Source organism: Coenobita brevimanus, chromosome 61 (genome assembly GCF_032717465.1).
Source record: "Coenobita brevimanus isolate Jiangsu-jjx chromosome 61, ASM3271746v2, whole genome shotgun sequence".
Classification (NCBI taxonomy): Eukaryota; Metazoa; Arthropoda; class Malacostraca; order Decapoda; family Coenobitidae; genus Coenobita; species Coenobita brevimanus.
Genome location: NC_137014.1, coordinates 21183725 through 21255813, shown reverse-complemented (window position 1 = coordinate 21255813; position 72089 = coordinate 21183725). Strand labels below are relative to the sequence as shown.

Genomic DNA, 72089 nt, shown 5'->3' with positions numbered 1-72089 from the left:
AACAATATTTTTACGGTGGAAAACGAAACCAATATGAAGACATGATGCATTCAGTGATTATTATATAAATGTTGGTAAGACTCTTGCTGAACAAGTGAATAGCTTGGATGATTATTCTGGATCAACTCTGAGTAACAGATCTGTAATTTCTTTCCTTATGTCTCCAGTCGCAAGGGAGGAGTTGCTGAAAGTTATTAAACAGTTAAAAAACTCTGCTGCTGGTAGTGATGACGTTCCCATTTGTGTAATAAAGGAAGCAGCCAACATACTATGCCCAATTGTCTTACATCTATGCAACTCATTTTTTGCAACTGGAATATTCCCCGACATGTTAAAGATTGCGAAAGAATACCAATTTTTAAGGCTGGTGATAGAAGAGAAATAAAAAATTACAGGCCTGTGTCTGTGCTTCCAGCAATAAGTAAAATCTTAGAGAAGTTCATGTGCTGTAGGCTCATGGAATACTGCTGTAAAAATGATATTTTGGTTGATTCATAATATGGATTTCGTAAAGCCCGGTCAACTGAAACTGCCCTTTTATCATTTACTAATGATATTTTACATTCGTTTGTTAAGAGACCATTTTCCATTGCAGTATTTTTAGATCTACCTAAGGTTTTTGACACTGTTGACCACAATATATTACTCTCTAAACTGGAACATTACGGTGTAAGTGATATTTCTCTTTTATGGTTCCACTCATACCTAAAAAATCGCAAACAGTTTGTCCACTTTAAAGAACATGATCAGACACAAAGATAATTTCCTATGGAGTTCCGCAGAGATTCAATTTGGGGCCACTGTTGTTTCTTATATATATATATATATATATATATATATATATATATATATATATATATATATATATATATATATATATTAAGCAACGTTGGGTCTGGTTAGTACTTGGATGGGTGACCGCCTGGGAACACCAGATGCTGTTGGCATCCCTACGTGTCAAGTGGGGTTGGTGGAGGATTAGTGCCCCTCCCTGTAAAACAATTAACTCTAAGCCCTTGGCCACCCCGGTTGGGATACATGGCGTCTGGCAATGAATGAATGAATATATATATATATATATATATATATATATATATATATATATATATATATATATATGTAAACGTGAAGCTACACAACGTCAATCCAGACGCTGTAACGTTAATAATGGGTGCCGAATCCCTGATCATGCATTTCTCCTCACGTTATTCATCCAGCAACTCGATCTCTTGTCAGTTCCCTAGCCTCATTGACTTCCAAACCCTTCTTCCTCACACACTCATCCACCATATCCCTCCACCTTCTTGGTCTACCTCGCTCCTCCCTCCTTCAAATTCGCTCAGATATGCCGTTCTCACCACTCGATCGTTATCCATTCTCTCCACATGACCATACCATCTCAGTACACTCACTTCGATTCTTGTGTTCACCGACTTCCTCACTCCACTTCTTTCACGAAACACATTATTTCGTCTCTTATCCACTCTCTATACTCCACATACATTCCTCAGAAGTCCCATCTCCACTGCTCTCACTCTTGACTTTTTATTTTCATGCTACACCATAGTCTCAAATCCATTAGTTAAAGTTGGTACTAACATTCCATCATGCAAGCCTCGTTCAGCTGCAACACTCAAGCCTCTGTTTCTTATCAAGGCCTTCATTGCACCAGCTACTTTTTTTTCCTTGTGTCAATCTACTTTCAACTTCTTTTGCACATTTTCCTCTCTTTTCTATCACTGTACCCAGCTATTTGAACTATCTCACCGATTCCAGTCTCTCTCCATTCACTGTAACATCGCACTGGGAGTCGCCTTCTCTCTCAATAGCCATCACTTTACTCTTTTCTACATTTACTCTCAAGTCACGACGCTCACAGACATCAGCAAAACTCTGTGCTAGTCTACCAAGTTATTGTCCGGTATGTGCAAGTAGTACTGTATCATCAAAGTATATATATATATATATATATATATATATATATATATATATATATATATATATATATATATATATATATATATATATATATATATATATATATATATATATATATATATATATATATATATATATATATATATATATATATATATATATATGCAAACTAACCACAGGAGAAATGAAAGGAGCGACAGTGAGTACTTTCATATATTACATCTTCAGACAGAGTGAGACAGAAACGTAAAGGGTAGAGGTCTTTTATGCACACCCGCAGCAGGTAGTGGCACACAGAACAATGGATGACCTGAATTTTTACCTGCGGCTTAACTTAAGGTCACCTGTAGCAGGGAGTGGAACACAACAAAGGATGACCTGAATCTAAAAAATGCACGTGACGAAGGAGGAGGGAGTAAGAGGGGAGGAAAAGGGAGTGGGAGGGAGGGGGAAGGGGAAAGGGGAGAGGGAGGAGGGGATAAATACTGCTGCTTAACTTAAGACCTAGAGGATTAATGCTTGGTGTGTCCCACACAGGTGTGACTACACCACAAGGAGATGACAGGGAACAATCACGTGTTAGTCTGGGGGATATTGCTTTAAAATTAAATCAATTAACAATTTATCACACTTAAAATGACCCTAGCTCATATTTGCATTCTTTTTATATGTGCCAGAAATTAGACAAGATTCTATTACATTTCTTTCATCTAAGCTTTTTGATCTTGCTAGAATCTTGGAGCCTGTCCAGTCAATATGGTGATCACTGGATGCTTTGTGCTGAAATAAACCACTGCTCTGTTGGGCTGTTCTTACACTGTATTGATGTTGTGAGATTCTAGTTTCCAAATCTTTTCCAGATTGTCCTATGTAAAATTTGTTACAGCTTTTACACGGGATTTTGTGAACAACGCCTGAATTACTGAAAGGGCTGTTCTTGATGAGTTTTTTTTTCATGGTGTTCTCATATTTGAATACTATTTGTATATTGAGTTTCCTCAGTATGTGAACAACATCAAGAAAATTTTCATGGAAGGGGAGGACAAGGGTTCTTTGAATGTTCTGGCGATCTGGCTTATTAGTTTTCCCTTCAAGGAATCGTTTCTTGGCTGTATTGTGGGAGTTAGTTAGTATGCTTTATGGATATTTTAGCTTCTTTCCAATACTCTGAATCATTTTTAGCTCATCATCTAATAATTCTGGGTCTGAAATTCTATATGCTCTTAGGTACATCGATATGAACACAGATCTTTTTACATTAATATGATGGTTTGAATGGTAATGAATATGACATTTGTGAATAATGATTTAACATCAAAGCTGACTAATTTGTAGGGGTATATGACATGACATGTTAAATCATTATTCACAAATGTCCCTGTTGATGATGTTTTAACTTTCCTGCCAAGCATTCTGGGTAGTAACACTGATGGTATTCCCTCTGAAAACATTATCAAGCTAATTAAATTGTGCATTGTGAACTCTTCTTTTACCTTTGAAGGTAAATTTTACACACAAAAATTTGGTATGGCCATGGGTAATCCCCTTTCCCCAGTTCTGGCAAATATTTACATGGAGTACTTTGAGATATACTTACTGACCTCCATAAAGGAGCAAAACATAGTTTGGCTCCGATACGTTGATGATATCCTGTGCTTCTGGCCTAACAGTCTTCCCATTGATGAATTTCTCCTGCAATTAAATTCGTTGGTTCCATCGATTAAAATTACTCATGAGATGGAAATGGATAATGAATTGCCATTTTTGGATGTAAAAGTCATCAGGGATCAAAATGTTTTGAAGACTAAGGTATACAGAAAACCTACAAATATTATGTCATATGTTCATTACTATTCAAACCATCATATTAATGTAAAAAGATCTGTGTTCATATCCATGTACCTAAAAGCATATAGAATTTCAGACCCAGAATTTTTTGATGAACTAAAAATGATTCAGAGTATTGGAAAGAAGCTAAAATATCCATAAAGCATACTAACTAACTCCCACAATACAGCCAAGAAACGATTCCTTGAAGGGAAAACTAATAAGCCAGATCGCCAGAACATTCAAAGAACCCTTGTCCTCCCCTTCCATGAAAATTTTCTTGATGTTGTTCACATACTGAGGAAACTTAATGTACAAGTAGTATTCAAATATGAGAACACCATGAAAAAAAACCTCATCAAGAACAGCCCTTTCAGTAATTCAGGCGTTGTTTACAAAATCCCGTGTAAAAGCTGTAACAAATTTTACATAGGACAATCTGGAAAAGGTTTGGAAACTAGAATCTCACAACATCAATACAGTGTAAGAACAGCCCAACAGAGCAGTGGTTTATTTCAGCACAAAGCATCCAATGATCACCATATTGACTGGACAGGCTCCAAGATTCTAGCAAGATCAAAAAGCTTAGATGAAAGAAATGTAATAAAATCTTGTCTAATTTCTGGCACATGTAAAAAGAATGTAAACATGAGCTTTGGTCATTTTAAGTGTGATAAATTGTTAACTGAATTAATTTTAAAGCAATATCCCCCAGACTAACACGTGATTGTTCCCTGTCATCTCCTTGTGGTGTAGTCACACTTGTGTGGGACACACCAAGCATTAATCCTCTAGGTCTTAAGTTAAGCAGCAGTATTTATCCCCTCCTCCCTCTCCCCTCTCCCCTTCCCCCTCCCTCCCATTCCCCTTTCCTCCCCTCCTAGTCCCCCTTCCTTTGCCACGTGCATTTTTTAGATTCAGGTCATCCTTTGTTGTGTTCCACTCCCTGCTGCAGGTGACCCTAAGTTAAGCTGCAGGTAAAAATTCAGGTCATCCATTGTTCTGTGTGCCACTACCTGCTGTGGGTGTGCATAAAAGACCTCTACCCTTTACGTTTCTGTCTCACTCTGTCTGAAGATGTAATATATGAAAGTACTCACTGTTGCTCCTTTCATTTCTCCTGTGGTTAGTTTGCATACATATCTTCACGGTGAAGTGAAGTCTCTGCATATATATATATATATATATATATATATATATATATATATATATATATATTATAGGAGTAGACTGTAGCACCAGTCGAGCAGGGCAGTATTCCCAAGTAGGACGGTAAGCTGATGACAGGGAGAGCTGGAGCTCCCGTTTCATCAGCCCTCGGAACTAGTTCCTGACAATCCCCCTTTGCTGGAACCACTGTCTGACTCCCTTCTTCTTCATTTGTGCAACATTTCCGGCCTTACCTCTAACTTTCTCTCTCTTGAACACCACCTCTCCTCCTCTAAACCTGACCTTCTCTTCTTAACCGAGACTCAGCTGCCTGAGGCAACTGACAGCTAACCTTTTTCTGTGTCCTCTTACTTTCTCTATACTCATTTTAAACCCAAATGTGGCTGTTGTGTATATGTTCACAATGACTTATCTTGTTCTCATGTTCCTGAACTTGATTCTTCCGAATTCTCTACTCTCTGGTTTCGGATCTCCTGTCATTCTCTGACTAAATATATCTACACTGTTTACTCATATCCTAATTCTACTATCAAAAATTCTTTGACTGTATTACTATAAAAAATTCATTGACTATCTTACTTCTACGATGGAATACATTCTATCCATTTCTCTTTTCTCTGAAATCTCCATTCTTGGAGATTTCAATGTTCACCATCACTTATGGCTCTCCTCTCCTTTCACTGATCCACCTGGTGAACAAGCCTACATCTTTTCTATCCCTAATGAACTATAGCAGCTTGTACAGAACCCTTCCCATATCCCTGACCGCCGTGGAGAGAGCTCCAACCTACTTGACCTCTTCCTTACAACTAATCCTTCCGCTTTCACTGTTAATCTTTTCTCTTCGTTGGGCTCCTTCAGTCATAACCTTATTACCTTAACCTGTCCTATCACTTCAGTACGGCCTGTGGACCGTCCAAAGAAACGTCGTCTGTGGCACTTTGGAGCTGCAAATTGGGAGGCCCTCAGGCAGTACATTGTTGATTTTCCCTGGAATGATTATTGCTTCCATGGCCGGGAGCCATATGAGTGTGCCTTGCGCATTACGGAGGTTATTCTCTCGGGCATGGAAGCATATATTCCTTTCTCAGATCCTTTGACTAATGGAAGAAAGCCTTGGTTTAATCATGCTTGTTCTAATGCTGTCCACAAGGAGAGGGCCTATAAAAGGTACCAGAGCCAATCCACCCCTGAATCACATCTTTTTTATGTTTCTGGCCGGAATCGTGCTAAGTCTGTTCTTCACTCCGCTAAAAATAATTTCATCCATACTAAATGCTCGAAACTCTCCAATTCGAATTCTTCCCGCCTCTTCTGACACCTTGCCAAAAACCTTTCCAACAACTTTACCTCATCATCCTTCCCTCCTCTTTTCTACTCTGATGGCTCTGTAGCTATTTCTTCTACTGATAAAGCATATCTCTTCGCTCAGACTTTCTCCTTCAATTCCACCTTAGACAATTCCGGTGCTGTTCCTCCATCACTTCCCCCCTCTGATTTCCTCATGGCTGACATGAAAATTTCTTCAGCTGATAAATTTTCTGCCATCACTGCCCTCATTACAAACAAGGCATATGGGCCTGATGGAGTCCCTCCTGTTGTCATCAAGAACTGTGCTTCTGTGCTTACACCCTGCCTAGGCAAACTTTTTCGCCTTTGTCTTTCAACACATAACTTTCCTTCTTGCTGGATGTTTGCTCTTATTCAGCCTGTCCCAAAGAAGGGTGACCATTCGCAACCCTCTAACTATCGTCCAATTGCTTTAACATCCTGTGTCTCAAAAGTTTTTGAGTCTATTCTTAACAGGAAAATTTTAATGCATCTTGCCTATCACAACCTTCTTTCTGATCGTCAGTATGGGTTTCATCAGGGACGCTCCACTGGCGATCTTCTCACCTACCTTTCATACTCCTAGTCATCCTCTTTTTGGGACTTTGGCGAAAGCTTTGCCATTGCTCTTGACATCTCAAAGACATTCAATCGAGTCTGGCATAAATCTTTAATTTCCAAACTGCCCTCACACGATTTCTATCATTCTATCTGTGCCTTTATCTATAGCTTCCTTTCTGGTCGTTCTATAGCTGCTGTTGTAGACAGACATCGTTCTTCTCCTAGATCTATCAACAGTGGTGTTCCTCATGGCTCTGTCCTAACACCAACTCTCTTCCTTGTATTCATCAATGATCTAAGCTGTACATCGAACCCTATCCACTCGTACGCCAATGATTCCGCCCTTCACCTTTCCATTCGGTTCCCATACCGTCCATCTCAGCAGTTACTTTAACAAACAAGGGATAAGGCTATGGCCACCTAATGTTTGACTTGGCTTATATCTCTGGCTGGGGTAAAAATAAGCTTGTTGTTTTTAATGTATCATAGACTCTTTTTGTCACCTATCAACCCGTCAAAATTTTCCACAGGAGTACGAACTAATGTTTAATAATATCCAGTTCAGTCCAGCCTCATCCTTGAACATGCTTGGAGTTTCATTCATTCGGGACTTACCTTGGAAAGATCATATTGCATCTCTTGTAAAATCTGCTTCCAAGAGATTGGGTGTGTTAAGCCGACTCCGTGCCTTCTTTACCGCTGCACAGTTGTTGACTTTATACACGGGTTTTATTCGCCCCTGTTTAGAGTACAACTCTCATGTGTATGGAGGCTCCCCACATACAGCTCGTCTCAATAGGGTGGAGTCAAAAGCTCTTCGTCTCATCAACTCTCCTCCTCTTACTGGCTCCTTTCAACCTGTCTCTTTGCCGCACTGCTGCCTCTTTATCTCTTTTCTATCGCTACTTCAATGGTCACTGCTCCTCTGAATTGTCTGCTTGCATCCCTCTACCTCTACGACAGGTGCGTAGCACCCATCTAGCAACAAATTCTCATTCCTTTTCTGTCCATTTCTCTAATGTAAGAGTTAACAGGTCATCTCTGGAACTGTCTCCCTCTGTCTGTATTCCCTGCTTCCTATGATCCCCAGTCTTTCAAACGCAGTGTGTCCAGGCATCTCGAAATGAACTGGCCTTAAATTTAGCTCTCTTTTGTTTTTGTTTTCTTGAAAGAAACTGTTTTGCGGGCTCAACCTTTGGTTCCTTCTTCCTTCGCATAAATTATATTAATATAAATAAATATATAAAGATAGATAGATAGATACGAAAAGGAAGGAATTACAATAAATACGGAAGATGGATGATATTTCAACCACATCAGTAAGATCAAAAAAGGACGATATAGCTATATATTGCATAATAAAAGAAAAAGACAAGCAGTAACAAAATTATAAAATGTGGGAAAGTATGAACGGAGACAAAGATGATGAAAATGAATTAATAGCAAGATTTGTAAAAACTATGAGAAATGAGAGAAGACATAATCACTAATAAAAAAACTAGGTAGAATCCTCCCCCTAAATACTGGATCGTTAATAAAAGGGTCCATTCATAACTGGGCAGAAATACATGTGGAAGAAAATGGGAAGGCAAGGGGATGGAGACAGGGATAGAAAATGAGAATTGAATTAATAGCAAAATAAAGAGAAAAGGGATAAGAACAGACTAGAGATGAAAAATAACAACACACAACAACAAAAGGGAGGAAAATTAGTGTGAGCACGAGGGGGACTGCATGGGAAAAAGAGAAGACATAATAACAAAGAAAAGTGAGAGAGACGAGAAACAAAAGCAACGCAGAGAATAAAACTTCGTAATAAATGGGTAATAATGAATGATGATGATAACAGGAACAATAGGAGACAAACAGAGGCAGGAAGAAAGCACGTGATGAAACATAATAAGGTACTTAGAGGCAGGGAAAGAGGCAAGGACGAGACCAGAAAGGAAGGAGGGGAGAAAGGAGAGAATGGTAGAAGGATGAAAAGGAGTGAAGGAAAAAAAAAAAGGAAAGGAAAAACAAAAGGGCAAGAAAAGCGGAGGAGAGTAAAGAACAAGAGGACGAGGAGGAAAAAAAAGGAAAAAAAAAAGGCAGAATGGAATGAAGAAGAAGCATTGGAAAACAGAGGGAGAGGAAAGAAAAATGGAAGAAAGGATTGAGGGGGAAACGGTGGAAAAGGAGGGACGGAAGGAGAGAAAGGAAGAATGAGGGATATGGAGAGGTTAACAGGGAAGGAAAAAAAAATAGGGAAGGAAAGAAGAGAGGGGAGAGGATCGACAAAGGTGGATGAATATAGGTAGGAGAGGTGGGAAGGAGTGTTGGAAGGAAGAATCAGGAGATGAAGGAGAAAACAAAAGCAGAAAGGAAGGGGAGGAAGGAAGAAAGGAGGAGAGAAAAGAGACAAAGAGGCAAGGAGGGAGAAAAGATCGGAAGGAGGAAAAAATGAAGGAAAGAACGAGAGAAGGATGAGGGAAGGAGAACTAGAGAAGAATGGAAGGAAAGAAGAGAAGACAATAGATATCGGAAAGAAATAATTAAGGAAGGAAAGAGAGAAAGGAGAATGAGAGAGGATAAACAAGAAGGAAGAGAGGACGGAAACAATGAAAGAAAAAGGGTACATAGCGAAGGAAATAGGAAAAGAAGGAGGAAAGGACGAAGATAGGAGGTGATACAAGGAAAAGGTTAGGGAAGAGACAGACAAAAAAAATGAAATGTGGAAGGGAAATAAGAAAACGTGGAAGAGAAATACAGTGAATAAAACGTGTGTGTGTGTGTGTGTGTGTGTGTGTGTGTGTGTGTGTGTGTGTGTGTGTGTGTGTGTGTGTGTGTGTGTGTGTGTGTGTGTGTGTGTGTGTGTGTGTGTGTGTGTGTGTGTGTGTGTGTGTGTGTGTGTGTGTGTGTGTGTGTGTGTGAGAGAGAGAGAGAGAGAGAGAGAGAGAGAGAGAGAGATGTGGTGAAGGACCGGAAACAGCCAGAGGGAAGGAAACAAAGAAAGGAAGGACAGAAAGTCAAGAGAAGGAAGGATGTACTCGTACATGGGAGGGAGACAAATGTAAGATGGAAGAATGGAGCAAAAGAGAGAAGAGACAAAAATAGGAATGGAGGAGGAGACAAGAATGAAGAGAGACGAGAGACGTGGGAAGTTCTGTGAAAACGATGGGAGATAAGACGAAAATGGAAAGACATTGCGGAAAGAAAGATTGGAAAGAAGCAGAGAGAGGAGGGAAAAATCAGGAAAGAGAATAAAGAGGAAGGGAAAGGAGAGGAACTGTAATAAGAAGAGAGTAAAACAGACAGGGGGGGAAGAGAAAGGGGAGAAGATATGAGGAAACAAAGTAGCGGGGCGGAAGAATGACTAGAGAAAGTGAAGGGAGAAAAGAAGAAAAAGGAAAAATGAGAGAGGAAGGAAGAATGGAGAGAGAGAGAAAAATGAAGGAAGAATGAGCAGAAGTGAGAGGAAAGAGGTATGCAGGACACACACGCGCACACACACACACACACACACACACACACACACACACACACACACACACACACACACACAGAAAGAATGGAAGAATGGACTGAGGGAGAGGCAGGAGGGAAGAAGGGAGGAAAAGAAGAGAAGGAATGGAAAAATGAAAGAAATAAAGAGAAAGAAAAATGAGAAGAAGAGGAAAGAGAAGACATAATGGAGGGACAAAGAGACAAGACTGTAGGAAAGAACAGTGAGTGGCATAGAAGTGACTGAGAGACTGAAAAGAAGAAACCAGGGAGGAAGATGATGAAAAATTGCGAAAAAAAAATAAGAAAAGAATAATATACAGAGAAACTTAGCCCATCACAGAAAGGACAAACGGAATGAGGAGATAAGAAGAATAGTTGGAAGGCAGGGAAAGGAAAGGAAAGTGGAAGGAGATACGGTAAAAGAAGAGACTGATGGCAATAAAGAACGATGAACCGAAATGGAAAGGAGGAAAATATAAGAGGACAAATGCTGAAGAAAAAAGGATGATTACTGAAATGAATATTTACTAAGAAAGGAAGATCAGACTGAAGCAGATTAGAAAAGACTGAAACGAAATATTGAAAAGTCGAGACGAAAAGAATTACAAATGAAAATAGGGCAAATTATCCAGAAAAGATAGGAGGAAACGAAAAAATGAGATGACATGATGGAACGAACGAACAAAAACATTCTGGAGCCGAATGTTAATCACCCTCCAAAAGCTGCCGACAAACCAAATTACCGAATTAGAAGAAAATATCTCTACCAGTTACAGAGATACTGGCCAAAATGCACTTTGATATATGGCGGCTGGCATTCGATCGTCTTTGATCAAATCCTCATCAAAAATTAATTACTTCTGCCTATCCACATAGTTGCTATTTCCTGAGGATTTGGTGAAAATTCGTCCACAACATTTCGAGATATATTAAGAATGCTTGTGCACACACACACACACACACACACACACACACACACACACACACACACACACACACACACACACACACACACACACACACACAGGCACGCGCTCTCTCGCGCGCCGACAAAAACTACACGATTTCGCCTTGCTAAAAGCGGCCGATAATGAGAAAGGAAATGAGAAAAGAAGGAACGTAAAAAGAATACAATGTGTTGAAAGAAAGAAGTACAACAGGAGAGATAAAATGTAGAAGAAAGAGAGAACGACAGTCTACCTCGCTTTGTCTTTCCATTCCTCGCCCTCATTCTTTTCCAACCTGCCTCGCTCTGCCGGGACATAGCCTTGCCTTTCCCTGCCTCACCCTGTATCATCCTGGCACTGCCTCACCCTGTATCATCCTGGCACTGCCTCAACCTCATTCTATCACACCCTGCCTCACTCAGCTTCACATTGCTTCACTGTGCTTTACCCTACCTTACAATGTCTTACCCTCACCCTGCACCATCTGCACCTTACCACATTCTGTCTCACCCTCACCCTGTCTCACTTTGTATCTTCCAGTTCACCCAACCGATCCTCCCCCTTGATTCTCTCTAAACATCCCGTCATCATACCTCTGTGATACAGTTTCTTCCTGTATCTCCCTCACCCCTCATCTACCTGCCTTACCCTACCTCACTCAGCCTCTGTCTGCATCACTACCTCTCCCTGTTTCACCCCTCTCCCCCATTATATTTATCTCGTATATGTAACCCCTTCCAGTTCGGAAAGTCATCTTTAAGCTTAATAAAATTGTCTGGTAGCAGCAAGAACAAAATACCCAATACATCACCTCAGTCAAGGGGTAAGAACCTTTTTCTTCAGCCATTTAGAACTGGACTTAATAAACCGTCAGTTATTAGCATTATTAATCAATGCAATCTCATCCTTTTCAGTCTTTCCTTACTGCTCGCAAACGATACTATTAATTAAAACCATAACATTCTCGTAATAGGACTGGAAAATCACAATTAACCATTTCGCAACTCGATATCCCTTTCAGAGCTCTATAAAATCGTCAGGAGGCAGCACGAACACGACTAATAATGTCATCAGATTAAAGGGAGAAAAAAAAAAAATCCACCCAGTCCTTATCTCCATCTCACTTTCATTCTTCACTCACTTCCGTCTTTGTTCTCCTCTCCTATAACACAAACGGCCAAAGCCTCTCTCTCTCTCTCTCTCTCTCTCTCTCTCTCTCTCTCTCCACCATAACTCTACAACAGCATATTATGAGTAACATTCAACTAGATAATATATACCATGAAAATGGCTTACGAACTGTAATAATAACTCAAATCAAATCATGCAAAAAGTGTACTGAGGCATAAGAGATAAATAAATTAATCAGTGCATTAATACAGCATTCGACATAAATTGACAAATATCGTCCTCAAGTTTAACAGCCATATGCGCCCACACCTACTGTATTGTATCCAGTGCAACACTCAAGCCTACCAACAGGTTTATGGGCCGAATATTTGAAATGACACTGTGACCTTGACCTTCACAGATTACTGTCAAAATCGCATTTCTTCATCCCTGCCCAAGCGTTATCACTTTCACCAGTTTGGATTCAGATCAGATTAAAACTATACCCACTGGACACGACCTTTGACCATTTCCTGTCATTTTGACCTTTGACTGATTTTTCTAATAATCGAATTTCATTATCCCTGTTTTAATCTGAACCATTCCATAAAGTTCAGCTTACTTCGGATAAAACTTGGTTACGTTGATCTTGTCATGTGTACTTGACGTACTATTCATAAAAACAAGTAGTCAGCCGCTTGGGTGATCCTCAACTCACCCACCAAACTGGACCTAGTGCAGATCTATGCTGTTTTAGTCCTTTTCTTCATACAAAGGCACACGAACCGAACTTGAACTTTGCTACGTACCTTTGATTTTAGACTGATTATTCCCAAAATCAACCCCTTTGTTCTTCCCTCACCTTTAAACTTTCAGCAAAGATTGTTTCAAATGAGATCAAAACTGTCTGAGTTAACCTTTCCCTGTGACATTGTCTTTCTCGTGATTGTTCTCAAAATCGAATTCTTTTATTCCGGCTTTATCCTTAAGGCTTCCATAACGTTTAGTCTAACCTTGCCCTGTGACGTTGAAGTTTAGTTTTCTCCGTGGCTAGATCTCAACCATTCCATAAATTCCGGCTAAAATCTTGGTTATGACAGGGAATTCATCGTAAGTGTGAATCAATGTCCTTTATTGCTATGTATAAGGAAGGAGTGGCAAGGGAATACAAGAAACGAAGGGAAGCAAGGATATGGGAGAGGAAATATGGAGAAAGAAAGGAAAGGATGGGAATAAAGATAAAGGTGATGTAGAAGGGTAGCAAATGAATGGAATAGGTGATTAAGAGGCGGAAATGGATGGGATACCGATAAAAGGCAAAGTCTACGAGAAATGGACGAGGAGAGAGAGAGAGAGAGAGAGAGAGAGAGAGAGAGAGAGAGAGAGAGAGAGAGACTGTGGAATGGATAATCAAAACGACAAAAATATCAAACTCCCAACTTAATGATGGATCTGAAAATATTCATCGGAACGGCCTAATAGTGCTAACAATGTCGCAATTAACACCTGCATGATCTGAACAACTCTAGTGTTGTCATTTCAGGTAACATCAGACGATTTCACTCAATGGTGAGTCATTAAAATCAGCGTTAACCTCTTGAATCCGGTGACTTCTATTTAGTTTGTCCTTTCTTCCATTATGTATTTCATTCAACCTCAGGATGAATCTCAGGTAGTAGCATGCTTACATAATGCTGCATCTAATTCCTTCTGTTGGAACAAACTATCCAAAGCTGAATAAAACGAACTGAAGATTGCAAGAAGTAATTCATAAGTAGGTCAGTGGACTGAAGAGATTAATCTTCACTCTGAGAAGAGAGGAATGACAAAAAATATAAATCGCGATGGTGAATGGTTTTCACTTCTCCCTTGTAGTTTATCAACCAAATCTCTTCAACCTTTCGACTTGTTTTATATTTTATTATGGTTATTTACAGGGGACATTATTCAGGATTTTTTTTTTTTTTTTTTTGTATTACCTACATCCCTTAATAACTTCAGCATGAGAGGACGCCTACAAGCAGGATAATTTCGTCTGGAATCAACAAGGACGCGATTACACTGACTGTGCTGGACTAAAGTGTCTAAATCTTTCAGTTAGATTCTGTTTTTTCAATTAAATTTTTTCTACTGCATATTCAATTGCTGAATGCACTACAGGGTTAAGTACAGAATAATGTATAAGGGTTGTATCTTAATATTCCAGAGTAAAATCGCTCAGAGGAAGTAAGAATGCGGTGAAAAAGATTTTTTCGTAATTAAGTATTAATAGCAACTATGAAAAGACGGGAGTGAAAACAAACACATAGATTTTCATGCTGGATGGCTTTCATCACTACCGAGAGGTGAGGAGGCTTATTAGGCTAATATTTAACCTTTTCAGTTTGAGTATCTCTTCGACTTACAATATAATCTTCTAGTTAGCAAGACTCAAACCGTGTCATCGAAAAGTAAGAGTTTATTATACAATAAATGCGAAAGATGTCAAATAAAAACAAAGCCATTTACCATGATCGATCCTGGCTTTAACAGTTTCAACTGCCCTACCCAAAGCAAGCAAAAATAAGCTGGAAATAGTGGAATAATTGGATGGCAATAAGAGGGGCAAAGAAGGAAATGTAGGGTTGGATCACAATGGAAAAATGGGAGAGAAGAAGGAGGAGAAGGAGGAGAAGGAGGAGGGGGAGGAGGAGAGACACAGACACACAAAGAGGTATGCGCTTGGTCTGTAGTCAAAGAAAGTTCTCACACTCCATCCTCATCATTCATTTCCATTGGCAGCAGCTGAGATTCGTACTCTCTCTCTCTCTCTCACACACACACACACACACACACACACACACACACACACACACACACACACACACACACACACACATACAGAGAGAGAGAGAGAGAGAGAGAGAGAGAGAGAGAGAGAGGAATAATGCGCTGAAGGAGAGAAAGGAGTGGAAAATGCAGAAAGAGAAGAGGAAGAATAGGAAAAATGGAGGAAATAATGTGGAGGAAATGTGAGGAGAAGAATGAGAGGAGATAATGGAGGGAGAAAGAGAGAAGACTGGAGGAAAGAGCAGTGAATCGCATAGAAGTGACTGAGCGATCGAAAAGAAGAAACTATGGAGCAAGAAGATGATAAAGTGAAAAAGATGTTGAGAGGAAAAGAATAATATATATAGAGAAACTTGAAAAATCACAGAAAGGACAAAAGGAAAGAGGAGATAAGAGGAAAACTTGAAAGGCAGGGAAAGGAAGGGAAAAAAAAAGGAGAGACGGTAAAAGAAGAGACGGGTGGAAAAAGAAAAGGGAGGGGGGAATTTGGACCGAAATGGGGAGGAAAAAATAAGAGGATAAATGTTGAAGAAAAGAGGATGATAACTACTGAAACGAATATATATATGAAGAAAGGAAGATCAAACTGAAGCAGATTAGAAAAGATTGAAACGAAATATCGAAAAAGACGACACGGAAAGAATTACAAATGAAAACAGGGGAAATTACCGAGAGAAGATAGCAGGACACGAGAAAAGGAGATGAGAGGAAGGAACGAGAGAACAAAAACATTCTGGGGCAGAAGGTGAATTGCCCCCCAAAAGCTACAGCAAACCAGAGTACTAGATTACAATAAAATATATGCCTTACTGAGATACTGGTCAAAATGCGCATTGATATAGGGCGGCTGCCTTTCGGTCATCTTTGATTAAACCCTCATCAAAAGATATTTACTTCTGTCTTTTCACATAGTTGCTTTTTCCTGAGGATTTGATGAAAATTAGTCCTCAACTTTTCGAGAGATACTGAGAACACACACACAAACACACACACACACACACACACACACACACACACACACACACACACACACACACACACACACACACCGACAAAATCTACATAATTTCATCTTGCAAAACGAGGGCGATAATGAGAGAGGAAATCAGAACAGGAGGAGAGAGAATATGAGAAAAGAGCGAAGGTAAAAAGGATACGATGTGCTGGAAGAAAGGACAACAGGAAGGATAAAATGTAGAAGAAAAAGAAGACGACATCTACCTGGCTATGGCATTCCATGACTCATCCTCAGCCTTTTTCAACCTGCCTCGCTCTGCCGCTACATAACTCTGTCTATCCCTACCTCACCCTGTCTCATCCTGCCTCTGCCTCAAATTTATCCAATCACACCCTGCCACACTCAGTTTCACGTTGCTTCACTCTGCCTTACCCTACCTTACAATGTCTTACCCTCACCCTGCAACACCCGTACCATACCACATTCTGTCTCAGTCTCGCCTTGTCTCACTTTGTATCTTACAGTTCACCCAACTGATCCTCTCCCTTGATTCTCTATAATCATGCCCTCATCCTACCTTTGTGTTTTTGTTTCTTCCTGTATTTCTCTTACCCCTCGTCTGCCTGTCTAACCTTGACTCAACCTCTGTCTGCATCACTGCCTCTCCCTGTTTTATCTTCCTATATTTACCTCGTATATGGAACCTCTCCAGTTCGGAAAATCATCCTTTACTTAATAAAACTGTCTGGTAGCAGCAAGAACAAAATACTAAATGCATCACCTCAGTCAGGGGGTAAGAACCTTTTTCTTCACCTTTTAGGAGCGCTACCTAAAAAATATCCCTTATTACTATTATTAACCCATACAGTCTGATACTTTTTCAATCTTTCCGAGCTTCTCACAAACGATTTTATTAAATAAAACAATAACATTCTCGGAAAAAGACTGGGAAATCACAACTAACCATTTCGCAACTCGATTTCCCTCTCACAGCTTAATAAAACTATCAGGAGCCAGCGCGAACACGACAAATAGTATGTCATAAGATTAAATGGGTTAAAAAAAAAATCGACCCACTCTTTATCACCATTTCACCTATATTCTTCAGTCACTTCCCTCCTTGCTCTCCTCCTCTCCTATAACACACTTAGCCCCAGATTCTGCAACTCTCTCTCTCTCTCTCTCTCTCTCTCTCTCTCTCTCTCTCCACTATAATTATACAACAGTATATTATGACTAACATTCAAACTCGATAATATATACCATGAAAATGGCATACGAACTTTAATAGCAACTAAAATCAAATCAGGCAAAATGTTTACTGAGTCATAAGAGATCATAAATTAATCAATGCATAAACACAGCATTCGTCATAAGTTGACAAATATCGCCATCATGTTTAACTACCACATGCGTCCTCACCTACTGTCATGTTTCCAGTGCAATATCCAAGCCTACCAACAGGTTTAAGAACCGAATATTTGACTTTGAACTGTGACCTTCGCCCTCACAGATTTACTGTAAATATCACATTTATCCATCCCTTCCCAAGCTTTATCACTTTCACCAGCCTGTATTCGGATCAGATCAAAACTGAGTTGACTTTGCCCACTGGCCACGACATTTGACCTTTTCCTGTCACATTGGCCTTTGGCTGATTTTTCTTAAAATCGAATATCATTGTCCCCGTTTTAATCTGAACTTTTCCATACAGTTTAGCTTACACTGGATAAAACTTGGCTACGTTGATCTTGCCATGTGAATTCGAATTGTTCTTAAAAACATAAAGTTAAGACCTTGGGTGATTTTCAACTCACCCACCAAATTTGACTTAAAGCAGATCTATGCTGTTTTAGTTCTCCATACAGAGACACACGAACAGAGCTTTAACTTTGCTATGTGACTTTGAATTTAGAATGATTGTTCCCAAATTCAACCCCATTGTTCTTCCCTCACCCTTAAGCTTTCCACAAATATTGTTTCAAATGAGATCAAACCTGTTTGAGTTGACCTTCCCCTGTGACCTTGACTTTCTCCTGATTGTTCTCAAAATGGAATTCTTTTATTCCGGCTTTATCCTTAAGCCTTCCATAACGTTTAGTCTAACCTCGCCCTGTGACGTTAAAGTTTAACTACCGGTAATTATTCTAACAAACATTAGGTTTTTTTCGTGACTAGATCACAACCATTCCACAAATTCCGGGTAAAATCTTGGTTATGACTGGGAATTGATAATAAATTTGTGAATCAATGTCCTTTATTGCTATGTATAAGGAAGGAGTGGCAAGGGAATACAAGAAACGGAAGGGAAGCAAGGATATGGGATAGGAAATATGGAGAAGGAAAGGAAAGGATGGGAATAAAGATAAAGGTGATGTAGAAGGGTAGGGAATGAAAAAGATAGGTAATAAAGAGGCGGAAATGGATGGGAGACGGACAAAAGGCAATGCCTGAGAGAAATGGACGAGAAATTAAAGATACAAAAAGGAGGCGTGGAAAATGGGCAAACTGGGAACACAGGGGAGGAAAAAGGAAATAAGAGGCGTCACCACAAAACCCATAATGATTGTCGGATTATAAGAATGTGCTGGATGGCGATAGGGACTGAACCTAGGGAGGAAAAACGGTGTGATAACGTTAGGCAAACGATATCAATGGAGAGAGAGAGAGAGAGAGAGAGAGAGAGAGAGAGAGAGAGAGAGAGAGAGAGAGAGAGAGAGAGAGAGAGAGAGAGAGAGAGAGAGAGAGAGAGAGAGAAAATTAATGTGGAATGCGTAATCAAAACGGCAAAAATATCAAACTCCCAACTTAATGATGGAACTGAAAATATTCATCGGAACGGCCTGATAATGCCAACACTGTTGCAATTAACACCTGCATGATCTGAACAACTCTAGTGTTTTCTTTTCATGCAACAGCAGACGATTTCACTCAATGTAAGTCATTAAAATCAGTGTTAACCTCTTGAATCCGGTGACTTTTATTTAGTTTGTCCTTCTTACCATCATGTGTTTCATTCAACCTCAGGATGAATCTCAAGTAGTAGCATCCTCAATTAATGCTACTGTACATCTAATTCCTCCTGTTGAAACACATTACCCAATGCTGAATAAAACGAGCTGAAGATTGCAAGAAGTAATTCATAAGTAGGTCAGTGGACAGAAGAGGTTAATCTTCACTCTGAGAAGAGAGGAGTAAGACAAAAATTATAAATCGCGGTGGTGGATGGTTTTCACTTCTCCCTTGTAGTAAACAGTTAAACCACTTCAGCCTTTGTACTTGTTTTATATTTTAGCATGGTTATTAACAGGGGACCTGATTCAGGATTTTTCTTTTTTGGTATTAACTATAGCACTTAATACCTTCTCTGTATGAGAGGACGCCTAGAAGCAGGGTAATATCGTCTGAGTCAATAAGAACACGATCACACTGACGCGGCTGGACTGAAGTGGCTTAACCTTTCAGTTCGATTCTGTATTTTTAATTAAAACTCTTCTGCTGCATATTCAATTGCTGAATTTACTACAGCGTCAAGTACAGAATAATGAAGAAGGGTTATATTTTAATATTCGAGAGTAAAATCGCTGAGAGGAAGTAAGAATACGGTGAAAAAAATTTCTTCGTAATTAAAATAATGTTAATAGCAAGTATGAAAAGACCGGAGTTAAAAGAAACACATAGACTTTCATGTTGGATGGCTTTCATCACTACCTAGAGGTGAGGAGGCTAATTAGGTTAATATTTAACCATTTCAGTTCGAAAATTTAATCGACACACAATATAACCTTCTAGTTAGTAAGACTTAAACCGTGTCATCAAAAAGTAAGAGTTTATTATACAATTAATGCGAAAGATGTGAAATACAAAGCCATTTACCATGATCAATTCACCTCCCGAACGCAAGCTAATAGAAGCTGGAAATACTGGAATATGGGGATGGAAATAGGAGGAACAAAGGAGAAAATGGAGGGTTGGATCAAAAAGGAATAATGCGAGAGGAGGAGAGAGAGACAGAGAGGTATGCACTCGGTCAATAGTCAAAGGAAGTTCTCACACTCCATCCTCATCTTTCATTCTTCTTGACAGTAGCCGAGATTCGTACTCTCTCTCTCTCTCTCTCTCTGTTCATCAACCTTTCATTCTACCTTCCCACTAAAATATCTTCACTCTACAGTACATAATGCCACTTCTGTACTGTAATTCATTCATCATACCTTGGTAAAACTTTTAGTCTTTTTGGAACTATTTTTCGTTATCTGAATTATAGTGTCATATCGCACAATATTATAACTCTACATTCGTTTTATAAATATTTTTCGGGACCAGCGCAATACTCTTATATTAGGCTTTTTTTAGATCATAAGTCAAGAATTCAAGATAAACTTAGCCCATGTCAAACTGAACAAAATGTAATATTTTCCACAATATAGATCTCTCGTTCTCCTTATCTTTCCCCTTCAGTCTCTACTTACTTCCCCCCTCCTTCCCTATCTTTCTACCACCTACCGGCCAATTTTGTCAGGTGCATACCTACCTACCTCTCAAAGTAACTACTTGCCATTTGCCTATGAACCTTCCTGCTACTACTACTACTACTTCTTCTTCTTCTTCTTCTTCTCCCTACTTATGCTCTTGCCTACTCAAATATATATATATATATATATATATATATATATATATATATATATATATATATATATATATACTACCCCTTCCTCATATCTGGTTATATGTACCTTCCTGCCTACTCACATGCCTACCTACCCTACCTGCCTGCCAGCTGTCGAGGTGGCTCACGACGCGACAGCTGGTCCCACAGTTAACTCCCAGGCCAGCAAACAGACCCAGCCAGCCCAAATCACTGTGATTTGCTGCCGAACTTGTGACGTAAGCACACTTGACTGTAGCACGCTTCTAAGGCCCAATTTCATCTATCTTTACGTTCGCCGTTGTTAGGGAAGATGGATAAGTGGGAGAGCTGAAAGAAAACGTTGGAGTTGGTGAAAGGATGTGAGGTAGCTTGAACAGGGAGGAACAGGTAGAATTGAGTTTGGGAATGAGAGGATTTGAAGGAAGGAAGATTCTGGAACTTGTACAGACGAGAAGGAAAAAATAATAATCTGAGAGAAGGGAAAGAAGGTAGACAGAAGAAGGATGATGATTTAGAGGTAAGTAGGGGGAGAAGTAAAATGATGAGGGGAAAGACATTTTGAGGAAGGTGGAGGTGGATGGAAGAAAATAATTTTTTAGAGAGAGAGAGAGAGAGAGAGAGAGAGAGAGAGAGAGAGAGAGAGAGAGAGAGAGAGAGATGATAAGAGGGAATAAAAGTTTTAGACTAAATAAAATTGAACGGAATATATTGTTTTCCTGTTAGACGATCGCCTTCCTTCGCTTTCCATCCTTATCGGTCATCCTTCCTTCCCTTCCTCCCTACCAGTCAGGCTATCGACCAACCTCCCTCTCTACCTGACCCCCTACTTACTAGCGTACCCACTTATTTATCTCGATACATATAAACCTTCCTGCTTACTGATAATTGTTGCTTGTCATTCTGCTTATATCACCGCGAACGCTACCGCCTTCACTGCCAACGCTGCCGCCACTACACGCTACCTGCCTTCTTGCCTACTTATTTCCTACCTGCTCTTCATGCCTACTTTTGAGGTGGCTTACAACGTGGTAGTTACTTTCACGGTTCAATTACCAGCTAGCAAACGGCCCCATCCAGACCCATTAACTCTAATTCGTTGTCAAACTTTGAACGTAAATACTAGAGTGCTCTCCGCTTCTGTCCTAACTAATGCTTCTTTATGTTCCCGTCGTAGATATGGGCATGGATGGAACGGTGAGAGGTGGAGGGAAACATAGGAGTGGGTTAAGGGAAGGGGGAGGAAGGGAAGCGGAGGGAAGAAGGAGAGATGGTGGAAAAGGTAGGCGTAGTTAGTGTTAAGGGGGAGAGATGGGGGACAACATAGGAGTACAAAGAGATAAAGGAAACGAAAGAGTTAGAGGAAAACGATAGAAAAGATAGAGGGAAAGGTGAAGAGAAGAGGGAGAAATGGAGTAAAACGTAGGAGTGGGTGGAGGGAATGAAGAAGCAATGAGGTGGAGTGGGCCTGTGAGAGAGTGGGAAGGAAGCAAACAGCAGGTGGATAGAAGTGAGTTGGAGGGAAAGAGGAGGGATAGAGGAAAACATATGCTATGGTGGAGGGAAGGAAGGAAAGTAGGAAGATAGATGGAGAGATGAAGGAAAGTATGAGTGAACTAATTGGTTGAGAGGAGGGAGGTGGAGGAAGGGAGAGGGAACGTAGACTTTAGTAGAGGCAAGGAGAGCTGAGGGAAAGGGAAGGAACTGAGGAAAAGTAGTCAGTGAAAGAGATGGAGGCGAGGTGAAAAGGGGAGGACTGGAAGGTAAAGAAAGTTTGAAATGAGGGAAAGGAAAGGGAGGAAATGGGGATTTTGTGACGTGTAGGTAAAAGAAAGGAGGATAATTCGAGGGAGGGGAAAAGGAAGAGACATGATGAGAGGGAAATAAAGAAGAGACTCTCTCTCTCTCTCTCTCTCTCTCTCTCTCTCTCTCTCTCTCTCTCTCTCTCTCTCTCACTCAGCCCAGTGGAGAGAGGAAGATAATACATATACCTGCCTGTCGGAACAGTCGATAAACGGGGCCTTTTTTGCCTCAAATCTTTCTTTCCTTACTGAACTGTCTTTCTCTTCTGCCCTATCTCTCCTCCTGACATTTCCGTGTTTCCTCTGGCCTTTATTTTCCTTCTGCTCTTATCAGGTTAGATATATCGGTTCATGGCATGAATAGTTTAAAAATTTTCCACTGACGTCAACACATCATCCCTTTCTGGGTAAAACCTTTCGGTTAACTAACCAGTCAAGCCACTTCATCGATAAATCATTTAAGCTCTAAGCCGCTCCATGGCTAAAGTCATTTCATTGCCAAGCCACTTCAGTGCCAAGACCACTTCACTGTCAGGAACATTTCAACGGCAAGATCACTTCAACGTCAAGACCGCTTCTACGCCAAAACCACTTCAGCACCAAGACCATTCCAATGCCAGGACCACTTCAACACCACGAAAATTTCAATGTCAAGACCACTTTTACTCCATGATTACTTCTATGTCGTGGTAACTTCAACGCCAAGACCACTACAACGCCAAAACCACATCAGTGCTAAGACCACTTGTACACCGAGACCACTTCTATGCCATGACAACTTCTGCACAAAAACCACATCGACGCTAAAACCACTTCAGTGCTAAGACCAATTCTACACCAAGACCACATCTACGCCAGGGCGATTTCAGCGTCAAGACCACTTCACGCCCAAGATCATTTCAACGCCATGACCACTTCTATGCCATGATCACTTCTACAACAAAACCACATCTGCGGCAAGACCATATCAGTGTCAAGACCACTTCAACGCCAAGATCACTTCAGCTCCAAAGCCCCTTGAACACCAAAACCAAGGGGGATATGGGACTTGTAGGGGAGCTGGAGAAAGGAGGAGAATTCGAGGGAGCGGAAAGGAAGAGGCATGATGTAGGGAAAAGAAAGCAGAGACTCTCTCTCTCTCTCTCTCTCTCTCTCTCTCTCTCTCTCTCTCTCTCTCAACTTCACACTCTAAGGGGGGAAAGCGTTTTTCTTTTGAGCGTATTTGCCCCCTGGGGGTAGGGGGGGGGTTCAAAAATACTCCCCCAGTATCCCTGCTTGACGTGCAAGTCGACTAAAAGGGTTGGCGGAGGGTTAGTACCCCTCCCCGGAAAACTGACCAAAAGATGAAGACTAAGGACCGGACAAAGGACATGGTAATCGCAACATGGAATGTAAGAGGTGTGAATGATGAGGTGAAAGAGAGAGAGATTGTCCAGGCGCTTGAGGGTGCGAAAGTTGATGTATGTGGAGTAATTGAAACTAAATGGAGAGGTGAGAGTGTGAGAGAATGGTAGCATGGATAGGGTATATGTGCAGGAGTAGGTGAGAATGAGAGGGCAAAAGAAGGAGTGTGTATAGTTGTGAGTAAAAGATGGAAGATCATAAGAGAGTATGGATCAGTTGGGTCAAGGATTGTATGGGTAAGATTGAAAGTTGGAATACAAATGTGGGCGATTGTGTGCGTGTATGTGCCAACGCAAGATCGTGCAAGCAGAGTGAGAGAAGAGTTCTGGACAAATGTGGAACTGTGCAGGGAAAAGTTTGGAAGGAATGAGAGAGTGTTTTTGATCGGTGATATGAATGGTAAAGTAGGGAATATGAAGGTGGATGGAATAGTTGGTGAGTGGGGTGTGCCTGCTGAGATAGATGAGAATGGCAGTGCGTTAGTGGACATTTGTGCTGGGAAGGGGGTTGGTGATAGCCAATACCCTCTTCAAGCATAAAAGGATCCACAGGTATACATGGCGAGTGATGAGAAGGGTGGGTGGTGAACTGAATGAAAGGAAGGTAATGACTGATTATGTGTGTGTGGATGAAAGGATGCGAAGATGTGTAATGGATGCAAGAGCTTATAAAGGTTGGGTGAGTGGACTTTCTGACCACTACTTGGTGGTGGCCAGAATCAAGATCCAAATAAGATGGAGAAAAAGAAGAAGGGAAGGACGGGAAGAAGGAGTATTTGCAAGGAGAATGGAAAGGTTACAAGAGGATGAGAAAAAGGCAGAATATAAGAGAGAAGTGGAGGAACGATTGGGCAAATATGAATTGGAGCAGATGAGGGACCTGGAAGGTGTGTGCAGGATATTCAAAGAAGAAATATGTGCGGCATGTGATGTGGTGTGTGGGATGAAGAGAAGACGGAGGGGGGTGCAAGGAACAGCGTGGTGGACTGAAGAGGTGAGACAGGCTGTGGCACAAAAGAAGAAAGCATACAATGAATGGATGAGAAATAGGGGCGTGGAAGAAGTTGAGAGGCGGAAGAGAGAGTTATATGTAGAAAGAAAGAGGTGAAAAGATTAGTAAGAGAGAGTAAGAAGAGACTGGATGAGATATTTGAAAGGAATTTGGGTGTAAAGTGGAGGGACTGTAAAAAATTTTTTTGGAAAGAGGTGAAGAGAGTAAGACAGGGTGGAAGTGAAGTTAGAGGGGAGTGAAAGATAAAAATGGTAGTTTACTAGTGGAGAAGGGAGAAAAAGTGAGCATGTGGAGAGAACACTTTAAGGAATTGTCGAACATAGAGGATGGAAGTAATGCGAATATAAGTGGCTGGGGAATGGCTAGGAGAAGGAGGGAGGTGAGAAGACAGGAAGAAATCAGTAGGATAGAAGTTGTGGAAGCAATGAAGAAAGTCAAATTGGGGAAACCCCCAGGAATTGATGGAGTGTGTAGTGATATGCTGAAGCATGGAGGAGAGATAGTACTAGAATGGATGTGGAAGATGTGCAGATTGGCCTGGGAGGAAAGTAGAGTTCCGGAGGATTGGAAGTCAGGCATAATTATTCTCTTGTACAAAGGAAAAGGGGAAAAAAAAGTTTGTGGTAATCATAGGGACATTAGTCTTCTTAGCATAATAGGAAAATGTATGGTAGGATACTTATTGACAGAGTTAGTGAAAGAACAGAGGAATTAGTTGGAGAAGAACAGGAAGGCTTTAGGAAGGGAAGAGGTTGTGTAGATCAGATATTCATTCTTAGAGCTTTAGTGGAAAAGTTTCTAGAGAAGGGAACGAAGTTGTATGCGGCTTTCATGGATTTGGAGAAAGCATATGACAGGGTGGATAGACAAGGATTCTGGAAAGTATTAAGAATATATTGAGTAGGTGGGAAGTTGCTGAATGTTGTGAAGAGTATGTATGATGGTGCTAAGACTGCAGTGCGTGTGGATGGTGAACTGAGTGAATTTTTCTCTTTGAAGGTTGGATTGAAACAGGGATGTGTCATGCCTCCATGGTCGTTCAATCTGTACATGGATGGGTAATAAAAGAGGTACAATGTAGGGTAGTGGATGTTGTAGTGGCCCTGGTGAGAGAGGGTAGTGTTTGGAAACTCCCTGTACTGTAGTTTGCAGATGATACTGTGTTGTTGAGTGAAGACGAAGGGGAGCTGCAAGGCTTGGTGGATGAGTCTGGGAGAGTGTGTAAGAAACGGAATCTAAAGGTGAATATAGGGAAGAGTAAAGTGATGGTCTTTGAGAGGTGAAGTCAGTGAATGTACACTCATGTGTACTAATTTCTGCTCAGGGGTTACCCCTTCCTTCCCCCCTCTACCCTGGAGAGAGGGAAGGGGGGAACTGCGAACAAGCCTACCCTGCCTTCAGCCCCCAACTCCCCCACCTTCACCTCCAACTGCCAGTTACTGATTAGACGTATATACAGTATATATGAATGACGTAAATCATATTCTGTAAAAAACTGGAAACTAGAACGCTGAACTTACAACATGGAACTGTAAGTCCCAACACTCCTACTCGTCAAGTGATCCAAATGTGGGAATGCAGGCCTTTGAAATGCTGCTCCCAGCTCGGCTTCGGCCAAAGGTTGCATGACCACCGAAACCTCGGAATTGACCGTCATTTGTTAGAATGACTATATTTGTAGTCGCCACGCTGTCAATGCAAAATTTAAGCCTATATCGTGTGTGTGTGTGTGTGTGTGTGTGTGTTTGTGTGTGTGTGCGTGCGCACGCAATTTATATGCCCAGCTACCCAGCTATGAGAAGCGGAACGGTCACTCTGATAACAATTACAAATATTGGTCTGGTGTTCTCTGTTTGAACTTGGCACATAATGAGAAATACAATGATGAAAAATTAGCTTTCCATACATCTGACCTAAGTGTGTGTGATAAATGTTGCCTGGATACGATACACAAAGGAGCGGTGACGGTATAACTGGCTACTGATCAGGCCTAAGGTTGCGGTGGGTAGGGGTGAGAGGTGGGGAAGACTTAAGACAAAGAGGGAGAGAGAGAGGGAGAAAAGCAGACAAGAGAATGAAATTTATATAAATTGAAAAAGGAAGAGTGAATGAGAAAAGTAAATTCAGAGAGAGAGGGAGAGAGAGAGCCGGGGGAAGTGAAAAAGTAAGCACTGGAACCTAGAATTGTGCATCGGACGACACTGGATTACAATGATGATGAATATTTTCAATTTGAGAATCCAATTCAATACGATTATAATTTATTTTTAGATACAGTCCAAATCTTGGCTGTTGAAAGCGTGTGCGACGAAAGTTTAGTCATGAGAAAATTTGCGTCTAATCAGTAACTGGCAGTTGGAGGTGCAAGGTGGGGGAGTTGGGGGCTGAAGGCGGGGTAGACTTGTTCGCGAATCCCCCCTTCCCTCTGTCCAGGGTAGAGGGGGAAAGGAAGGGGTAACCCCTGAGCAGAAATTAGTACGCGTGAGTGTACAGCGAGGTTGGATGGTGAGGAATTGGAAAATGTGAGTACGTTTAAGTACTTGGGTAATGTGATGAGTAAGGATGGAGGTTTGGAGGGTGAAGTGATTGAAAGGGTACAGCTGGGAAGAAAGGTTGCTAGTTCCTTGAAAGCAGTGAAAAGACGCGGGGAAGTGAGCATGGAAGTGAAAAAGTTACTACATGACAGTATTGTGAACTAACTCTAACGTATGGAAGTGAAGCTTGGACGATATTGGAAGGACACAAGTCAAGAGTGAGAGCAGTGGAAATGAGTTATTTAAGAGGAGCCTGTGGAGTCACATGGAGAGACAGGCTGACAAATGAGGATGCAAAGGAGCATTGTGGTGTGGATGAGGATGTGATAGGAAGCGTTAGGAGGAATACACTGAGGTGGTTTGGCCATGTGGAGAGGATGGAGGGTGAAAGACTGACGAAGAACGTGTATGTGAGTGAGGTGGAGGGGGGGAGAGGGAGGGGGAGGCCGAGGATGAGATGGAGGGATGGGGTGGAGAGATACATGAGGGAGGGGGGGTGTGAGTTGGGAGCGGGGCAGTGAAATGGCGGAAGACAGGGCGACGTGGAGGCGATTTGTTTGTGGCCACCCCGAACGGGATTGAGGCGTCTGGCAATAGATCGATATATAGTATTTGTGTGAATAAAGAAGTACACAGAGTGTACGTGCGGAAACGGCGGGATAATGGGTAAGACGAGAAAGAGAGAAATGCATCAAGTGATAGGAGGAGGCAGGGAGGATAGGAGGAAGGAGAAGGAGAAGAGAGCAAAAGGAGAGGAAGGGACGAAATGAGGAGGATGAGGGGTGGGAAGGTGAGAATGAGCGACAAGAAATATAATGGGGAAGAGGAAAAGAAGAGAGAGGGAAAACTGAAGAGGAGGAAAAGAAGGAAATAAAAAAGGGAAGATAAAGGAGAAAGTCAGAATATGAAGCGGAACACAGAGAGGAAAAAATATATATGTACACCCACTAAAACTTTTGTCAGCACCCCTTGCTTCGATAACCTTTGCCACCATCGCTGGCACAGACGCCGTAAAAGCGTAGTAAGGGTTGGTGCACCTGATCCTCCCTCCCTCGATCTCTCCGACCCTCCCACCCCACCATCTCTGTCTCTGTCTGTCTGTCTGTCTTCTGTCTCTGTCTCTGTCTGTCTGTCTGTCTGTCTGCCTGTCTATCTATCTATCTCTCTCTCTCTCTGTCTCTGCCTATCTGTCTGTCTGTCTTTCTGTCTGTCTGTCTGTCTGTCTGTCTGTCTGTCTGTCTCTCTCTCTCTCTCTCTCTCTCCCTCTCTGTCTGTCTGTCTGTCTATCTGTCTCTGTCTCTGTCTGTCTGTCTGTCTGTCTCTGTCTCTGTCTCTCTCTCTCTCTCTCTCTCTCCCATCCCCACATATACCTGTAGCATAACTCTCATAGCTTCTTGTCCCGTATAGTGAATCATTCATAACAATGGACATGATACTAGAAAGAAGGTCTCAAAACAGTAAAGCGTCATCCACTAGATAATATAGAAATCAGAGTGCTACTTGTCTGCTTGGTATCCATCGTATCCGAGGTTACGACCTCAGGATTTTCTTACATGATTCAGTGGCAGCCACCACTGACAAAATAAGAATGGGTTGATGTCAAACTACATAGGCCTAACTGTCCAGTATATAAAATACCCCATGACCAATGCATGTAAGAAATATACAGTATGTACCGTTGTACTGGTATAATATTAGCCTTATCAGTGACACGTCTGTGTTGTAGTGTATGGCTTATGAAACTGAGAATGGTATATCACCAGAGTGACTAAGGTGATGGTTTCGTGGAGGGGGTGATCAGTAGTCATATTCGTTTGATTTAGGATAGGCTTTTACCTCAGACGGTTCTCGATTTGCGTATAATGTGAGGAATGTGTTGCCTATGGAACTGTTTCAGCTTGGACATTTTGAGCAACGAATGAGCAGTGCACATTTTCAATATGGCTTTAGGTTCTTTAGTAACATTTCTTAAATTGCGATTTAATCTACACATAACACATCATCATCATCGTTTATAATACTTAAGAAAACTATGTTAATACTCAAACCCTCTTAGTAAGTCAAATGCAGCGATGATTAAGAAGCAAAAAAAATTGCTCAGTAAGTGGTACCTCCAAGCCTCCGATGCCACTGTAAATATGAACCTAAGGCTCAGCAGATCAGCGATACAAACCAAGCATCTTCTCAGGTTTATTTTCGGATTTCCTGTCAAGTGTGTCAAATTTTATCACGCTAAAAAGGTGCCGATACTGTTTTTGGCGTGTATATATATATATATATATATGACCTCGTCCCATGTCTTTCTCGGGGTTATGAGGGGTAGACCGAGAAAGACATGGGACGAGGTCATTGTGACCTTAGGGTTAAGGGACTGAACAGGGAGGCTGCAATGGATCGTGCAGCGTGGAGAGCCGCCATTAGGTGACCAAGGCCGACACATGCAAGCATGTTGGAGCCTTTAAAAACGAAACGAAACGAAACGATATATATATATATATATATATATATATATATATATATATATATATATATATATATATATATATATATATATATGCTTGCACCCAGTTGGCTTGCCCGGGCCCATTACACTTTGTTCACAAACTACACACACAGCCAGAGCCACTCCAGCACTACAATTACACTTACAAGCACTTCTCACCCTACATACATTCTCTACCAGACAGCCTAAGCCACTTGGTATATAGTTTATCTATCTATCTTTCTAATATATATATATATATATATATATATATATATAGATATATATAGATATATATATATATAGATATATATACTGTATCTCTCTCTCTCTCTCTCTCTCACTCTCTCTCTCTCTCTCTCTCTCTCTCTCTCTCTATATATATATATATATATATATATATATATATATATATATATATATCATGCAAGAAGGAAGGTACCAAAGGCGAGGAGCCCGGAAACCGTTACTTCTAAGAAAAAACAAAAACAATACAAAAGAGAGCCAAATTCAAGATCCGTATATATCGAGATGCTGGACACACTGCCTTTAAGAGACTGGAGATCATAGGAAGTAGGATATACAGACAGAGGGAGACAGTTCCAGATTTGACCTTTTGCATAAATGAAAGACTGGGAGTAACAATTAACTCTTACTTTAAAGAGTTGGACAGAATAGTGATGAGAATTTTGATGCTAGACGGGTACTACGGTCCCGTCGTAGAGGCGGAGAAGATGCAAGCAGAAAGTTCATAGGAGCAGTGACCACTGAAGTAGCGATAGAAAGAGATAAACATGCAACAGTGCTGCAAAGACAGAGGTTGATGGGAGACAGTAAGAGGAAGAGAGTTGATGAGATGAAACGCCTTTGACTCCACCCTATTGAGAAGAGCTGTATGTGGGTGTTAGGAATCCATATTATAATTACAAATCATAATAGATAGATAGATAAATAGATAAATAGACAGAGCTCCAAGCAAGCCTGGGAAAGGGAAATGATCTTGCAAGTTAACTGAGGAAATGTTGACCATACACTGGAAGTAGCAAGTCAGGGGATGATATAGGTAGTGTGTCAGCGAGATAGCATACGAACAAAGCCTAGTGACCATACACACACATACACACATACTCACACACAGGTTTCTAGAACTTTCCAACCACAGTGTAACACACGTGACACGACCCTTGCTTCACCAGAATTTAGGAAGCAGAGCTCAGAAGGAGGCTAGCATTAGAACCGACAGGTAGTGGAGACAGTGAACAAGAAGAGGGGCCCAACTAGACTTACTTATTATATTGTCTCTGTAAGACATACCCTGCTCAACTTAGATTTTCTCTGAAGATGATAAATTAAGATCAACTCACTGTATTCATCTTTAATTCCTACTACAAGAATTGAGAATGACATTTGGTGGCCAGCGAATCTACGGACATCGTCTCCGAATCAAAAGCGAATTTCTACAAAAGCAGGCGAGACTCTACAAGATTAGCTTCAGTTCTACAGTGAATTCCTACAAAATACAGCCTACAATGCAAAGAGCCTACAAGTCTACAAAGCAACTCTATAATCTTCAAGTAACTTCAAGCAGCAGCAAGAAGAATAAAAAACAAAGCAAGTAAAGAAAAAGAAAGACCAAAGCAACAAGCACACAAAACCCCAACACTCTCTCCTGCCTATCTCCATCGCTGACACAGAGGTCAAGACACACAGCAAAACATCAGAGCCACATTTATAACGCGTCTTACCTTTCTTCACCCAGGTTACGCATCGCTACTCAGTTAACTCACCACAGTTACCGGTGTGGGAAGCCGACGTCACCATGTGTTGAGATGACATCACAACACGAGTTTGCTGACATAAGGCCACGCCAAGCAACGTGTGACTGACACCAGGCACTTCTCACCCACTACTCATTACTCATTATTCACATAGCTCCTACTCATACTCATTTATTTCCACAGTATTGAGTTGGAAATTCGACGTTCTATGCTGAGGTTTGCCTGTGACAACTGTTAACCACCATAAGCACCAGGCCATGGAATTTCCTGAGTAATATCGTCCATCAACACAGCACTAGAATTATCAAGAGATCTTCAATCAACCCTGCATTTTTCTTCCGAGATCGACAGTTGCATCGACACGCCTCTACGATCTCTATCACGTGGGTGAAATTATACTTACTCATTTCTTCTCAGTGCTAAAATTAGGTATATTCAACTCCTTTACTTATTTCTATATATACTGTACACTTATACACTCACTATCTATCATTTATTACAACTCATTTACTCATCTATTTAGTTAGGACATAAATAAAAAAAGGCATATTTCATAACACCATATCTTAATGACAGGGATATTTTCGCCACCACCCACGTTAATACCAGATGAAACACAATTAGCTCCAACAACAGATTCACAATTAGGAGAGCACCAAGGCAACACACCCATTGTACAAACCTCAACACAAAATAAAGATCAAGAAACAAATATGTCAGTTTCAGATGATGAGTGGGAAACCCCCTCTGACGTAGCAAGTGAGGACTTTGTCGCTGACTTGCACACGTATGCCAATACACTTAACAGGGTTCACCGTTCCGGCCAAATATATTCCACCATTCCCTCACACAACGATAAACAAGTCCAAGTTAAATTAACAGAGCAAACAGTGAAAATGAATAACGAAACAAATAACGCGGATCAAACATCCCCACCTCATGTTTATGTTTACCATGAAGATAAAACTGCCCCAAAATTCTCTGGCACAGAGAAAGATCGTATTGACGTCATTTCATTGGTCAGTCAGTGCAAACAAATGTTCATCAAGCGCCACATACTCGATGAACAAGAGAAAATTGCCATTTTTTCATCTTGCATAAGCCAGGAAAGATGTCCAGCAAGCAATTTGTTGAGATCAGACAAGCTCCTCAAGGCTAGGACATATGATGAATTTAAAACTGAATTTTTGAAGAAATTTTCTGGAGGTATGAACTTTCTGCCAGGTATAATTCCAGAATTACATAAAATTGTAGATCTTGTAAGGGAGCACACTACAAACCATGTGCTCAGTGAAATAACTGCTGATGTCTCCACAGTCAAAGGAACATTGTCAGTTACTTTGGAAAACTCAAATTGGATAACAGATGATGGAAAGATGTCCCCAGACCTCGTCGAGGACATCACTGGTTATGTAGCTGCCTTGTGTAAATTACCTGATAGGACCCTTAAGATCGCCAACACGATCGCGTACACCCCAGGCATGGGCTTACTAGACTTAATGAACGAGGTAGAGATGAAGTGCAGTAAAACAGGTATGGTCGACACACCTGCACATTCTAGTAGAATGAGAGTACCTGAGACAGTATCAGCTGTGAAAACATCTACGCCGACCCCAAACAGAGAACAAAATCAATCGCGACCCGCAAGCAGGCAGAGCAAACAACTAAATGTGATGAGGGTTCGATCACACACACCAGGCTACAGGCAGTTTCATAAGTTTTCGCGCAGCCCAAGCAGTTCTCGCGCCAGAAACAACACTAAATATGGGAAGTCACCTCGTAGGTCACAGTCAAGAGATAGGTCCATTCTATGTCATTATTGTACAAAACCAGGACACACAAGGTATGAATGCTTTATCAAAGCAAAAGAGGATAGACAAAAGACACAAGAATTTGATCCTTACTGTAGGCATCATAGATACCAAGGGCACTGGACCAGTGACTGCAAAACAGTAGAAAAAATTGTGTCTATGTTCAAATCGGAGGAAGACCAAGTCATGACAAAAAACGAACAAACGTAAAGAAAAGCAAGTCTAAAATTCACATAGGAGGCATGTTGGGAAATGAGTATATCTTGATACCAGCTGAATGTGAGGATCAAAACGTTTCCTTATTTTTAGACACAGGCTCTCCAGTGAACTTAATAACACATGAAGAAATAAATAGAATTCTTAAAAATAAGAAGAAAGTAACTTTTCTGGAAGAAGTTGATTTAGATTTATATACGGTAGATGGAAAAGAAATTACAGTGAAAGGTATGATAAGGTTAAATATCAAATTCACAGAGACTACAAGACCATTCTCTGCATTTTTCTATATCGTCGAAAAATTAGCAATTAAAGCTCATATGTTACTGGGCTTAAGATCCATGAGAGCAGAGAACATAACTATACTCTCACAAATGAATGGAATAGACTTTGACAATGAATTCATAGAGGAAATACCATCAGATCCCTCACCGATTAGTAAAAGAGAACCAAAAAGAATTGGTAATATTAAAAGCTTAAACAAACATACACAAACAGATGAGTGTATAGATCCACTCCCACCACCAGCCCCAGCCTCCAGAATTAGTGACCCAGATAACAGTACTGATTTATCAGTTTTTCCAGCCCATCTCACCAATGATTTAGTTATACCACCTAATTCCTACTTGAAAGTTACCATAAAGAGCAGATTACGGAATAGTACTGTTCTTGTCTTAGAAGAATTATGTAAAGTAAAGGGATTGTCAGTAGAAAACGCATTGTCAGATGAACGACGAAGGGCAAACTCAGATATTCATAATTAATCACATGAATGGGGAAGTTCAGTTGAAAATGGGGACTTGCATAGTTAATATTGAAAAATGTCCCGCCCCTGTGAAGGAAATAGTTATAGCTGGAGTGACAAGTGAGATAAAATCTACGAATAGAGAAAGCATAAAGGAGAATTTAATTCACTCAGGTGAATTTGATGAAGAAAATGATTTGTTAACCAGCTGGAAACACACAGGGACACCGTAGCATTACCCGGAGAACAATCACAAGATTAATGTGCACCCAGAAACACCACCAATTTTCGTACCAGCCTACCGCATCCCACACTCCCAACGTACACTTGCAAATCAGTATGTCGATGAAATGTTAAAACTTGGAATTATTGAACCTTCTGTCTCCTCGTGGAATGCCCCATTATTCTTCGTGCCCAAACGAAATGGAGAATTGCGTGCGGTAGTAGATTACCGTAAACTAAACAATCACACAATCCCAGACCGATTTCCCATGCCATTGCTAAGCGACGTTCTACAGAATATTGGACCTGAGAATAACATATTCTCAACCATCGATCTACTACATGGCTATTACCAGATACCGGTTTCAGAGGAGTCACGTAAATACACTGCCTTTTCCACAAACAGAGGCCACTACCAATATACAAGGATGCCGATGGGACTGAGGACAGCCCCAGGCACATTCCAGTGTCTTATGAATTACGTATTGTCCGGAATTTTAGGACAAGAATATTTGTTTATCTTGACGATATTATAATTGCAACGAAGAATATTACGGATCATCTCAAGAAATTAAACTTGCTCTTACAAAAGCTTAGTGATGCTGGTTTAAAAATTAAGCTTTCAAAATGCAAATTTTGCTTTAAGGAAATAAATTTCTTAGGCCATAAATTAAGTTCTAATAGTATTCACACCACTGATGACAAAATACAGGCAGTGAGAGATTTTCCTGAACCCAGTACGACTGACGAAGTTAGACAATTTTTAGGTCTAGCTGGGTACTATAGGTCATTCGTACCACAGTTCTCTCATATAGCCTTTCCTCTATTCCAACTACTCAAAAAAGATGCTTTATTCCAATGGGAAGAAGAACAAAAAAGGGCATTTAACAATCTACAAATTAAACTAACAAATGCACCTTGTTTAGCATATCCGAAATACACAAAATCATTTCTTATTTGTACAGATGCATCAGTTAAAGGATTAGGGGCTGTACTGATGCAGGAAGATAAAAGAGGAAAGAATCAACCAATTGCATTTGCCAGCAGACAAACAAAAGGTTTCATTTTTCATTCATTGCCAGAAGTCATGTATCCCAAACGGGGTGGCCAAGGGCTTAGAGTTAATTGTTTTACAGGGAGGGGCACTAATCCTCCACCAACCCCACTTGAAACGTAGGGATGCCAACAGCATCTGGTGTTCCCAGGCGGTCACCCATCCAAGTACTAACCAGACCCAAAGTTGCTTAACTTCGCTGATCGGACGGGAAGCGATGTACTCAACGTGGTATGGCTGTTGGCGCAGAGAAAAATTATTGCACTACAGACTTAGAGGCACTTGCAGTGGTTTTTGCATTACAAAAGTTTCAAGATTTGGTATATGGTTACGAAATCCACTTATTCACCGACCATAAACCACTAGTGGGTATGTTTAAAGAAAAACTCCTTTCTGGGAGGAGAGCAAGATGGAAATGTATAGTTGAAAACTACAATGTACAAATTCATTATATACAAGGTAAAATGAACATAGTAGCTGACGCATTATCTAGGAACCCGAACAAAATTCAGGTCGTGGCATTAGATCTCAAAGGAAATATCCCAAACCATGATGATATCGCAAAAGCACAAAGACTTGATCCAATATGGTCTAAAGTTATATACAAGTTAGAAAGTGGAGATGACATACAATTACCCAAACTGCATGTACCACTCGAACAATTCACAATGGTCAATAATACATTATACAAGATTAACTCTAAACAACCAAAACGCCAAAGAAATACTAAACAGTTGGTAGTACCTAATGACATGATACCCCAAGTATTACGAACGATACACGATAGCCCACATGCAGGACATCCTGGAAAGGATAAAACATTCAAACAAGCCCAGCTGTTATATTACTGGCCTTCATTACGAAAAGATATAAACAATCATATAGACAGATGCGAATCATGTGCAAAACACAAAGGATACCCAATCACACCTGCACCGATGGGTAATTACCCTGTACCACATCAACCATGGGACGCTGTCGCTGTTGATTTACTCAAGATGCCATTATCATACAATAATAACCAATACCTATTCGTAGCAACGGATCATTTTTCCCGTTATGTCATTTTAGCTCCAATTAAAGATAAAACAGCAGAGACAGTAGCAAAGGCAATAACAGATAATGTAATATGTCGCTTTACTACCCCAAAGGTACTAATAAGTGATAATGGAGGAGAATTTAATTCTGAGATCTTACAAGAAATATGTAAACAATACAACATCAAAAAGGTTAACATTTTAGCCTATCACCCAGCATCTAATGGGTTAGTAGAGAGACAAAACAAAAAAGTATTAGATGTGCTACGACACATTCTCAGTGAAATTTATGCAAGCTGGGATGATTGGATTCCCAGAGTAGAAGCCTCAATTAATGGACCTATAAATAATCCATAGGTGACACACCACATTTCATTATATATGGGACAGATAAAAAACTACCATGTGAGCTCCTAGAAGGTGACAGTCTGTCCATATACAATTACGATGATTACTCTAAACTCCGTTTACGTGAATTCCAGGACATAAACAGAAGAGTCAAAAAACAATTAACGATGTCCAAGGAAGAAATGACGGAGGCATTTAACAAGAAGGCAAGAGAGTCACCTATCAGCTTAGGAGACATTGTTTATGGTATCATTCATACGAGAGACAATAAATTATCCCCAAAATCTGAGGGCCCATACAGAGTAATTAACATAAAAGCAAACAAAGTTTTAATTAAGAAATCTGTCAAGTGGCGAAAAGAAACAAGTTCATAATGACCATTTAAAACGAGTTTCAAGGGAATTATCCAATAATTATTCAACATCGGATACAACTGAACAGGTGAACGTACTTCAAGAAACCAAGCAAGAAAACAATAAAGATTACAAAAGAAATTAAGGTCATATACCAAACAATCAAACATAGGTGCAACTGTTCCAATAAAATCTACAGTACATCATTTACGAGAATTAAATATCGATAAACTCCTTCTATAAATGAAATAACAATCAACCATAATGCACAGCATCACTATCATCGACCACAGCATGACCATATTAGGAAATTAATAGATTTTTTTTCGGTAGGTAGCGATGAAGGGACTTATGCTATGGATTCTCCTCTACATAGCAAGAGGATATGCGCACTTAGACCCCCAACACATAGTACGACAAGGATGCCTCATAGCTCCAATGGCCACGACTTCAATCGTAAAAGACGTCATGAGTACTGAAATAAGTCTGGATTACTTGTATGAATTACCTTCTTATCTAGAAAATCTCTCGAAACCCATGCGAACCCTGGACTTCATGATAGGAAGCTATGTTTCACAAGCACATAACACAAAGGAAGTGAATGAAATAGTGAAGTTAGCGAAATGGAAAATAGAACAGGCAAAGTCAACTATGCTCATCATGATCCAAGATCTCCCATCTTATGGAACGGAAGTATTGAACGACAGGAACAACATCACACATACTCGCCAAAAGCGCGGTTTGTTCGACCTGGGTGGCGCAGTTTTTGGGAACATCTTTGGATTGGCTACAGAGGATGACCTTAAAGAAATAAACACCAAATTTAATAAAATAGCTCAGGTACTAATATACAATGATAAATTCATCACAGGACATAACTCAGCAATGAAGACAATTATGAAAAATCTGAAAAAGGCAGAAAACATAGCTCTCCAAAGTGTAGATAAAATAAATGAAATGGAACATAACATAACACTTTTCCAACACTTCTCCATCATCACAGAACATATTGACACGATTCTACTACAATTAGACAACACTAGAGTTCGTTACAGGGCACTTATGCAAGGAATTTCGAATGCTGGTGATGGCAAGATCAAAATTGACTTACTCCCAGTTCATGAGCTACGTCAGATAATTAGTCAAGGCATACATAAACATAAATTGAAGCCTTTGTTCCGAAGTAGGGAATTCATGCAATATTATCCATATTTAGAAGCAACACTAACACCAACATCAGTAGTAGTTCATGTACCATTCATAACTGAAGACCTGTTCACAGTATACCAAATACACCCGTTCCCCTCTAAAAATAGCAACACTTTGGTCATCATCAACATCAACACAGACACCGAACTCATCATGGTCTCCAAGAGACGGAACACTGTCACTTTCACAAGTGAATCAATGATTGAACGAAAGTGCCGCACATCCTTACATGCTGTTCATCTTTGTCCTGCGTACATGTTCACGTTTCAGCTTACTGATACAGTCCCTTGTGAAACGGCTATCATCAGAAATAACAATATTTATAATCATTGCAACTTCACTTTTGCTCCAGATAAGCTTGTACACCATCAACGCATCGGACACTCACAGTTTTTTTTATTTCACTCATAACACATCAGTTTACATAGTCTGTACAGATATACCACCATCTCATACTTCAGCCTCAGGATTATACATAGCACCAGACTACTGTGCGGTATTTACACCATCCATGTCCACTTTATCCACCATCAATCACTACGCCATCCTCAATCATACACAAACATTTCCACCCACTGCCTAATATGGACTTAAATATGAGCACAAGTATTAAGTTGACTTCACCTAAGTTTGAAACTATGCAACTGATCAATGAAACAATGAAGCCCTGGGAATATTTGAGTTTGAGTATGATCAACCCATATTATGTGTTTAGCCCAGCACCTACTGTCTTTATAATCTTCTGCATTGTATTTGCAGTACTGCTGTTCGCAATGCACAGAATGCATGCAAGAATTGCAAATTTGGAGTCAGTATTTAGTGGGGGGAAAGTTAACATCCAATTTAACCCCCCTGAATGAAGTGTACATATTTTGTATATAGTATTAATTATATATATATATATATATATATATATATATATATATATATATATATATATATATATATATATATATATATATATATATATATACAAATAAGAATGACCCATGATATAGAAGTATGGCATGCCAGTAGCATTATCTTTAAATGAAATATTAATAACTCTTACCATAATCTTAATTTTAAACTATTTTTTTTTCTTGCATGTATGCATTTCACTACAATAACCCATGTACATACTGTATTACAGTTAAATAGTTTACCTTTAGTGCATTTATTCAAATATGTATACAACTTGCTTAAAATGTAATATTATTGGATCATTGGAATTTACTATGAATATTATATGTATACAATATTATAATCAATATTATGTACTAATAGATTAGCATATGTCAATGATAATTGCTGTCGGAGGACCTTCAGCTGCGTGGCCGAGCAATGTTAGGAATCCATATTATAATTACAAATCATAATAGATAGATAGATAAATAGACAGAGCTCCAAGCAAGCCTGGGAAAGGGAAATGATCTTGCAAGTTAACTGAGGAAATGTTGACCATACACAGGAAGTAGCAAGTCAGGGGATGATATAGGTAGTGTGTCAGCGAGATAGCATACGAACAAAGCCTAGTGACCATACACACACATACACACATTCGTACTCACACACAGGTTTCTAGAACTTTCCAACCACAGTGTAACACACGTGACACGACCCCTGCTACACCAGAATTTAGGAAGCTGAGCTCAAAAGAAGGCTAGCATTAGAACCAACAGGTAGTGGAGAGAGAGTGAACAAGAAGAGGGGCCCAACTAGACTTACTTATTATATTGTCTCTGTAAGATATACCCTGCTCAACTTAGATTTTCTCTGAAGATAATAAATTAAGATCAACTCACTGTATTCATCTTTTATTCCTACTACAAGAATTGAGAGTGACATGGGGAGCCTCCCCACACATGACAGTTGTACTCTAGACAGGGGTGAATAAAACCCGTTTATAAAGTCAAAAACTGTGCAGGGGTAAAGAAGGTACTGAGTCGACTTAGTACATCTAATCTCTTGGAAGCAGGTTTTATAAGAGAATCAATATGATTTTTCCAAAATAAGTCCCGAGTGAATGAAACCCCAAGCATGTTCAAGGATGATGCAGAATTGAGCTGGATATTATTAAACCTTAGAGAGTACTCCTGTGGAAGATAGTGTCAGGTTGATAGGTGTAAAAACTGAGGTTTTCATGCATTAAAACAACAAGATTATTATTACCCCAGTCAGAGATACAAGCCAAGTCAGACATTAGGTGTGCCATAGCCTCATCCCTTGTTTGTTGAAGTAACTGCTGAGATGGACGTTGCGGGAACCGAATAGAGAGGTGAAGGGTGGAATCATCAGCATACAAGTGGATTGGGTTAAATGTACATCTTAGAAGGTCATTGATGAATAAAAGGAAGAGAGTTGGTGATAGGACAGAGCCCTGAGGATATACACTGTTGATAGATCTAGAAGAACAATGGCCGTCTACAACAGCAACTATAGAACGACCAGAAAGGAAGCTACTGATGAAGGCACAGATAGAAGGATAGAAACAGTAAGAGGGCAGTTTGGAAATTTTTTATGCCAGACTCGATAGAAAGCCTTTGAGATGTCAAGTGCAATGGCAAAACTTTCGCCGAAGTCCTGAGAGAAGGATGACCAGGAGTCTGAAAGGCAGGTGAGAAGATGGCCAGTGGAGCATCCCTGGCTGGTTGTTACAGGAAAGATGCTTTAAAATTTTTCTGTTAAGAACTGACTCGAAAACTTTTGAAACACAGGATGTTAAAGCAATTGGACAATAATTAGCGGGTTAGGAGTGGTCACCCTTCATTGGGACTGGCTGAATGAGAGCAAACTTCCAGCAAGAAGGAAAGGTACAAGTTGACAGACAAGGCGAAAGATTTTACCTTGGCAGGGTGTAAGCACTGAAGTACAGTTCTTGAGGACAACAAGAGGGTACTCCATCAGGACCATATGCCTTGTTAGTATTGAGGCCAGTGATGGCAGAAAATATATCACCTGAAGAAATTTTAATGTCAGAAATGAGGAAGTCTGAGGGAGGAAGTGATGGAGAAACAGCACCAGAATCGTCTAATATGGAATTGGAGAAGTCTGAGTGAAGAGATCTGCTTTATCAGTAGAAGAAATAGCTACAGAGCCATGAGAATAGAAAAGGAGAGGGAAGGATGATGAGGTAAAGTTGTTAGAAAGGTTTTTGGCAAGGTGCCAGAAGGAGTGGGAAGAATACGAGTTGGAGAGTGGGGAGAACTTAGTATGGATGAAATTGTTTTTAGCAGTGCAAAGAACAGACTTAGCACGATTCTGGGCAGAAACATAAACAAGATATGATTCAGGGGTGGATTGGCTCCGGTACCTTTTATAGGCCCTTTCCTTGTTGTGGACAGCATTAGAACAAGCGTGATTGAACCAAGGCTTTCTTGTATTAGTCAAAGGATCTGAGAAAGGAATGTATACTTCCATGCCCGAGAGAATAACCTCCGCAATGCACAAGACACACGCAGATGGCTCCCGGCCATGGAAGCAATAATCATTCCATGGAAAATCAAAGATGTACTGCCTGAGGGCCTCCCAATCTGCAGCTCCAAAGTGCCACAGTCGACTTTTCTTTGGAGGGTCCACAGGTCGTACTGGAGCAATAGGACAGGTTAAGGTAATAAGGTTGTGATCGGAGGAGCCCAACAGAGAGGAAAAATTAACAGTGTAAGGAGAGGGATTAGTTGTAAGGAAGCGGTCAAGTATGTTGGAGCTCTCTCCAAGGCGGTCAGGGATACGGGTAGGGTTCTGTACAATCTGCTCTCGTTCATTAAGATTAGAAAAAATGTAGGCTTGTTCACCAGGTGGATCAGTGAAAGGAGAGGAGAGCCAAAGGTGGTGGTAAACATTGAAATCTCCTAGAATGGAGATTTCAATGGAAGGAGAAATGGATAGAATGTGTTCCATCATAGAAGTAAGATAGTCAAAGAATTTTTCATAGTCAGTAGAATTAGGGGATAAGTAAACAGTGCAGATAAATTTAGTCAGAGAATGAGAAGAAAGCCGAAGCCAGAGAGTAGAGAATTTAGAAGAATCAAGTTCAGGAACACGAGAGCAAGGTATATCGTTGCATACATATACACAACATCCACTTTTGGCTTTGAAATGAGTATAGAGAAAGTAGGAGGAAACAGAAAAGGGTTTGCTGTCAATTGCCTCAGACAGCTGAGTCTCTGTCAAGAAGAGAAGGTGAGGTTTAGTGGAGAAGAGGTGGTGTTTGACAGATTGAATGTTAGAGGAAAGACCGTAAAGGTTGCAGAAATGAAGAAGAAATGAGTCAGACAGTGGTTCCAGGTATCTCTCTGAGTCGTCACTGGGAGAGGGGCTAATGGCGAGGGAATTTATGATCCTCCCCCGCCCCCCGGGACTCCGAGGCCTGATTTTCAGAAGCCATATATATATATATATATATATATATATATATGCATGTATTTATACACGAGCAAATGAGCCTTAAATACACTTTGGCTACATTTTTACTTCATTTCTCACTTGTGGGGATCTTAACATCCTCGTTACCCCTCCTCTCAAGCTCCACACAGATAATGATAAAAAAAAAAAAGTTTTGCTTCTTTCTATTTCTTTTAATACAGCTATCAGTCAGAAGGTTTATTTTGTTACATATCAGTGGGATGGATGACACTGTTTGCTTTTATTCAGTCGACTGATGCGAGGTTGAGCCATTGATAACGCACATCTCACATCTCTGTTCACATCCATCCGGTTTCGGTTTTTACTTTTTATGTGTAGAAGGGAGGAAAAACCAGATTCATATAAATGTGTTGTGGAAAATGGCAAGAGGGCATTAAATATGTTTTCACAGACACACTTTAATTTATTACTTACACTACCCTGCCATGGTCCCCTAAAATCCTGCCGTGGACCCCTTGGGGGCCATTGCTCCCAGTTTGAGAACTAATGGGCTTGAACGAGCTTGGAGCAACACAATTCCCCCCATCCCACTGCTGTGCTCAGATCCATCTCCTTCTTCATTCAGTTTTCTTTCTCTGCCTCCATTTTTGTGCTTGCTAGCACGTTTGTATTTCGTCATTCTTCCATCCTCATTGCATTGTAGGTTACAGTGTGATACCGAAATAATTTTCCAAACTACCCGGAAATGGTAATATTACACTTTGACTCATTTTTGGGCAATCATTCAAAATTAATGTTTCTCTACTTCTTCAAAGGACAAAAAATTCAACTTAAGTTGGTATGGATGACTTTATGTATTCTCTGGAATGCAGTACCAGAAAATTTTGTTTAGCTGAGACAAATGATCATAAAGAGTTGAAAGCTATCTCAGCTAAAATTATCCTGTCTTAAAAACACTCAGGTTACCGCCAGACGATTTTATTTAGTGTAGAGAAATCCTGTTTGCCTTTTTGAACAACACAGAGAGTGAACCAAAAACTGAAAATGTACAAAATGTATTATTATACAATGATAGAAAAACAGACAAACAAGCAAACAAACAAAGGTAGAAAGAAAGGAAATACAGACCCCAAATCTTGATCCATTAATTCGTGCTACACTGCGTTTAACAGACTGGAGTAATTAGGATAGGCAGACTGATATACAGGTTTAGGGTGTCAATGCCAGAGCTGACATGTTGTAAACAGGAAGATGTGATGGCTGCAGTTAACTCTTGCATCAGAGAGGGAAAAAGACAAAGGATGGCATTGCATGTTAGCAGGAGGAAAGCTGGAGCTGGTAAAATGAAAAGCCTTTCACACACACACACACACACACACACACAGACGAGCTGTAATCCAGGCGGGGGGGGGGGGATTATATGGCCCCTGTACAAAGTCCGCAGGCATAACTTCTTGGTCTCGAGGATGTCATTTGTACATAGCATTAAGGAAATCCACATTCGCGTACATGTTTTGAGGGGCACATCTTCAAGTAGTATGGCGAGGTCATCCTGAAGAAATCTGGTGTACACATTGCCTGTAAGTCGTTGTGGTAACAAAAATGGTCTGATTAGACGGTCACCAAGAATATCGGCCCACACATTGATCGCAAAGCGTTCTTGATGTCCTCTTGTTGTTGTTGTGGGTTTTCTGCCGCCTATGTGTGTGTATTATGTTGGTTTACCATGCCACCTCTTGTAAACACAGCCTCATCACTCCACAAAACATGTGCAAGAAAACCGTTGTTCTCCCTCGCATGAGTAACAAACCACCTACAGAAATCCACTCGCTGGGGACAATCACGTTCGGTCAGAGCATGGATGGGCTGGTGATGATACGGGTACAGGCCTTGTCTGTTTAGAATCCTCCATACAGATGCATGAGCCACACCGAATCGTGCACCAAGTCGACATGTACTTGTAGACGGCTCATCTCCGATGACGCTGAGAATGTCTTCTTCTACATCGAGTAGGTGCTCAGCATGAGGCCTTCCTCTGTTTGCTGCGCGTGGATTCAGTGTGCCATATTCCCGTAGTCGTCGTTCTACACGGAGGAAAGTAGGCCGAGATGGTTGCCTTAAGGCCCGTCCAGACGATCGAGCAATGCCCGCGGGCACAAGCGAGCAGTTTGCCTGTTGACGGGCACAAGCGGTGAGCCCGTCAACAGGCAAACTGCTCGCTTGTGCCCGCGGGCATTGCTCGATCGTCTGGACGGGCCTTTAGGTTAGGATATCGCTCACCATACATCCATACTGCATCAGCTGCATTTCCTCCTGCTGCACCCAACGTAAGTAACATGTCTATACTCCGCAGACTTGTATGGCTCCATGTCCGGTGCTGATTTAAGACTGCCGGTACATCTTTCTTTCTCTCCCCTTCTCACAGTACCTTCAAATCACGAAACTTCGTTCAAACCCATGAGGCACACATGATTTGCTGCTTCAGGTTCACATTTATGTAGGTTTCGTTAATAGTGTACTTTACATCGGTGTACACAATATTATGAAAGAAAAAAAAAAAGTATTGAAGTGATGGTAAGCTACTGATCGTTTTCATCCCCTACAGTTTCCTATTAAACATAAAATGTGTAATATCACGGTAAATATGACAAATTCCCAAAAGTGTCACATAGAAAAGTATATTTATGTTTTCCTACTTCATTCTTTCTGAAACTTATGAAGACTATTTTTGAAATATCCTGTATCTATCTATCTATCTATCTATCTATCTCTTTCTCTCTCTCTCTCTATGTATATATATATATATATATATATATATATATATCGCCAGTCGCCTCAATCCCGTTTGGGGTGGCCACAAACAAATCGCCTCCAAGTCGCCCTGTCCCCCGCCATTTCACTGCCCTACTCCCAACTCACACCCCCCTCTCTCATATACCTCTCCACCCCATCCCTCCATCTCATCCTCGGCCTCCCCCTCCCTCTTCCCCCCTCCACCTCACTCACATACACTCTCTTCGTCAGTCTTTCACCCTCCATCCTCTTCACATGGCCAAACCACCTCAGTGTGTTCCTCATAACGCTTCCTATCACATCCACATCAACACCACAACGCTTCTTTATATCCTCATTTGTCAGCCTGTCTCTCCACGTGACTCCACAGGCTCCTCTTAAATAACTCATTTCCACTGCTCTCACTCTTGACTTGTGTCCTTCCAACAGTGTCCAAGCTTCACTTCCGTACGTTAGAGTTGGTATCACAATACTGTCATGTAGTAACTTTTTCACTTCCATGCTCACTTCCCTGTTTCTTATCACTGCTTTCAAAGAACCAGCAACCTTTCTTCCCTGCTGTACCCTTTCAAGCACTTCACCCTCCAAACCTCCATCCTTACTCATCACACTACCCAAGTACTTAAACGTACTCACATTTTCCAATTCCTCACCATCCAACCTCGCTGTATATTCACTAAATTCACCTCTCTCAAAGACCATCATTTTACTCTTCCCTACATTCACCTTTAGATTCCGTTTCTTACACACTCTCTCAAACTCATCCACCAAGCCTCGCAGCACCCCTTCGTCTTCACTTAACAACACAGTATCATCTGTGTTGTTGAGTGATAAAATATTCTGTCTCCCAATATATATATATATATATATATATATATATATATATATATATATATATATCTATCTATCTATCTGTCTATCTATCTATCTATCTATCTATATAATTTTTTATTTATCTCTCTCTCTCTCTCTCTCTCTCTCTCTCTACACACACACACACACACACACACACACACACACACATATATATATATATATATAGATAGATTGATAGATATGGTGTAGATTCAGGAAACGATAGAGGTCAAGCTCTGGTAGAATTTGCATAAACTTGGTCACTGAAAATCATGACTACCTTCTTTGGGAAGAGAAGAAGTAGAAAGTGGACTTGGAAATATCCAAATGGCGTAAAAATCGAGACTGATTTCATACCTACAAATTGCCGTGATATCGTAAAATATTTAAGTCGTCAATAAAGTAAATGCATGCATCGTTCATAGACTGGCGAAATGTGAACTGACGATTATTAAACAAAAGGAAGGAATAGCCCAGTACGAACATGCTTCTTAATTTAAGTAACTTGCGTTACTGGGAGACAATATTTTATCAGCTTCCACAGCAGGTATTCTGTCCTTAAGAATGAAGAAAGCCTCGGCCTTTACAAAGTAAATAAAATCTTCACCAAGATATTGAAGGAAGTAGCACTTGAATTAAGAGGGAATGCAGTAAAGCAAAAGAACAGTGTTAACTCTCAAACGAAACGAAACTAGTAATGAAGTAACATAGGAATATGAAATGAATATCTGGTAGAGATAAAACAGAAGCAAGTAAGAACATGCAAAAAGATGTGCGCAAATTTCACATGTGGAAATGAAACAAGATCTTAATCACGTGAACTAGTGTAAACGCAGCAAAGAGGAGATTAGGTATAGGGAAAAGTCGGATGTCTGCTTTAGACACCAAATGGTGAAACAACACATTTCTGGGGAGAAATCATCAAAGTAGTGGAAGAATTTAAGGGTCATCTACTGAACTCAGACCACAGACCACGCACTGAAGGGACCCTTGCCCCCCCCCTCTTTTTTTTCGGGGGGAGGGGTATTCCAGCCATAGCTCTAAAAGTGATAAAAACACCTTTGAAAAGTATGAAAACAGGCAGAGCATCAGGAGACGACGGTATCACAGTAGATTTAATCAAAGATGCACGATCGATCACCATAGAAAATTTTTTAAAACTCTTTAAGATATATTTTAGAGAAAGAAATGTTCCGACAGCCTGGAGGAAAGCAGTAATAATTCTGATACATACATAAGAAAGGAGATTTGAAAGATCTTAAAAACCACCATCCAACTGTCTTGTTGGCAGTATTTTACAAATTGTTCCCTAAGGTCATCACCAATAGAATTTCAGACGTATTAGACTCTAGCCTGCCTTGGGAAAAAGCAAAGTTTCGAAGCTGATTCTCAATCATCGACCACATTCATACAGTAAATAAAATCACTAAGAAGGCAAATGAGAGTAGGAAACCTTTGTGTATGGCGTTCACTGCTTGCGAGAAAGATTTAGACTCACTAGAAACAACAGATGTAAGTAAACTGTGGAACAACATTAGAGGGTTAGTTTCTTACTTACCGTCGACGGGTTTGCTAGATCAGACGGCCTGGGGTTAAACAACAACAACAAGAAAAACAACAGGAACAAATTGGTATGATGCTGGAGAGGGACGCCTTCGTGTGGTGGCACTGTTATAACCAGGGAGCTCATCTACCTGGTATCCAATTATCCAGTGACTCCCCTTCACTTCACTGCCCCCTGAAACGTGGGTAGTGCATTTCAGAAGAAACTCTGAAGCCTACAGTACACCAGATTTACATTCACGTGAACACAGGATTCCAACAATTACCAGCACTACACAGTGCTATCAGTGTATCAAGATACAATATATGACAAGTATTTTTTTTTATTCCAAGTGGGTAGAAGCAGAGAAAGAAGGGGAAAAACAAAGGCAAAGGTGGGAACAAGACAAAGGAGACACACACACACACACACACACACACACACACACACACACACACACACACACACACACACACACACACACACACACACGCAGATAGATAAATAGATAGATAGATAGAGAGAGAGAAAGAAGAAGAAGAAAACTATGGTACTGAATCCCCCTAAGGGCAGTTCCGCACATGGATGGTAGATATAGGAGGTCCCATCCTGCCTAAAACATGGCCGGGGTGGCCGTGTACTATACTGTTCGCGTTACCCTGATTCTCTTATGCCACGCCCCCTTCTGATGCCCAGCCCAGTTCCAGCTCTAGTCGTTGCTGATTGGCTGAGATAATTATTCTTCTTATTGATAGAATAACGAGCCTTACCACGAAACTGTATCTTATTATTTACTTTTATTTTGAATTCATATCTGTTTGACAAAGGAAACACTAAAATTTGCTAAATGAATCAAAATCAGTTTGAAAAGAACCACCCCGCCTCCTCCCGCGACTGCGGCTGAATTTTGGCGCCAAGGAAGTTCGGAGCTTGGCAATAACACATCGCAGTTGTGCCGCTGTTGCTATTAAACATATTAAGTCATCTGTTATGTCTGGTACGTTACCACAGTATCATAACCATATTGTAATTTTCCTTGTTTATTTCCTTCATTAATTTCATTAAAATCAGAGGGATCGAATACTGAAGTAGGATAACGAAATGTCACTGGCTTCGCCTACTCAATACAGTATAATTATTTATAAAGTATAATTATTTATACCAACAATGCCGTACAAGAATTTTGATTCTATACACGTGGAGTCATTAAAATCTTATAGAGGGAAAAGGGTTGTTCTGTGTGTGTGTGTGTGTGTGTGTGTGTGTGTGTGTGTGTGTGTGTGTGTGTGTGTGTGTGTGTGTGTGTGTGTGTGTGTGTGCGTGTGTGCGTGTGTGCGCGCGCGCCAGTCCTCCTCCTCTCAAATTCATCTCCCGTTCTTCTGTTACTTTTGTTCTATATTTCTTTTTGTCTTTCCTTTTCCATCTTATATATAAGGAAAAAGTCAGAAGGGTTCTTCGTAGAATGTATAACTTTTTATTTTCATAGAGGGAACTTTCGTTACTTCATAAACCTTTCAGGCCAATGACGTTGCTTAGAATTTTTTTCCAACATCTTTTACTACAAAACATTTCCTAGTTAAATGGAAAAGATATCACTGCAGTTAAAGGGTTAAATAAAAGTTTTGTTGCTTCGATTAGCTAGAGCGCCTGACATGTTTACCTGACGCTGGCTCGGCAAGACTGACTCAGAACCCCTACTCGGGCCGACGGGTGAGTGGGCGGGGCCAAGGGGGCAGGGCACAAGAGAATCAGGCAAACGCTAATAGTATAGTATGCCAATAAATTTTATATCCCTACGTTTATAACCATGACCGTCCACATAGAATTTGGCCAAAACCTCTGTGGACAGCAGGGCAGTCTTTGGGGGTCTCAGCCTGCCTGAAGTGTGGTCCCAGGAAAGTTCTACCACTGCAAAATTTGATACTCTTAATTAAAAAAAAAAATCTATGGCATTGTCCTCTTTAGGCGTTCCCCCACCCCCCCGCCCGAGAGCGATGGTCGTCAGGGATCCCATCCTGTCCAATAAGTGTATACTTGCTTACTAATATACATAATTTCGTCTTTCTGGGATAAAAACAATACCTGTGCATAATTGCTTTACTGGGCCCCCTGGGGCAGGGGTTCCACCCTTCCTAAAATGTGGCTAGGGTGAATATCTGTCACTATACAAATTATCATAGGCTTTGGTTAAAATCTTTAGCCCATATAACTCTGGCCGAGACCACTGGAACCGCCTCTCCCCTCCATGTAGGGCATGACCTGGCACAATGAAGCTCTATCACTATGCAAAAATTTGTGTTCCTGAGTCATAGAGAGAGAGAGAGAGAGAGAGAGAGAGAGAGACCGTACCCAATAGTTTGGAGTGGGATATCTGGGGACGCCACTTTCCCACCCTTCCCACAACATGACCTCGGGGAGATCTGCCATTGTGCTAAAATCCGTTTCCCTAACACTGCTCCCATTAGGCCTGGACCCTATTATCCAAGAGAGGAAAGTAACTCACAAAGTGAGTGATACAGCTAGGAACATGCACTTATTTTGGACACTCTTCTTGCGGCAGAAAAGAAGTAATAACAATAATAACTGGAATATAGAAATACCAAAATATAGCAAAAATAAATGGTAAAGAAGGCCAAAAAATGTTATAGAAAACATGAATGCTAATAGAGATACATGAGACGTAGTATGTGGATGATGTACTATGTGTATATACACGAGGTGCTACCCCAAAGTTAGAGTAATTTGAACAGAGGGAGCCAACTGTTTGATCGTCAGTATGGGTTCCATCAGGGTCACTCCACTGGCGATCTTCTCACCTACCTTTCAGACTCCTGACCATCCTCCTTTAGGAACTTTGGCGAAAGCTTTGCCATTGCACTTGACATCTCAAAGGCTTTCGATCGAGTCTGGCATAAATCTTAAATTTCCAAACTATCCTCTTATGGATTCTATCCTTCTGTCTGTACCTTCATCAGTAGTTTCCTTTCTGGTCGTTCTATTGCCGCTGTTGTAGACGGCCATCGTTCTTCTCATAGATCTATCAACAGTGGTGTTCCTCAGGGCTCTGTCCTATCACCAACTCTCTTCCTTTTATTCATCAATGACCTTCTAAGCTGTACATCTAACCCTATCCACTCGTACGCTGGTGATTCCACCCTTCACCTTTCTGTTCGGTTCCCGCAACGTCCATATCAGCAGTTACTTCAACAAACAAGGGATGAGGCTATGGCACACCTAATGTCTGACTTGGCTTGTATCTCTGACTGGGGTAATAATAATCTTGTTGTTTTTAATGCATGAAAACCTCAGTTTTTACACCAATCAACCCGACACAATCTTCCACAGGAGTACCCACTAATATTTAATCATATTCAGCTTAATCCTGCATCATCCTTGAACATGCTTGGGGTTTCATTCACTCGGGACTTATCTTGGAAAAATCATATTACATCTCATGCAAAATCTGCATCCAGGAGATTGGGTGTGCTAAGCCGACTCCGTACTTTCTCTATCCCTGCACAGTTGTTGACTTTATACACGGGTTTTATTCGCCCCTGTTTCGAGTACAACTGTCATGTGTGGGGAGGCTCCCAACATACAGCTCTTCTCAACAGCGTGGAGTCAAAGACTTTTCATCTCATCAACTCTACTCCTCTTGCTGGCTCCCTTCAACCTCTGTCTCTTTGCCGAACTGTTGCATCTTTGTCTCTTTTCTGTCATTACTTCCATGGTCATGGCTCCTCTGAAATGTATGTTTGCATCCACCCACCTCTATGACGGGTGCGTAGCAACCATCTAGGAACAAACTCTCACCCCTTTTCTTTCCAACTCTCTAATGCAAGAGTTAACCGTTACTCCCAGTCCTTCATGTATGCAACAGGTCAGTTCTGGAACTGTCTCCCTCAGTCTGTATTTCCTACTTCCTATGATCTCCAGTTTTTCAAACGCAGTGTGTCCATGCATCTCGAAATGAACGAATCTTGATTTTGGCTCTCTTTTGTATCGTTTTTGTTTTTTCTTAGAGGGAACGGTTTCCGGGCTCCTGGCGTTTGGTTCCTTCTTTCTTGCATATATATATATATATATATATATATATATATATATATATATATATATATATATATATATATATATATATATATATATATATAGGCATAGGCTACTCAAAAATGAAAGGAATAAAATAGGGAACATAGATTTCATGTCAACCAAATCAGTAAGAACAAAGGACGATAAAGCTAAATACTGCATAATAAAAGTGAAAGACTAACGGTAACAAAGTTACAAAATGTACGAAAGAAAGAACAGAGTCAAAGATGATGAAAATAAATAAGTACCAAGATTTGTAAAGAATATGAGGAAAGAGAGAATACATATCAGTATATGATGAACGGGGCAAAAACTAACTACAATCCCCAAAAAATAAATAAATAAATAAATAAAAAATCGAGAGTTAAGAAAATGGATCCACTTATAACTGGACAGAAATACATGTGGAAATAACGGGGAGACAAGAGAATAGAGACATGGATGGAGTAAAAGGGAAGTGAAATAATAGCAAAATAAAAAGAAAAGGGATTTCAACAGACTAGAGATGAAAAATAAGAACACACAACAGCAAGAGGGAGGAAAAATAAGTGTGAGCACGAAGAGGACTGCACTGGAAAAGGGAAAACAAAATATCAAAAATCGAAGAGTGAGGAAGACGAGAAACAAAAGCAACACAGAGATTAAAAGTTAAATATAAGTGGGTAATAATGAATAGTGATGATAATAGGAAGACGAAGGTACAAACAGAGACAGAGAAGACGTGATGAAGCATAATAAGGGACTTAGAGGCAGTGAATCAGGCAAGGACGAGACCAGAAGGGAAGGAGGGGGGAAAGGAGAGAATGACAGAAGGATGAAAAGAAGTGAAAAAAAGGAAAGAAAAAACAAAACGGCAAGAAAGTCGGAGGAGAGTAAAGAACAAGAGAACGAGAAGGGAGAAGAAAGAAAAAAAGAAAGAAAGGAATGAAGAAGAAACATTGGAAAAGAGAGGGAGAGGAAACAAAAATGGACGAAAGGACTGATGGAGAAACAGTGGAAAAGGAGGGAAGGAAGGATAGGAAGGAAGAATGAGGGATATAGAGAGGTTAACAGGGAAGGAAAAAAAAAATAGGGAAGGAAAGAAAAGAGGGGAGAGAATCGACAAAGGTAGATGAATATAGGTAAGAGAGGTGGGAAGGAGTGTTGGAAGGAAGAAGCATGAGATGAAGGAGAAAACAAAAGCAGAAAGGAAGGTGAGGAAGGAAGCAAGGAGGAGAGAAAAGAGACAAAGAGGCAAGGAGGGAGGAAAGATCGGAAGGAGGAAAAAATGGAGGAAAGAACGAGAGAAGGATGAGGGAAGGAGAACTAGAGAAGAATGGAAGGAAAGAAGAGAAGACAATAGATATCGGAAAGAAATAATTAAGGAAGGAAGGAGAGAAAGGAGAATGAGAGAGGATAAACAAGAAGGAAGAGAGGGCGGAAACAATGAAAGAAAAAGGATACATAGGGAAGGAAATAGGAAAAGAAGGAGGAAAGGACGAAGATAGGAGGTGATACAAGGAAAAGGTTAGGGAAGAGACAGACAAAAAAACGAAATGTGGAAGGGATATAAGAAAACGTGGAAGAGAAACACAGTGAATAAAACGTGTGTGTGTGTGTGTGTGTGTGTGTGTGTGTGTGTGTGTGTGTGTGTGTGTGAGAGAGAGAGAGAGAGAGAGAGAGAGAGAGAGAGAGAGAGAGAGATGTGGTGAAGGACCGGAAATAGCCAGAGGGAAGGAAACAAAGAAAGGAAGGACAGAAAGTCAAGAGAAGGAAGGATGTACTCGTACAAGAGAGGGAGACAAATGTAAGATGGAAAAATGTAGCAAAAGAGAGAAGAGACAAAAATAGGAATGGAGGAGGAGACAAGAATGAAGAGAGACGAGGAAAGATTGGAGAGACGTGGGAAGTTTTGTGAAAACGATGGGAGATAAGACGAAAATGGAAAGAAAGATTGGAAAGAAGCAGAGAGAGGAGAGATAAATCAGGAAAGAGAGGAAAGAGGAAGGGAAAGGAGAGAAACTGTAATAAGAAGAGAGCAAAACAGACAGGGGGGAAAGAGAAAGGGGAGAAGATATGAGGAAACAAAGAAACAGGGCGGAAGAATGACTAGAGAAAGTGAAGGGAGAAAAGAAGAAAGGGAAAACTGAGGGAGGAAGAATGGAGAGAGAGAAAAAAATGAGGGAAGAATGAGCAGAAGAAGTGAGAGGAAAGAAGTATGCTATGCAGGACACACACACACACACAACACACACACACACACACACACACACACACACACACACACACACACACAGGATGGAAGAATGGACTGAGGGAGAGGCAGGAGGGAAGAAGGGAGGAAGAGAAGAGAAGGAATGGAAAAATGAAAGAAATAAAGAGAAAGAAAAGTGAGAAGAAGACGAAAGAGAAGAGATAATGGAGGGACAAAGAGACAAGACTGTAGGAAAGAACAATGAGTCGCATAGAAGTGACTGAGAGACCGAAAAAAAGAAACCAGGGAGGAAGATGATAAATTGAGAAAAAAAAAATGATAGGAAAAGAATAATATAGAGAGAAACTTAGCCCGTCACAGAAAGGACAAAGGGAATGAGGAGATAACAGGAAGAGTTGGAAGGCAGGGAAAGGAAAGAGGAAGGAAAGACGGTAAAAGATGAGACTGGTGGGAAAAAAGAAGCTGGACCGAAATGGAGAGGAGGAGACAATAAATTGATAAATGTTGAAGGAAAGAGGATGATAACTAACGAAACGAATACATACGAGGAAAGGAAGATGAAAGTGAAACAGATTAGAAAACTGATATGAATTATTGAAAAACTCGACACGGAATGAATTACAAATGAAAATAAGTGAAATTATCGAAAAAAGATAGAAGGAAACGAGAAAATGAGATGACAGGATGGAACGAACGAACAAAAACATTCTGGAGCCGAATGATAATCACTCTTCAAAAGCTGCCGACAAACCAAATTACCAAATTAGAAGAAAATATCTCTACCAGTTACAGAGATACTGGCAAAATGCACTCTGATATATGGCGGCTGGCATTCGGTCGTCTTTGATCAAATCCTCATCAAAAATTAATTACTTCTGCCCGACCACATAGTTGCTATTTCCTGAGGATTTGGTGAAAATTCGTCCACAACATTTCGAGATATATTAAGAACGCTCGTGCACACACACACACACACACACACACACACACACACAGGCACGCGCTCTCTCGCCCACCGACAAAAACTACACGATTTCGCCTTGCTAAAAGCGGCCGATAATGAGAAAGGAAATGAGAAAAGAAGGAACGTAAAAAGAATACAATGTGTTGGAAGAAAGAAGCACAACAGGAGAGATAAAATGTAGAAGAAAGAGAGAACGACAGTCTACCTCGCTTTGTCTTTCCATTCCTCGCCCTCATTCTTTTCCAACCTGCCTCGCTCTGCCGGGACATAACCCTGCCTTTCCCTCGTTCTTTTCCAACCTACCTCGCTCTGCCGGGACATAACCCTGCCTTTCCCTGCCTCACCCTGTCTCATCCCGGCACTGCCTCAACCTCATTCTATCACACCCTGCCTCACTCAGCTTCACATTGCTTCACTGTGCCTTACCCTACCTTACAATGTCTTACCCTCACTTTGCACCATCTGCACCTTACCACATTCTGTCTCACCCTCACCCTGTCTCACTTTGTATCTTCCAGTTCACCCAACCGATCCTCCCCCTTGATTCTCTCTAAACATGCCCCCATCTTACCTCTGTGATACTGTTTCTTCCTGTATCTCCCTCACGCCTCATCTACCTGCCTTACCCTACCTCACTCAGCCTCTGTCTGCATCACTACCTCTCCCTGTTTCACCCCTCTCCTCCCCTATATTTATCTACTATATGTAACCCCCTCCAGTTCGGAAAGTCATCTTTAAGCTTAATAAAATTGTCTGGTAGCAGCAAGAACAAAATACCCAATACATCACCTCAGTCAAGGGGTAAGAACCTCTTTCTTCAGCCATTTGGAAATGGACTTAATAAACCGTCAGTTATTAGCATTATAAATCAATGCAATCTCATCCGTTTCAGTCTTTCCTTGCTGCTCGCAAACGATACTATTAATTAAAACCATAACATTCTCGTAATAGGACTGGAAAATCACAATTAACCATTTCGCAACTCGATATCCCTTTCAGAGCTCTATAAAATCGTCAGGAGGCAGTACGAACACGACTAATAATGTCATCAGCTTAAAGGGACAAAAAAAAAAAAAAATCTACCCAGTCCTTATCTCCATCTCACTTTCATTCTTCACTCACTTCCCTCTTTGTTCTCCTCTCCTATAACACACCCGGCCAAAGCCTCTCTCTCTCTCTCTCTCTCTCTCTCTTTCTCTCTCTCCACCATAACTCTACAACAGCATATTATGAGTAACATTCAACTAGATAATATATACCATGAAAATGGCTTACGATCTGTAATAAGAACTCAAATCAAATCATGCAAAAAGTGTACTGAGGCATAAGAGATAAACAAATTAATCAGTGCATTAATACAGCATTCGACATAAATTGACAAATATCGTCCTCAAGTTTAACAACCATATGCGCCCACACCTACTGTATTGTATCCAGTGCAACACTCAAGCCTACCAACAGGTTTATGGGCCGAATATTTGAAATGACACTGTGACCTTGACCTTCACAGATTACTGTCAAAATCGCATTTCTTCATCCCTGCCCAAGCGTTATCACTTTCACCAGTTTGGATTCAGATCAGATCAAAACTATACCCACTGGACACGACCTTTGACCATTTCCTGTCATTTTGACCTTTGACTGATTTTTCTAATAATCGAATTTCATTATCCCAGTTTTAATCTGAACCATTCCATAAAGTTCAGCTTACTTCGGATAAAACTTGGTTACGTTGATCTTGTCATGTGTACTTGACGTACTATTCTAAAAAACAAGTAGTCAACCGCTTGGGTGATCCTCAACTCACCCACCAAACTGGACCTAATGCAGATCTATGCTGTTTTAGTTCTTTTCTTCATACAAAGGCACACGAACCGAACTTGAACTTTGCTACGTACCTTTGATTTTAGACTGATTATTCCCAAAATCAACCCCTTTGTTCTTCCCTCACCTTTAAACTTTCAGCAAAGATTGTTTCAAATGAGATCAAAACTGTCTGAGTTAACCTTTTCCTGTGACATTGTCTTTCTCGTGATTGTTCTCAAAATCGAATTCCTTTATTCCGGCTTTATCTTTAAGGCTTCCATAACGTTCAATCTAACCTTGCCCTGTGACGCTGAAGTTTAGTTTTCTCCGTGGCTAGATCTCAACCATTCCATAAATTCCGGCTAAAATCTTGGTTATGACAGGGAATTCATCGTAAGTGTGAATCAATGTCCTTTATTGCTATGTATAAGGAAAGAGTGGCAAGGGACTACAAGAAACGGAAGGGAAGCAAGGATATGGGAGAGGAAATATGGAGAAGGAAAGGAAAATATGGGAATAAAGATAAAGGTGATGTAGAAGGGTAGGGAAGGAATGGAATAGGTGATAAAGAGGCGGAAATGGATGGGATACCGATAAAAGGCAAAGTATAAGAGAAATGGACGAGAGAGAGAGAGAGAGAGAGAGAGAGAGAGAGAGAGAGAGAGAGAGAGAGAGAGAGAGAGAGAGAGAGAGAGAGAGACTGTGGAATGCATAATCAAAACGACAAAAATATCAAACTCCCAACTTAATAATGGATCTGAAAATATTCATCGGAACGGCCTAATAGTGCTAACAATGTCGCAATTAACACCTGCATGATCTGAACAACTCTAGTGTTGTCATTTCAGGTAACATCAGACGATTTCACTCAATGGTGAGTCATTAAAATCAGCGTTAACCTCTTGAATCCGGTGACTTCTATTTAGTTTGTCCTTTCTTCCATTATGTATTTCATTCAACCTCAGGATGAATCTCAGGTAGTAGCATGCTTACATAATGCTGCATCTAATTCCTTCTGTTGGAACAAACTATCCAAAGCTGAATAAAACGAACTGAAGATTGCAAGAAGTAATTCATAAGTAGGTCAGTGGACTGAAGAGATTAATCTTCACTCTGAGAAGAGAGGAATGACAAAAAATATAAATCGCGATGGTGAATGGTTTTCACTTCTCCCTTGTAGTTTATCAACCAAATCTCTTCAACCTTTCGACTTGTTTTATATTTTATTATGGTTATTTACGGGGGACTTGATTCAGGATTTTTTTTTTTTTTTTGTATTAATTATATCCCTTAATAACTTCAGCATGAGAGGACGCCTACAAGCAGGATAATTTCGTTTGGAATCAACAAGGACGCGATTACACTGACTTTGCTGGACTAAAGTGACTAAATCTTCCAGTTGGATTCTGTCTTTTCAATTAAAATTTTTCTGCTGCATATTCAATTGCTGAATGCACTACAGGGTCAAGTACAGAATAATGTATAAGGGTTGTATCTTAATATTCCAGAGTAAAATCGCTCAGAGGAAGTAAGAATGCGGTGAAAAAGATTTTTTCGTAATTAAGTATTAATAGCAACTATGAAAAGACGGGAGTGAAAACAAACACATAGATTTTCATGCTGGATGGCTTTCATCACTACCGAGAGGTGAGGAGGCTTATTAGGCTAATATTTAACCTTTTCAGTTCGAGTGTCTCTTCGACTTACAATATAATCTTCTAGTTGGCAAGACTCAAACCGTGTCATCGAAAAGTAAGAGTTTATTATACAATAAATGCGAAAGATGTCAAATAAAAACAAAGCCATTTACCATGACCGATCCTGGCTTTAACAGTTTCAACTGCCCTCCCCAAAGCACGCAAAAAAAAGCTGGAAATAGTGGAATAATTGGATGGCAATAAGAGGGACAATGAAGGAAATGTAGGGTTGGATCACAATGGAAAAATGGGAGAGAAGAAGGAGGACAAAGAGGAGAAGGAGGAGGAGGAGGAGGGGGAGGAGGAGAGACACAGACACACAAAGAGGTATGCACTTGGTCTGTAGTCAAAGAAAGTTCTCACACTCCATCCTCATCATTCATTTCCATTGGCAGCAGCTGAGATTCGTACTCTCTCTCTCTCTCTCTTTCTCACACACACACACACACACACACACACACACACACACACACACACACACACACAGAAAGAGAGAGAGGGAGAAAGAGAGAGAGAGGAATAAGGCACTGAAGGATAGACAGAAGGGAAGAATGCAGAAAGAGAAGAAGAAGAATAGGAAAAATGGAGGAAATAATGTGGAAGAAATGTGAGGCGAAGAATGAGACGAGATAATGGAGGGAGAAAGAGAGAAGACTGGAGGAAAGAGTGAGTCGTATAAAAGTGACTGAGGGATCGAAAAGAAGAACCTAGGGAGCAAGAAGGAGATGATAAAGTTAAAACAATGTTGAGAGGAAAAGAATAATGTATAGAGAAACTTCGCAAATCACAGAAAGGACATGCGGAAAGAGGAGATAAGAGGAAAAGTTGAAAGGCAGGAAAAGGAAAGGAAAAAGAGAGAAGAGACAATAAAAGAAGAGACGAGTGGAAAAAAAAAAAGAGGAGGGGGGGAATTTGAACCGAAATGGAGAGGAGAAAATAAGTGAGTAAATGCTGAAGAAAAGAGGACGATAACTACTGAAAGGAACATAACAAAGAAAGGAAGATCAAATTGAAGCAAGATTAGAAAAGATTGAAAGGAAATATCGAAAAAGACAACACGGAAAGAATTACAAATGATGATAGGGAAAATTATCGAGAAAAGATAGGTAGACACGAGAAAAGGAGATGAGAGGATGGAACGAGAAAAGAAAAACATTCTAGGACTGAATGCTAATTGCTCGCCAAAACTACGACAAACCAAAGCACCAGATTAGAATAAAATATATCAATTACTGAGATACTGGCCAAAACGTGCTTTGATATAGGGCGGCTGCCTTTCGGTTGTCTTTGATTAAAACCTCACCAAAAGTTATTTACTACTGCCTATCCACATAGTTGCTTTTTCCTGAGGATTTGGTGAAAATTCGTCCACAACTTTTCGAGATATACTGAGAACACACACACACACACACACACACACACACACACACACACACACACACACACACACACACACACACACACACACACACACACAAAATCTACATGACTTCATCTTGCAAAACCAGGGCGATAATGAGAGAGCAAATGAGAAAAGTAGGAAAGAGAATATGAGAAAAGAGCGAAGGTAAAAAGAATACGATGTGCTGGAAGAAAGGACAACAGGAAGGATAAAATGTACAAGGAAAAGAAGACCACAGCTCTACCTCGCTATGTCATTCCATGCCTCACCCTCAGTCTTTTTCAACCTGCCTCGCTCTGCCGCGACATAACTCTGTCTATCCCTACCTCACCCTGTCTCATACTGCCTCTGCCTCAAACTCATCCAATCACGCCCTGCCTCACTCAGCTTCACATTGCTTCACTCTGCCTTACCCTACCTTACAATGCCTTACCCTCACCCTGCACCACCAGCACCATACCACATTCTGTCTCAGTCTCGCCTTGTCTCACTTTGTATCTTACAGTTCACCCAACTGATCCTCTCCCTTGATTCTCTATAATCATGCCCTCATCCTACCTTTGTGTTATTGCTTCATCCTGTATCTCCCTTACCCCTCATCTGCCTGTCTAACCTTGACTCAACATCTGACTGCATCACTGCCTCTCCCTGTTTTATCTTCCTATATTTATCTCGTATATGTAACCCCTCCAGTTCGGAAAATCATTCTTAAGCTTAATAAAACTGTCTGGTAGCAGCAAGAACAAAATACTAAATGCATCACATCAGTCAGGGGGTAAGAACCTTTTTCTTCAGCCATTAGGAGCTCTACCTAAAAAAAAATATCCCTTATTAGTATTATTAACACATACAGTCTGATACTTTTTCAGTCTTTCGTTGCTACTCACAAACGATTGTATGAAATAAAACAATAACATTCTCGGAAAAAGACTGGGAAATCACAACTAACCATTTCGCAACTCGATTTCCCTTTCAAAGCTTAATAAAACTGTCAAGAGGCAGCGCGAACACGACAAATAATATGTCATCAGATTAAAGAGGTTAAAAAAAATCGACCCACTCTTTATCACCATTTCACCTATATTCTGCAGCCACTTCCCTCCTTGCTCTCCTCCTCTCCTATAACACACCCAGCCCCAGATTCTGCAACTCTCTCTCTCTCTCTCTCTCTCTCTCTCTCTCTCTCTCTCTCTCTCTCTCTCTCTCTCTCTCTCTCTCTCTCTCTCCACTATAATTATACAACAATATATTATGACTAACATTCAACTCGATAACACACACAATGAAAATGGCATACGAACTATAATAGCAACTAAACTCAAATCAGGGAAAAAGTGTACTGAGGCATAAGAGATCAATAAATTAACCAATGCATAAACACAACATTCGTCATAACTGACAAACATCGCCCTCATGTTTAACTACCACATGCGTCCACACCTACTATACTGTTTCTAGTGCAATATCCAAACATATTTAAGAACCGAGTATTTGACTTTGAACTGTGACCTTGTCCTTCACAGATTAAATGTAAAAATCACATTTCTCCATCCCTGTCCAAGCTTTATCACTTTCACCTGTTTGGATTCGGATCAGATCAAAACTGAGTAAACTTTGCCCACTGGCCATGACCCCTGACCTTTTCCTGTCACTTTGGCCTTTGATTTTTCCCAAAATTGAATTTCACTATTCCTGTTTTAATCTGAACTTTTCCATAAAGTTCAGCTTCCTTCGGATAAAGCTTTGTTACGTTGATCTTGCCATGTGAACTTGACGTACTGTTCTTAAAAACAAGTAATCAGCCGCTTGGGTGATCCTCAACTCACCCACCAAATTTGACCTAAAGCAGATCTATGTTGTTGTTCTTTTCTTCACAAAGAGACACGAACCGAACTTTGACTTTGTTACGTGACTTTGAATTTAGACTGATTGTTCCCCAATTCAACCCCTTTGTTCTTCCCTCACATTTAAATCTGCCAAAATTGTTTCAAAGGAGATCAAAACTGAGTAGACCTGTCCTAGTGACCCTAATCTTCTGATTGTTCTCAAAATGGAATGCTTTTATTCTTCCTTTATCCTCAAGGCTACCATAACTTTTAGTCTCACCTTATCCTGTGACGTTGAACTGCAACTAATTATTCTAAGAAACATATTGTTTCCTCCCTGGGATGATCGCAACCCTTCCATAGATTATTGCTAAAATCTTGGTTATGACAGGAAATTGATTGTAAGTTTGAGAATCAATTTGCTTTATTGCTATGTATATTATAAGGAAGGGGTAGCAAAGGAATGCAAGAAGCGGAAGGGAAGCAAGGATATGGGATAGGAATGATGGAAAAAGAATGGAAAGGATCGGAATAGGGATAAAGGAGATGTAGAAGGGTAGCGAATGAAAGTAATAGGTGAGAAAGAGGCGGGAATGGATGGGATACCGATAAAAGGCAAAGTCTAAGAGAAATGGACGAGGATTTTGAGAGAGGGAGAGAGAGAGAGAGAGAGAGAGAGAGAGAGAGAGAGAGAGAGAGAGAGAGAGAGAGAGAGAGAGAGAGAGAGAGAGAGAATGTATAATAAAAACGTCAAAAATATCAAACTCCCCACTTAATGATGGGTCTGAAAATATTGATCGGAACGGCCTGATAGTGTTAATACTGTTGTCGTTAACACCTGCATAACCTGAACAACTCTAGTATTTCTTTCCAAGTAACATCAGACGATTTCACTCATTGTGAGTCATTAAAGTCAGTGTTAACCTCTTGAATCAGGTGACTTCTATTTAGTTTGTCCTTCCTACCATCATATATTTTATTCAACCTCAGGATGAATCTCAGGTAGTAGCATGCTTACATAATGCTGCATCTAATTCCTTCTGTTAGAACAAACTATCCAAAGCTGAATAAAACGAGCTGAAGATTGCAAGAAGTAATTCATAAGTAGGTCAGTGGACTGAAGAGATTAATCTTCACTCTGAGAAGAGAGGAATGACAAAAAATATAAATCGCGATGGTGAATGGTTTTCACTTCTCCCTTGTAGTTTATCAACCAAATCTCTTCAACCTTTCGACTTGTTTTATATTTTATTATGGTTATTTACAGGGGACTTGATTCAGGATTTTTTTTTTTTTTTTTGTATTAACTATATCCCTTAATAACCTCTGCATGAGAGGACGCCTACAAGCAGGGTAATATCGTCTGGAGTCAACAAGAACACGATCACACTGACGCTGCTGGACTAAAGTGGCTAAACCTTTCAGTTCGATTCTATATTTTCAATTAAAACTTTTCTACGGCATATTTCGTTGCTGAATTTACTACAGTGTCAAGTACTGAATAGTGTATTAGCAATATACCTTAATACTGCACAGTAAAATCGCTCAGAGGAAGTAAGAATACGGTGAAAAAGATTTTTTTCGTAATTAGATGTTAATAATTTTGAAAACGTGGGAGCAAAAACAAACACATAGACTTTCATGCAGGATGTTCTTCATGACTACCTAGAGGTGAGGAGGCTAATTAGGATTATATTTAAGCTTTTCAGTTCGAGGATCTCTTCGACACACAGTACAACCTTCTAGGTAGCAAAACTTAAACCGTGTCATCGAAATGTAAGAGTTTATTTTACAATAACTGTAAAAGATGTCAAATAAAAACAAAGCCATTTACCATGATTGATCCTGGCTTTGAAAGTTTCAACTGCCATCCTCAAAGCAAGCTAAAAGAAGCTGGAAATAGTGGAATAATTGGACGGAAATAAGAGGGACAAAGAAGGAAATGGAGGGTTGGATCATAAAGAAAAAATGGGAGAGGAGGAGGAGGAGGAGGAGAGACAGAGACAAAGAGGTATGCACTCGGTCTGTAGTCAAAGGAAGTTCTCACAGTCAATTCTCATCATTAATTCTCCTTGGCAGTAGCTGAGATTCGTACTCTCTCTGTCTCTGTCTCTGTCTGTCTGTCTGTCTGTCTGTCTGTCTGTCTGTCTCTCTCTCTCTCTCTCTCTCTCTCTCTCACACACACACACACACACACACACACACACACACAGAGGGAGGAGGAATAGACTGAGGGAGAGACAAGAGGGAAGAATGCAGAAATAAATGAGAAACATTGGGAATAATGCAAGAAATATTCAGGAAGAAATGTGAGGAGAAGAAGAGAAAGAGGAGAGAATGGAGGGACAAAGAGAGAAGACTGGAGGAAAGAGCAGTGAATCGCATAGAAGTGACTGAGAGATCGAAAAGAAGAAACTAGGGAGCAAGAAGATGATAAAGTGAAAAAAAAAATATCGAGAGGAGAAGAATAGTATATAGAGAAACTTGGCAAATCGCAGAAAGGACAGACGGAAAGAGAAGATATTGTCATAAAAAGGACTTTGTAGTTACTTGTAGAGAAGTTATATATATTAGACTTGTGGACGAGCGGTTGTTATACTTGAGTTGTTTGTAAGTAGATAATCTTGGTTCCCTTTTTGTCATGCAATGACAGGAGAGGTAAAGAATTAATATGGGACTATTTTTATTTGTCTTGGAAATATTAACAAAGTCTCACACACGAGTGAAGTATAAATAGAGTCCCGCCTGCTACCTCTCTGTCTCGCTCTCTCTCTCTCTCTCTTCCATGTTGCTAAGCCCTTCTCCCTACTACCTGCCTGTTCTATGGCCTCTCTCTTTCTGAGGTCTCTTTCCTAAATTCTGGTGAAACAGTAGTCGTGTCACGTGTGTTCACTGTGGTTGGAAAGTTCTAGAAGCCTGTGTGAGTATGTGTGTATGTGTGTGTATGGTCACGAGGCTTTGTTCACCTGGTGTATTGTTGACAAACTAACTGCATCATCTCCTGACTGGCTACTTCGCAATCTGTCGTCAGCTTTTCCTCAGTGTAACTTGCAAGATCATTTCCCATTCCCAGGCTCGCATAGAGCTGTCTATCTGTCTATTTATCTATCTATCTATTATGATTGTAATTATAATATGAAGTCCTAACAATATGAAGAAAAGTTGAAGGGCAGGGAAAGGAAAGGAAAGAGAAAGGAGAGATGGTAAGAGAAGAGACAGGTGGAAAATAAAAAGGAGGGAATATGAACCGAAATGAGGAGAGGAATATAAGAGGATAAATGTTGAGGAAAAGAGGATGATAACTACTGAAACGAATATATACAAAGAAAGGAATATTAAACTGAAGCAGATTAGAAAAGATTAAAATGGAATATTGAAAATGTTGACACTGAAAGAAGTACAAATGGTAAAAACAGGGGAAATTACCGAGGAAAGATAAGAGGACACGAGAAAAGGAGATAAGAGGATTGATGAACAAAAACATTCTGGGGCAGAATGCTAATCTCCCGCCAAAAGCTACCGACAGACCAAAGTACCAAATTAGAAGCAAATATCTCTACCAGTTACTAAGATACTGAACAAAATGCGCTTTGATATATGGCTGCTGGCTTTCAGTCATCTTTGATCAAATTCTCATCAAAAATTAATTACTTCTTCCTATCCACATAGTTGCTATTGCCTGAGGATTTGGTGAAAATTCGTCCACAGCTTCTAGAGATATACTGTGAACACACACACACACACACACACACACACACACACACACACACACACACACACACACACACACACAAAATCTACCTGACCTCGTCTTCCAAACCGAGGGCGATAATGAGAGATGAAATGAGAAAAGGAAGAGAGAGAATATGTAAAAGTGCGAAGGTAAAAAGAATACGATGTGCTGGAAGAAAGGACATCAGAAAGAATAAAATGCTGAATAAAAAGAAGACGACAGCACTACCTCGCTTTATTATTCCATGCCTCGCCCTCAGTCTTTTTTAACCTGCCTCGCTCTGCCGCGACATAACCCTGCCTTTCCCTACCTCACCTTGTTTCATCCTGCCTCTGCCTTAAACTCTTCTAATCACACCCTGCCACACTCAGCTTCACATGCCTTCACTCTGCCTTACCCTACCCAGCAATGTCTTACCCTCACACTGTACCACCGCACCTCGCCACATTCTGTCTCACTCTCGCCCTGTCTCACTTTGTATCTTACAGTTCACCCAACCGATGCTCTCCCTTGATTCTTTCTAATCATGCCCTCATCCTACCACTGTGTTATTGTTTCTTCCTGTATCTCTCTTACCCGGCATCTGCCTGCCTGACACTGCCTCACTCAGCCTCTGTCTGCATCACTGCCGCTCGATGTTTTATTGCTCTATATTTACCTCGTATATGTAACCCCTCCAGTTCGGAAAATCATACTTAAGCTTAATAAAACTGTCTGGTAGCAGCAAGAACAAAATACTAAATGCATCACCTCAGTCAGGGGGTAAGAACCTTTTTCTTCAGCCATTAGGAATTGTACCAAAAAAAATAACCCTTGTTAGTATTATTAACCCATGCAGTCTGATGCTTTTCAATCTTTCCGTGCAACTCACAAACGATTGTAATAAATTAAACAATAACATTTTCGTTAAAAGACTGGAAAATCACAAGTAACCATTTCGCAATTCGATTTCCCTCTCAAAGCTTAATAAAACTATCAAGAGGCAGCGCGAACACGACTACGAATGTGTCATCAGATTAAAGATATTGAAAAAAAAATGGGTCCACGCTTTATCACCATCTCACCTTGATTCTTCACTCACCTCCCTCCTTGCTCTCCTCCTCTCCTATAACACACCCAGCCCCAGCCTGCCTCTCTCTCTCTCTCTCTCTCTCTCTCTCTCTCTCTCTCTATCTATCTATCTATCTATCTATCTCCACCATAACTCTACAGGAGCATATTATGAGTAACATTCACCTAGATCAAATATTCCATAAAAATGGCTTACGAACTATAACAGCAACTAATCTCAAATCATGGAAAAAGTGTTCTGAGGCATAAGAGATCAATAACTTCAGTCTATCTATCTATTGCCAGACTCCTCAATCCCGTTTGGGGTGGCCACAAACAAATCGCCTCCAAGTAGCCCTGTCCCCCTCCATTTCACTGCCCTGCTCCCAAGTCACACACCCCTCTCTCATATACCTCTCCACCCCATCCCTCCATCTCATCCTCGGCCTCCCCCTCCCTCTTCCCCCCTCCACCTCACTCACATACACTCTCTTCGTCAGTCTCTCACCCTCCATCCTATCCACATGGCCAAACCACGTCAGTGTGTTGCTTATAACGCTTCCTATCACATCCACATGCACACCACAACGTTCCTTTATATCCTTATTCGTCAGCCTGTCTCTCCATGTGACTAGAGAGGCTTCTCTTAAATAACTCATTTCCACTGCTCTCACTCTTGACTTGTGTCCTTCCAACAACGTCCAAGCTTCACTTCCATATGTTAGAGTTGGTATCACAATACTGTCATGTAGTAACTTTTTCACTTCAATGCTCACTTCCCTGTTTGTTATTACTGCTTTCATAGAACCAGCAACCCTTCTTCCCTGCTGTACCCTTTCAAGCACTTCACCCTCCAAACCTCCATCCTTACTCATCACACTATCCAAGTACTTAAACGTACTCACATTTTCCAATTCCTCACCATCCAAACTTGCTTTACATTCACTGACTTCACCTCTCTCAAAGACCATCACTTTACTCTTCTCTACATTAACCTTTAGATTCTGTTTCTTGCACACTCTCCCAAACTCATCCACCAAGCCTTGCAGCTCCCCTTCGTCTTCACTCAAAAACACAGTATCATCTGCAAACAACAGTACAGAGAGTTTCCAAGCACTATCCTTTCTCACCAGGGCCACTCCAACATCCACTGCCCTACCTTGTACCTCTTTTATTACCCCATCCATGTACAGATTGAACAATCATGGAGACATGACACACCCCTGTTTCAACCCAACTTTCAAAGAGAAAAATTCACTTAGTTCACCATCCACACGCACTGCAACTTTCGCACCATCGTACATACTCTTCACAGCATTCAACAACTTCCCATCTACTCCATATATTCTTAACACTTTCCACAATCCTTGTCTATCCACCCTGTCATATGCTTTCTCCAAATCCATAAAAGCCGCATACATCTTCTTTCCCTTCTCTAGAAACTTTTGCACTAAAGATCTAAAAATGAATATCTGATCTACACAACCTCTTCCCTTCCTAAAGCCTCCCTGTTCTTCTCCAACTAATTTCTCTGTTCTTTCTCTAACTCAGTCAATAAGTATCCTACCATACACTTTTCCTATTATACTAAGAAGACAAATGCCCCTATGATTACCACACTCTTCTTTTTCCCTTTTTCCTTTGTACAAGGGAATACTTATACCTAACTTCCAATCCTCTGGGACTCTACCTTCCTCCCAGGCCAATTTGCACATCTTCCACATCCATTCTACTACTATCTCTCCCCCATGCTTCAGCATTTCACCACACACGCCATCAATTCCTGGGGCTTTCCCCGATTTAACTTTCTTCATTGCTTCCACAACTTCTATCCTACTGATTTCTTCCTGTCTTCTCACCTCCCTCCTTCTCCCAGCCATTCCCCAGCCACTTATGCTCGCATTACTTCCATCCTCTATGTTCAACAATTCCTTAAAGTGTTCTCTCCATCTGCTCACTTTTTCTCCCTTCTCCACTAGTAATCTATCATTTTTATCTTTCACTCCCCTGCTAACTTCATTTCCACTCTGTCTTACTCTTTTCACCTCTTTCCAGAACATTTTCTTACAGTTCCTCCACTTTACACTCCAATTCCTTCCAAATTCCTCATCCATTCTCTTCTTACTCTCTCTTACTAATCTTTTAACCTCTCTCTTTCTTTCTACATATAATTCTCTCTTCCGCCTCTCAATTTCTTCCACGCCCCTATTTCTCATCCATTCATTGTATGGTTTCTTCTTTTGTGCCACAGCCTGTCTCACCTCTTCAGTCCACCACGCTGTTCCTTGCACCCCGCTCTGTCTTCCCTTCCTTCCACACACCACATCACATGCTGCACATATTTCTTCTGTAAATATCCTACACACACCTTCCACGTCTCCCATCTACTCCCATTCATATTTGCCCAATCGTTCCTCCACTTCTCTCTTATACTCTGCCTTTTTCTCATCCTCTTGTAACCTTTCCACTCTCCTTGCAACTACTCCTTCCTCTCGTCTTTCTCTTCTTCTATTCCTTCATCTTACTTGAATCCTAATTCTGGCCACCACCAAGTAGTGGTCAGAAAATCAAGTCTCTCAACCTTTATAAGTTCTTGCATCCATTATACATCTTCGCATCCTTTCATCCACACACACATAATCAATCATTGCCTTCCTTTCATTCAGTTCACCACGCACCCTTCTCATCACTCGCCATGTATACCTGTGGATCATTCAATAACTTAATCAGTGCATAAACACAGCATTCGACATAAATTGACAAATATCGTCCTCAGGTTAAACAACCACATGCGCCCATATCTACTGTATTGTATCCAGTGCAACACTGCAGCCTGCCAACAGGCTTAAGGGCAGAATATCTGATTTTGCACTGTGACCTTGACGTTCACAGATTACTGTCAAAATCGCATTTCTTCATCCCATCTCAAGCTTTATCACTTTCACTAGTTTGGATTCAGATCTTATCAAAACTATGCCCACTGGACACGACTTTTGAGCTTTTCATTTCATTCTGACCTTTGACTGATTTGTTTTATAATCGAATTTCATTATCCCTGTTTTAACCTGAACTATTCCGTAAAGTTCAGCTTACTTCGGATAAAACTTGGTTACGCTGATCTTGCCATATGAACTTGACGTACTGTTCTTAAAAAGAAGTAGTCAGTCTCCTGGGTGATCCTCAACCCACCCACCAAATTGGACCTAAAGCAGATCTGTGTTGTTTTAGTTATTTTCTTCACACAAAGACACAAGAACCGAACACTGTGATACGTGACTTTGAATTAAGACTGATTGTTCCCAAATTCAACCCCTTTGTTCTTCCCTCACCCTTAAATTTCCGCAAAGATTGTTTCAAATGAGATCAAGCCAGTTTGAGTTGACCTTTCCTTGTGACCCTAACCTTCTCCTGATTGTTCTCAAAATGGAATGCTTTTATTCCGGCTTTATCCTTACGGCTTCCATATCGTTTAGTCTGACCTTGCCCTGTGACGTTGAAGTTTAACTAATTATTTTAACAAACATTACGTTTTCTCCGTGACTAGATCTCAACCATTCCATAAATTCCGGGTAAAATCTTGGTTATGACAGGGAACTGATTATAAGTTTATGAATCAATGTCCTTTATTGCTATGTATAAGGAATGGGTGGCAAGGAAATGCAAGAAGCGGATGGGAAGCAAGGATATGGGACAGGAAATATGGAAAAGGAATGGAAAGGATGAGAATAGGGATAAAGGAGCTGTAGAAGGGTAGCGTATAAAAGGAATAGGTGATTAAGAGGCGGGAATGGATGGGATACCGATAAAAGGCAAAGTCTATGAGAAATGGACGAGGATTGAGAGAGAGAGAGAGAGAGAGAGAGAGAGAGAGAGAGAGAGAGAGAGAGAGAGAGAGAGAGAGAGAGAGAGAGAGAGAGAGAGAGAAAATGCATAATAAAAACGTCAAAAATATCAAACTCCCCACTTAATGATGGGTCTGAAAATATTGATCAGGACGGCCTAATAGAGTTAATACTGTCGCAGTTAACACCTGCATAACCTGAACAACTCTAGTATTTCATTTCAGGTAACATCAGACAAATTCACTCACTGGTGAGTCATTGAAATCAGTGTTAACCTCTTGAATCCGGTGACTTCTATTTAGTTTGTCCTTCCTATTCTATTCTATTCTATATACCTAGGCAGCTTCCCTCAGGGAAATGGAGGTAGCCGAGACAGAACGACACACTCCCCATTTACTCATCCATTCAAACACATTCATTCGCATCTTAGCCCCAAAGGGGAGAACGGACAGATCCTCACCGCACCACACCGCACAAGGGTCAACTGCGCAATGCAATCAGTGACATCCGCAGGATGGCCCGACAGCAGAGCTGGTTTACCTCTGCCACATCATAACGGACTCATCCCCTTACCCGCACCTGACCTGAAATAGCTGATCAGACCAAATGCGGGAGAATATCCCCTCAGGGCTGCGTCATCACTTATTCATTCACAATTTCTCTCCATTTATTTCTGTCACGCACAGCCACTCTTCCTCGCTCAACAGACATCCCCCTCGCATCCAGCGCTCTCTCCACACTGTCCATCCATCCCATTCGTGGTCTTCCTCTCAGCCTTACACCTCTCACATCAGATCTAGTTATCTTTTTCACCAATCGCTCATTATCCATTCTCTCCATATGCTCAAACCATCGCAACACCCTCTGCTCAACTCTACCAGCCATCTCCCGAACAACTCCAGTTCTCCTTCACACTTCATCATTTCGCACTCAATCCATACGCGTCACTCCACACATACTCCTCAGACACCTCATCTCCATTACATTCAAACTTTTCCTCTCTGCCACACCCATATTCCATGTTTCAGCCCCATATAATGCAGTCGGTATCACAACACCCTGAAACAGCTTCTCTTTACATCCATTCTAAGCGAACGACATCTAAACACTTTTTTCATTCCTCCCAGCACCTTTCCTACTTC

General features: G+C 40.6%; 1 non-coding gene across 1 annotated transcript; it reads right to left on the bottom strand.

Moving 5' to 3' along the window:
* Positions 1 to 35988: 35988 nt before the first annotated feature.
* On the bottom strand, positions 35989 to 36107 carry LOC145403878 (5S ribosomal RNA). Its single transcript, XR_013898071.1, has one exon. It is a non-coding gene; the product is annotated as a 5S ribosomal RNA (ribosomal RNA).
* Between the last annotated feature and the right edge of the window lie 35982 nt (positions 36108 to 72089).